The following is a 72,089-nucleotide window of genomic DNA, read 5'->3' on the forward strand; positions in this document are numbered from 1 at the left end:
AAATTCCTTTAGTATAGGAGATATGAAAAAAATAACTAGCCCAGTAAAGACTTCCAGACCTATCTTAAACTACTAAATAGCTTTGGAGAGATAGCAGTCAAGATAAGGGGGTCCATCGGCTGCAGTCTCTTGTACCCACAGCTGGACTATCTGAAGTAACTGAAGACTTTATTACAATACATTAAAGTAAATAAATAAATAAAAACTGCCAAGAGATTTTGCAGAGTTCATTTATCTGACAGGCGTATGCATATACTGAATCGAACTATTGACCTGAAGGTTTTACCCATATACACCTGAAAGTGTTTGCTATTTTTTGATGGAAATTGGTGTCTTCTGAGACACAGATGAAAGAGCATGCAAGCTTCATTAACTTTCTTTTTATTGATTTTTCTAATAAAAACTGTGGATACAACCAAACAGATCTGAATATTATATAGATAAAAGGTAGCATACCCAAGTCCATAGAGAAGCACCCAGAGGCATAGAGATAATCTATAATACTGTGCAAGAAAATAAATCCAGCTGAACTAACATAGAACTCAGAGTGCCAGTATCACAAAGCAAGACTTAAATATACAGGGAAAAAACAGTGATTCTGACAGCCACCCAGTATGAGAACATGTTTGTTCTCCGATTGGAAGTTATGGGCAGTAGATGTTATAGTATCAGTTCAAAAATATACAAATGCAGCCACTCTGATGTAGAGAATTAAGTAGAGCCACATGTATCGTCAGTTTAGTGAGATTTAAAATTCCATTCCTCTTTGCCCTCTGAAATTGGCAAGGAACGCCCCAGGTTGGCATACCTGGCTTGCACCCCATCCCTCCCATAAAACCCCTAGTGCAGGATGTGTGTCAGGAGTAGGGAGTGAGTGGCCAGAGTGTGATGATTGATGGCCTGCTAGGGACCTGTCAGCCAGTGTGGTTTAGATCAGCCTCAAACACTGTATATGATGGTTGAAACGGAATGCTCCTTATTGAAGTTGGTAGTAAAGACACAGAAACCTAAATTTTCAAAAGTGACTAATGATTTTGGATGTCTCATTCTTGAGTGCTCAACTTCACACACCTGAAAGGGGCCTGGCTTTCAGAGGGTGGATGCTCAGCGCTTTCTGAAAATTAGGCCCCTGTATGGTGTATGAAGTTGGGAACCTAAAAATTGAGGCATCTAAAAACACTAGTTACATCATCTGAAAACTTGGACCAGATCAATAAGCATCCATCCCTACAAATACTCAGAAGCCAGCCTAGCCAAAACAGCAATGACAGAATGCTTAGATGCCTGGAAAGCCTAGGGTACTGGTGTCTGGAGAGTTTTTACATATCTTGGAGTTGTCTTATTGGAAAGATAGTAAAATAGTGCCCTGCTGTGCATGTGGTGCTTTGAGCTGTATGTAGTGTGAGTTTACCAACATCCCTGACTTCTGCAGATGGGAAGAGTTGCAGTGACTCTAAAGCAAGACTTTCTGTAATGCCTACATTTACTGTGCAGACGGAGGGGTTTGGTTGCTTCTGCTGGGTTTTCTTCATCCTCCCCAATGTAGGCTGTGTTATCTGCTGTGTTATCTGCTAGGCTGTGTTATGTGCTGTTTGTTTGCAGTACTGATGAGTTGGATGGTAAGTTATGACTGGATAGTATGGACGACATCCTGTTCTTGTCATACATAGCGAGGGAAGGATTAAAATGTTAGCAGTCAAGCAAAGTGTCCACGGGAAGGGCAGAATGGCCCCAGAGAACCTAGGGGCAACATGCTCCTTTTAGAAAGCATCATTTTAGGGGAAAGAGCTACTCCACTCCATCTGTGGCCACTGGGTCTGGGTTCTTCTGAAGACTTTTTCCCAGTTAATTATACAGTGAACAATAATGTGTTCTCTTTCCGTAGGCTACACTTACACATTAAGGGGCACAGTTTCAAAGTGCTGCATTGGGCCTTAGCTGTTTGACTCCCATTAACATTAATCAGATTCATACAGCAAAACCCTTTTGTGCAATACTCTGAGAACTTATAAGGATGTTAGCAGAAGTTTCCCCAGTTTCACAGGCTTTTACATCTAAATCCCAGTGTAGACATTGATGCAGAATTCTACCATTTCCAAACACATAATCAGCTTTGCAGCAAAACTATAGAAAAACAAAGGTATTTTGTTTAACACTAAGAACACCAACAGTAAGAGCAGCCTAATAATTTATACTAAGTCTGCATTTGCTTTGCATCATGTGTAGTCACTTTACATCTGTGCAAACTGGGTGTGAAATGCTACCATTTTGATTTAATAGTATCTTAAACTCAACTAACACTGGTATAAATGAATTTATCAGGGGAACATATTATAGAATCAGGCCCTGAATAAACATATTTGTAGAGGACTTGGATGAAGACAAAATGGTACAGTAGGATAGTGTTAGTGCACTGGGGCTTCATTCAGATCTCATTTACATTGATGTAAATCCAGAGTAACTCCACTTTCTTCTGTGAAGTTATTTCTTAAATGTGCTTAATTATTCACATAGGAAAAACATTCTTCTGGACTTTTTCCCCATTTGACAACCACTACCCAGCTTTGTGTAATTCATCTTGGATTGGAAGTATTAACCTACATTGAATTAACAGGGGTATTGCAGATCAAGAGCCATATGCTTTGGCAGAGCTGCACAGGGAAACTTTCACATCTTCTGGCATTATGCCTTGCTTCCATCACTGTTATTGGTCTGTCACTTTCATGAGCACTAAAAATTTAGTAAAGAAATATAAATGTCATTATGGTGATATTATTGCTACCACAGAGGAAGAGAGACTGGCCTTGATCGCCATATTAGTGTGCCTCCTAAAGTTCCATAAAAATGTGGGGGGGGTGAATCATGAAAGCAAAGAAGTGTACTAGAATACATTAAACAGGTCAACACTTCGAACAGTGATGTGGGCTGATTTAATTGGCTTGTGTCACTAGAGAATGAAAAAGAGCAATGCAGTTTCTGAGCAAAATACTACAGTAGGTAATTACTGTAATTGGATCCAACCTGGCACCCCTGGAGCAGCTGCATGAGCGAGTATATAAAATAACAGTAACAGCAGGCTATGGTAAAATAAGATTATTTACTCAATTCCATTCTGCTTTGTTCTTTATGAGCCTGGTTGCAAAACTGACTTTAATGAAATACCAAAGGGCTATGTAAAGTTGGGTTTAACTTATGTGAAGGAGGGAAGAGGCATGCCTACTTCACTGTAGCAGCAATAAGGGCTGTTCTTTGGTACATCATTACTGCACTGAACTAGCCGTAGTAATATCCCAGAGTATTAGACTTTTGGTGTGCTAACACTATTAGAGAAGTGTTATAAGAATGATTGGAGAGTTTAGTGATTAATTAGTGTTATTTTAATTATATATTAGATTACTGGGCATTATTAAATGGGAAGTATGGCATAATCATTGAACAAGAAAAGAACATTACTTGGATGAGGCAGTATCTTTCTAGGAGTGATGGGACAGAACTTCAAGTAGAGAAATAGTGTGAATTGCTTCTGCAAGATACTTAAATGGAAGTTGCTTTCATGATCAGGGGAGTAATTCTTCCAAAAATGTCTGTTCAAGTTAGTCAGTAACTAACCTAACAGATATGGAAAATGGGCAAAGGGACTTGCTCGTACAAAGGATACTTAGATGCAAATATATAAAGGATCTTTAGATAAAAGATTGAGAAGAATGACCAAATGAGAAATTCTCAAGAGTCCACCTGTCAAAGCCATAGAAATGCTGTAACAGGATGGGCTAGGCCCTGAGTCCCCCTGCTGGAGGCCTCTCGGCCTTGCCACACCCGGCCCCAGAAAAGGGCAGTGAAGAGAGTCCTCCAAGCTGCCTAGAGCAGCAGCATGGGATGCAGCCAATCAGAGAGGGGCTGCAGGGAGCTGCCTGGACTTTGATGAACCCCAGAAGAGGAACTGACCTGTTTAAGTGGCCCAGCTGGAGAGCATGGGCCAGAAAGGCCCAGAGAGGCAAAGAGTCTCTGGGGAGGGAGCCCTGGGGGATGTGGCCCCACACCAGGGCTGGAAGTGCTTGAAGAGACAGGTCAATTTGAGAGCCCAGAAGGGGCTGAGAGACAGTCTGAACCAGGGTACTAGGATAAGTCCTGCTAGGCAGATTGAGGATAGAGCCTAGGGATAAGGCTGCAGATAAAGGGACCTTATAGAGAGCTAACAGGTCCCCTGTTGGACTTATACCCTGGAAGGGGAGGAGTTTCATTTTTTTTCTCCCATACAGACTGTGACTTGTCCAGAGGACTGAGTTGCTGAAGACTCCACAGAAGGCCAGAGGGAATGTGAAGGCACATGCACTCAGCCTAGGGGGTGTTCACAAGAGATGAGTGCCACCCTGTTACACAGGCACATTACTATTTGCAATGAGTGCCCTTTTTAGAATGGCTTGTGCTAAACTATTTTGCTCAGGCATTATAGTGTTTCTGTAAAGGATGACATGGGAGAGGTTTAGTGATGGCTCAATGTTTCTTCCCTTCCTCCTTACTGCCACCTAGCTATTTGGAATCCTGGTGAGTGGGATAATTGCAGCCTACACAAGGTCAATTTAGCCCTTGTTTCAGGGCACAAAAGCAGCATGTTGCTCTGGAAAATAAGTGGTTTCTAGAGTACAGTCAGGAGAATTAATCAGACTGTCAAAGTAGAGCAAAACTACTGTGGCTAAGAGTTTCATCATGTTGGTAGGTAATGCAGTAGTAAGTCAGGTCTGGTTAAAATGTCCATAGAGCAAAATGTCAACTGTAGGATGCAACACAAGGAGCAGAAGCTGAGAAAGTCAAGCTGCAGCAGTAGAAGAAGGAAAAGTGTTTAGGAAAATGGGGCAGGTGTAGTGAAGGCAGCCAAAAGGATTAGGACATCCAAAAATAGTCCTGAAACAGGGTCCCAGTTGGAAAAATGTCTTAAGGATACAAGGCTACCAAAAGACTAGAGGGGAATTTTTAAAATGTAATCAACCCACTTTATGTTCACAACTTACATCATTGGACACTTAGGACTTCATTCACTCCCTGTATGGGGATAACCTGAATAGAAGAGTGGAGACCCCAGGAGTTTCAATTCACACTTTCTTTTGAATTCCATTGAGGGGATAATGTTTGTTTTCCCCATATAAAAAGTGGGACGCCCTGATCCAGAAAAGCATTTAAATAGGTCAAGTGGATGGGATTATTCAATGAGATTGTGCATGGGATTTTCAAAAGCACCTACGTGATTTTATGCTGTAAAAGGACAGAAATTGATTTGTTTTCCCATTGACATCAAGGAGGGTCTTTCCACAGATTTCAGTGGACTTTGGGTAAGGCCGAAATCTGGATCCAAACTTTGTCAAGCTGCTGAGTGCTCATATTTAGAGATTGTGGCAGAGACTGGAGCCAGCCACAAAGTTTAATTCCAACTTGGATATGACTTTCCTTGCAGTTCAGGGATATTTTGATTCATAGGTTTTATTTTGGTTTGTCTTTAATTCTTAGACTTTAGTCAGAAAGAAATCCCGAATAATATGATTCAGACTTAATATCATGTTTAAAAGTAGGCTAGATCAGAAGAGTAAACAGTTAATGTAATCTTTCCAAGGTGGAAAAGTTCTTGGATGTTTCATGAAAGAGTACGATATTATGTTTACCTATGCCAACGCCTCCTTATTTCAATAATTGTTGTTTTAAAAAATGTAAATATTTTATTAGTTTTGTTTGAAAAATGAGTATTATCTCTGGCAGGTAACTCTCACACTCATGCCAGCAATAGTGGATGTCATTTTTAAAAACATATTTATAGCTCTGGGGCACTTTCAGAAGAAAAACTGGTCTAATTACATTAATTTATTTTCCCCTGGAGTTTGAGATAATTTTAGCTCCTATTGTTCTGATAAAATAGTAAGACTCATTTGTTACTTGCTTTTCAGTACCAGATATAATTTAGACTGCCACCTAAATAAAAAAGAGAGAGAGGGGATTATCCTAGCCTGTCCTCCACCTTTCCTCCCACCTACACACCCAGCTTTCCCCTTGATTATTCTGTAAAGAGAGCAGAAATTCTTTCTGGGGAAATAAGTAGAAATGTGGCCTGAAAAACCCACAGATCCTGGAGAAATGTGCCAGAGGCCAGGACTATCTGTACTGGATCCTCTCTGCCTCCAGACCCATCCCCCTTGCTTGCATAGAGTTGTGCTGCAAAAAGATTCTCCGGCCTGCATGATTGCTCAGAATACGTCTTTCCTCAAATGGCATTCTCCTGCCTGGAGGAGGTGAATGCCATAGTTAATCCAGACAGTGACAATAGTACTTTGGGGATCCCTGCAGTGAGAGTAGGGGGATGATGCACTAGAAAAGAATGGCTGCTGCACTAAGCAGCTTCCACAGCTCATGCCACACCTTCATCTCACTACATTGATCCCCATCCACACAGCATCTCCCAGCAAGGAGGGGGGAAAGCACCACAGGCACAGTGTTCCTCTGCAATTCATAGATAGAGTTGGTGAAACTGACGATTAAAAAACCAACATAAATCTGACACCACATTTGTGTGAAGCCAATCTGAAAGCATTTGTCCTTTGTTAACATTAAGAGGATCAGCTTAAATCAAGTTTGGTGTTTGAGAAAGATAGTCTGGGCTGAGATCTAGGCCAAGTTTCTTTTTAGAGTGAATTCTTTCAGATTCAGTTATAACCCTTGATAATAAAATGCTGACAGACCTTTAATCACAAAGTCGCAGTGCTAGCAGGTGGTGTTGTAATGCAACAGTACTTCTAATATGATTCTCTCTGTCGTCTCCTCTTTCTTCTCTTCTGAAATATGAGCCAGATCCTACCCTGGCTTACATTTTATGTAACATCTTAGGATACATCTATACTACTGTACGTGGGTTTGGATAAGCTCTCCTTTGACATCTAGTGATGAGCTAAGGGAAAAGACTTCAGGAACACACCATGTTTGCATGGACATGCCTACTCTGCCTAGGTGCACAGCATGATGGAGCTGCTTTGCCAAAATGATCACTCTTGGCTGGTGTTGTTAATCACTTAACTATAAAGTGCAGGGGTAATGAAATGTTGTTATCCTGATTGTATGAGTAAAGGGCAACAGAACTGTACTTAGCCTTCCCTGATTGAGGGGTCAACTGAACCCTGCCAGGGGGTGGGTATGCCAAATCCCAGTGAAAGAGTGAGGGTTGGGGACAGGTGTTCCTATCTGGTGGTGTGGCCTGTGCCTAAGGAGTCCTAGACACCATTTGACCTTCCGCTCTCCAGTGTTTAAAGACAGAGTTAATTACTTTCAATTGAGAGTCATTGTTTCTGTTCGGTGATTACCAGAGTTGAATCACTGAGAAGCATGTCCAGGGGCTATGCCTTAGAGCTGGTATCGCACAGTGGTGAGAGGAAAGATGATGCGGAGACTGTTTTGACAGTGAGATTCCCTGTTAGCCAGTGGATTCACAAAGAGCTGAAATCACTAAAGACCTGGGTTAAGTGGTGGAACCTCAGAACATGGCATTGCAGAAGTGGCAATGAGCATCCAATGGTGGCAGCAGGCAACCAGCATCAGCTGAGTCAATCCATATCCCATGGCTAGCAGCTGCAGAGAAAAGCAGCAGAGGCAGTGGCAAACAGCCAGTTGCAGAGGCGCACAGTGACAACAGAGACATTGCTCAATTGCCTCCCCCCTTTCTGGGATGGGAGGTGAACCTGTGAAGTTACCTCTGAGCTAACCAAGGACAGCCAACTGTCAGTGGGGTGCAGCAGAGGGAAGTGATGTGTTCATTTGTCGGACTTTTCCACTGCAAGGTGGGAAACTGAGGCAAAGGACACTGCCCAGTGCACTGTGGGTTTGGTTTTTGCTTATGGTCACATGCTTTTGAATGTGGTTGTGGTGTTTTCCCAAACTAATTCTTGGTTCCCTTTCCTTTTTATTAAAAGTTCTCATTTGTTATACACAATCAGTGCTTGCAAGTTGGGAAGTATTGCCTCTTAGGGGCACCCAGAGGTAGTAAGTTTTCCCAGATCACTGAGGGGAGGCTCGAGATGGTTCTCTTTTGTATTGTTAAGAGGAACCCCTAGCTACTGAACCCAGAGCCCTTGTTACTGCTGAGTCCCCCTGGCAGAAGGGTGACATTGAAGTCAAAGATTTGATTGAAGCTCAGGTACCGATACCTGCAGGAGCACTGCCAGCTTTTCTGCCGCCTTAGGCGGCGGAAGGTCCCACCCCGAAATGCCGCCCCCCACAGAGGCGGCGGAAGGTCCCGCCGCCAAAATACTGCTGCGGTCGCCGCCCCGCAAATTGTAGCGGTAATGGGTTGCACTGGCCCTGGATACCTGCTCTAACAGTAATCTACATAGCACCGCTAAAAATAGCAGTGAAGCCACAACAGTAAGGCCTTCAGTGCAGGCTAGGAATGCAAAAACCTACCCAGGGTTTCAGGTGGGCTTCTACAGTCCACACTGAAGTCTGTGTCACCATGACTTCAACACTACTGGTACCCAAATTAGCTAGATTAAAGCTAGAGTGTCTATGCCTACCTGAGCTATACTCCCACCTTCAATTGCAGTATAGACATATCCTTAGTTATGCTAGATAAGGTCAGATTTTGGCCCCAGGATTTCAATGCGTTAAGGCCCAAATTTTCAAAAGCAGCTACTTATTTTGAGTGTCCCAGATTCTGAGAACCCAATTTATGACACTGAGGGTCTGATCATCAGAGGTGTTAAGCACCCACAGCTCCATTTGTAGTTATTGGAAGCTGCAGGTTGGAGCACTTAAAAATCAGGCCAAAGATGTCACATACTGGGTGCCCTAAACTGGAAGCATCCAAAATTAGATAGTGATTTTGAAAATGTGGCTTCTTAATAACAAAGTAATGAGTCTCTTGCCAGTTAGAGTCACATGTTCACCTATTTTTGGAAAAAAATCAGTTCTGCCAGTTTCTTTTTTTTAATCGTTTAGTCTGACTTCTACTCACAAGAAACAGTTTTATCAGTCTTTATTCTGTTCAGATTTGTACTGGCTAGTGATATACCTAACAAGCAAATATGCCTGCAGTTTCTAGAGGTTGGTAGTTCAGGAAATGTTAATGCAGATATTTAAATGCTTACTGTATATTATTAATTTCCCACAAAAGGCTTGGGGCACAGAAAACCAAATATGAACTATTTTATTTTTAAATAACTAATCAAATGTGTTTCTAACTGCAATTTAAAAAAACCCATCAAAGTCCAAGGTCTGATATCATGTACAATCCTGTATTTCCTTTATGCCAGTAACTCCATTCCCTTCAGTGGCACTCATATAACTGAGAGCAGAATCTCATGAAGATCTCTTTTCTTTGATGAATTCCCTGGAAAAATTATATAGTTGTACTGTGAGTCAGATAATTTTGTTATATGACGTTCTTGTTAAGCAGTAACATCTGATGCAACATGATGTTAGTGAACAGTTTGAAAATCTAAATTACAACCAAAGAGACAGTTATTAGAGCACACCAAAATAGCTCTTTAAAATATCGGACCAGTTTCATATACTGAAAACATCATGTCAATAGTGAAAGTGGACACTTCTGAATTAGTCATTTTCTCCCATTATAGGCAATAACCTTTCATTTCTAGTTGGCTAAACAATTAGACAAGTGAAAATTCTATATGTGTCTATTCTGACTCATTTATAAGGTGGAGAAAATATATATCTGAGTTCTTCTTCCTTATGTTATGGACACATTTCATAAACTAAGAATGAGCTAACTTTACTAGCTTTTTCCCCACTTTCTGGGTTATTTGTCCCTGATACAAGCAGAAGATTGAGGAACCTACCCCAGAATGCTCTATAGCCCACTTACTTGCAATGTGGCCTCACATTCAAATCACTACTCTGAATCAAGCAGAGTGGAGGCTTAAAGCTGGATTTTCCACATCCCCCGTGAGTACTCTAATCGTGGGGCTATAGGGTATAAGTAGGGGAGAGCACAACCTCCTACATCATTTAAGAGGTGGTGGTGCAACCCTACCTTCTTTATTTTTTTAATAGTATTTCTAGATTTCCTCTGCTTTTAATTTAAAAAGGTAAAAAATGCCCAACATTTAAACAAATATTTTGTTCAACTCAAAATGACTTTTTCCAGCTTTTTTCCCTGAGAAAACCAAAATTTTCGGTGTCAGGTTGGTCTGAATGTTTTTCCATTTTTGACCAGTAAACTGAAAAATCCATTATTCACACAGTTGTTTGAGTATAGATATACACACAAAAAAATCACTGCATGTAGTAACTATCAGTACCACCAAGGAAAAGAAAATGGATAAGCTAGGTGCTATTACATTGAAGTAAACATACTCTTTTTAGTAGTTCAAAGCCTCCACTCTGATAAACTTCCATGTTCCCAATTAAGATTTGAATTTAATTTCTCATGTAAAGCCTGGTATGTGTGCCTATTTTTTTTCTTTTCTTGCTTTGACATAGTCCTGAAGCTCTAGTTATTACTATGTAATGGCTTTGAAATGTAGTTATTGTTAGGAATCATTGCATATGTTCCCCATGTAATTCAAACTAAATGAATATAGAATTAAACTGCCAGTCCAAAGCTTGTGCAAGTAGCAGTAAAATGGTAAATGATTCTCTTCTTTTAAAGCAAAACTATCCAAAAATTCAATAGGGAGTTTAGTATGCAGTATTTCTTACTGCATCTTAGAAGATTTAAAAGGAGTTATCAAAAGTTATAGCTGAATGACTTGATATATTGGCCCCACTCAAGAGATGTAACTGTAAACTATTGTTATTCTATTACTTCTATTTGGGGCAGATTAATAAAAATGTGACTCACTGCTTTACAGTTTATTAGATTTTAAGACATTTCACTGTCTAGATAGAGTGTGTGGTTTTTTTATTTATTCTTTGACTTCTAGGATTTTTCAAACTGAATGTTGTCTAGCCAGAGCAGCTTAGAAAGTTCTAAAGGACCTTAGGACCATTCAATATTTCATCAACTATCAAACCATATATAGAGGCCTGGTACCAAACATAACATAGCCATTTTGAATTATCAGATATCAAGGCCCAGATCCTCAACTGATATTAATTGGCATAGTTGCATTGCCTATGCCAGTTGACAATCTGGCCTATAGCTTTTTACTATCTAGATTATGTATCCAAAACTGGGTAAATGATGTCATAATGGGCTAAACTTTCAAAGATTTTGTGCCAGATTTAATACCAAGTGTGAGTGTAATTTATATTCACTAATCATTTTCAAAGGTAATCACAGCAGTGGAACGAGTGAGTTATGCCCACAGAATGCATCACTGGTGTGTGGCTATAGCAATGCATATCCTATGGAATTTTCAGACAACTACACAAGGGTACAAGTGGTCATAGGGGCCTACGTTGTTCATTCCAGAATTTGTACTCATGGCCATCTGCACATAGTGAGCAACTCACACTCTGAAACCTATATTGCCTCATTTCCCCACTTCATTTTATGGAGCAGACAGAGGCAAGCAGGAATTCAGTAAATCCATTTTCCTGAGGGGTTTGTCATTGTGAAGTTCCATAAACATTTTGGGCAATCTCAGTGATTCAGTGATTGCTCTGGAGGAGGAAGAGGAAATGATGGAGGAGAAACAGAAGGAGGCAGCCCACAGGAACTGGACATCTGTAGGCTCAGATTTTACCCTGCAAACAGTATATATGGATGGAGCTATATGGACATATTGGTCAGAAGTCTTGCAAAGTTGCATATTTGACACTGCACCCACCTGTGCCTTTGAAGAGTTTTCAGTGAACAAAGTCCAATTTTCAAGTTTAGAACAAAAATCAAAACCAGATACTTTTTCAGTGGGTCTGTAAACACTTTTCTAATGGAAACAGTGAAATTCTGCCCTGTGAGTGAAAAAGACAGGAAAACACAACTCACTCCTCCTTAACAGATTGCACTGAAAATTTGCAAGACCATTTGGTTTTGTAACACGAGTATATGCAGAATGAAAACTGATAGAAAGGTGTACATGTACAATTTGTAGGCATTCACATAACTTAGTAAAGCTGGATCTCTTTAAATATACTTTTTCTTGCACACCTTTCTTCCTGTAATAGCTATCCTGGCCCATTAGGGCTCCATCTTGTTCCCATTGAAGTTAAATGACAAAAATCTCATTTCTAGGGGCAGATTCAGTGGAAGTTATTATAGTTACTAATATATCTTATTTTATTTTATTTATTATTTGTGGGGTTTTGTTACTTAATGTTTAAGCAGCATCTATAACACCAATTATGTTTTCAAATTATGTTCAGAAAACATAAGGACAACTGGCTAATGTTCACTGAATGATTAATTTGCATGGAACTATAAAGAAGGAAGAGAAAGCAGACATGGAGTTCAGTACAAGTTTTATTGCATTGCTAATTCTGCATGCTTTATCCACAGGGGCAGCAGACATAAGTCAGACCTTCAAGTCTGAACTTAACTGTTCACATTGTTTTTCTGAAGCAGTAAATGAGACACAAACAACAGCTCAGAGGTTGCTCTTGGATAGCTTTACTACATACCTTATTGCTCAAAAGTAACCCAGAACAACGGTAGAGGTGTCCTGGGTGCATACACCTGTCATTACATAATAAAAATCTGTCGAAGCTAAAAGGTTGGTGCAGCCTGATTTATTTATCTTAATTTATAAAAACTACACCTCAGACAATTACAATGTACAATAGAAAAAAAATGACAACTACTTTTCTTCATCTTTTACTAGTAATAAAAATGCTCCTGATCCAAATTTCATTGTCAGGTGTTCATTAAAATAACTTTAAATTCATACATATTTGAGACTAGATATTATTTTAGGCTCTGATCCTGTAAGCTACTCTGCTCAGGTGCAAGGTTCTGCCCATACAGAAGAGCTTCATGATGTGGGGGCACTTTTAATATTTTGTGAGCTCCTACAAATTGTGCATGTACATCTCTCTATTTTCATTCTGCATATACTCAAGTTACACAACCAAATAGCCTTGCAAATTTTCAGTGTAATCTGTTAAACTGATTGAGGAGTGAGTTGTATTTTTCCTGTCTTTTTCATTCACAGAGCACTATTTCACTGTTTCCTTTAGAAAAGTGTTTGCAGCAAACCTGCTGAAGTGTTTGTTTCCATGAAAAGGTGACTTTCAGGGGATTTTTGTGTGGCTATGGAATGAGTGAGTGTACTGGTGATTATGTTTCAGAGTTTCAAATGATCAGTTTCTTTCCTGCCAAACCCTCTCTTCTTCCATCCTCCCAACCATCCAAGCTCATGACTTGCGTGGTTATCTTTCCCTCTCCCATCTCATTCTCTGCTCACTTCTAGACCACATCCAAATCTCACCACATTTTCTCCTTACAACATTGAAAATCTGTCTCTTCCATTATGTCCTGATGACAAAAATGCCAGTACAGGCTCAGATCATCTTCCTCCCTTCTCTCCAGTCTCTACAATTTGTGGCTGCTAATGTTATCTTCCTTGTCTGTTCATTTGACCAGGTAACACCCATCTTTGAATCACTCCATTGACTCCACCTTAAACTTTGTATTAAGTTTAAATCTCTCAATTTCTAAGCCCTTCACAACTCATTATACTTTGTCTCCTAGTGTGTTGATTTGCTGGCCCCTCCACAGGGCCAACAATGTCTGTCTTGATTCCCTGTTCATTTCCTTCCCCACTACTGCCTCTGTATCTTTTTTTCCTGTTCTACATCTAGAGCTGGGCAAAAAAGATTCAAACTTGCAATTTGCCAAAAAATGCATTTTGCAGGGCACCAAAACCATGTGTGAATTTGGGTTGAATTAGTGACTAGATTTGGCCTAACAAGGAAATTGGGGGCAACATTATTTTTTAAAAAAAAGTGTAAATGGCTCATTTCAGCCATTTTGAAACAGTTTTGACTTTCCATTTTGAAACTTTTTTGACCACTTTGAACTGAAACATTTAAATTTTTCATTTCAAAATGGTATCTAATTTCAAAATTTAGCTTTTAAAAAACAAACTAAAAACAGTGGAAAATGCCTGAAAACAACCCATAGTAAATCATAAATTGAAAATTATATTTTAATAACTCAGGGATTTTTTTTTCACCTAACCTTTAAATTAGAATTATTAAATAACTTGCACTGACTCAGCATTCATTAAAGCTAAGAGGAGATGTGTTTTAATAGGTCAAATTATGGGTGATGTAATAAACATTTGGAAGAATAAAAATGAAAAAATGGAGAATGAAATGAAAACTTTGTTTTAGAAAGTAACCTCCTGTAGTTCTCTGATTAAGTGCATCCTGGATATCCTTTAACTAGAATAACTAGAACTTAGGGACAGATTTTTAAAGGTATTTAGGCACCTAAAGATGCTTATAGATGCCCAGTAGGATTTTCTAAAGTGTCTAGGCAAGCTCCTATTTATTCCCTGGGAGCTAGGTGCTTTGCAAAATCCCACTAGATGTCTAGGAAGCCAAACCGCTTTAAAAGGCTAGCTCTTACACGCTACCATGATTGGCATCAGAAGAATATCTAAAATAGATAGGACTTGATAGAATAGAAATAATCTGAGCTACTAATAAATTCATTAGAGAGTGTGTCATCTGGAGGAATGAACCCAGGTTCCATCATGGAGACTGTTATAGATTAGCAAAGAAGAAGAAGGGGCATGGGCATGCTGAAGGTTGAGGAGATGGTTATGAGGTGCAGGAAGTTATAGGCCAAGATTTGTATTTTAAGATAAAGATATTGGGGATTGGGAGGTGAAAATGGAGGCTATAGGAAGAGGAAAACAAAGTAGAAGGATGTGGTTAGGGTGGGATGAGGAAGGGATTAAAAAGAAAACATTGAATAAAGGGGGGAGAAGAGGGACCATAACCATGTCATATAAAGATTGTGATGTCCATTCTGTAATTATAAAGTTATTCATCCTGAAACGTACTTGTGCATTTGAGATATATTTATCTGTATTTTAATGATATCTAAGCAGGTAATCATCCCTGCTTACAATGCTGCTAATTGAAATGGATGCAAAATCCACAAGTTCCAACTTTTGCATTGTAGAATCTTTTCACCGTTCAGAGTATAGAACTTGCTGAGGAAAAGAAAGGGAGACATGCTACAAGGGATGCACTAGATTAATGAGGGAAACCACTATGAGGGAAAAAAGATAGCAAGCATAATGCCTTATAAATGTATTGTGAACCTCTTAAATGGTTAACGAAGACCACTTACCTGTCACCCCCAGAAGAATGGGGTAGTATCTCTCTGTGGGGATTTTGTAGGTATGTGCTCTGGAAAGATCCTTTATGAACACCAACACAACCAGTACTCTCAAGCTTGAAAATACTTGACTCTCCATTTCTTTTATGTTCCTGATAATCCACTTAATGCACACAAAGTAGGTTTCCTGAAATAAAGTGAGATGTTCAGCGTAGTTATTTATAGCAGAATGGAGTTCGAAAATACTTTTAAGTGTGGTATTGACCTTTGAATTAGTCTATTGTACACAAGTTCAAATCAGCAAGAAAGCAACCTTTTATCACACATCCTATCAAATACAGAACAAAAGCCAGAGTACCTCAGAGGCTGCCTCTCTCTGTGTGATACCAGGGCTTGAGCTAACAGCCCCAATTTAAACAGGAGGGAGCTGAAGAACAGGGCGTTTTCAGTGATTATTCCTTGACACTGGAACTGCCTTCCTCTCACCAGTCTTCCAGAGCTGGAATTATATGGCCTTCAGATCACACTACATAGTTCCTCTGTTCTTCCTAGTGTTTGTGAGGTGGGCTGAGTGAGTGATTAGCTGGAAAGTCCTAGAGTGGACGAATTAGGAGGTGTTTACATTTAGACAGCTACTATGAATGTAACTAATCAAATGTTGTGTATATATGCTGAGGGCTGTGGATAAGCACACTTTCAACATATCAAAATAAAATAAACAAATTCTAGTTTTTACATATTTAGGTAGGACTGGCTAACCTGTAACGCTAGAGAAAAGCAAATTGCAACAGTGATTTGCAATATGTGATTTCTCCTTACAATGTCCACCTCATGCCAATGAATCTTGAACTCTAAACTATTGCTGGTTTTGTTAATTTCATTTTTTTCACACTGGTCACTATTTAATTGTTTCTGGATTCATTGCCAGATGGAGGACCCTTCTCCTTTGTTACACAGGAGCACAGGACATGAATAAATGCTTTTACCAGTTCCACACTCAGGGTCTGCACACAGTACACAAAGTCCTTCCACACCTCTTCCCTTCTCCAAAATTACCTTTTACCTCCCTTAAGTTTGTGGCTGGCTTGCTTCACTCGCTCTTAGTCAAGCATACATGATAGTGCAGAATAAGACTTAGGATGGCTACTGGCTCAGCAGCTATTGGGAAAATCTGGACACTTCCAGTATTCTGCTGTGCACAAAGACTTTAAGGGAACACACCACAACAACCTAGGTTCTTTGATTTGACTGATTGTAATTAATGAGTTGATTAATTAGTGTATTTTAAATCACAACCACAGCACCAGCACATTGGATGGGTTCTCTGTTGTAGTTAGCAAAGATGGAAATAAGTGAAAATCAATAGTTGTAGGATCATATCAATAAATTCTCTCTTTGGCTACAGGTTTTTTATTTATTGAGTTTGTTGTAAAAACAAAGAGAGGCCATGTCTACACTACCACTTACGCCAGAAAAACTTATGCTGCTCAGTGATATGAAAAAAATACCCCCCTCAACAACATAAGTTTTGCCTGTATAAGTGGTAGTGTGCACAGCGCTATGTCGGCAGGAGAGCTTCTCCCACCAACGTAGCTACCACTGCTCACTGAGATGGTTTTATTATGTCGACAGTAGAGCTGTCTCCCGCTGGCATAGAGTGGCTACACAAATGATCTTACAGCAGCGCAGCTGCATCAATACAGCTGTGCCACTGTAAGCTTGCTAGTGTACACATGGCCTTAGACACAAGGAACTACGGTCTAAAATAGACAAACAATAGAGAGAGCCTGATTCTCCACTGTCTTGTGCTAAATGGTAACATTTTATACCCAGTTTGCAAAATCACTACACGAAGCATAAGGCAGAGGAGAGTCAGGCCCATGTAGTGCACACATGATCAGAAGAATTTTCATCAAAGCACTGCAAAAAAAGTAAACCTTTTTTCATAGATTCCAAGGCCAGAAAGAACCATTGTGATCATCTCATCTAATCTTCTGCATAACACAGCTATAGAATATCCCCAAAATATTCCCCAGAGCATCTTTTAGAAAAACATCCAATCTTGATGTAAAAATTGTTTAAAAAAACACACCTTATTTCCAGTCTGAATTGTCTAGCTTCAACTTTCAGCCATTGAATCATATTATACCTTTCTCTGCTAGATTAAATATTTGATAATTGGTTCTTTAGACTGTAATCAAGTCGCTTCTTAACCTTTTCTTTGTAAAGCTAAATAGATTGAGCTCCTTGAGTCTTTCATTATCAGGCATGCTGTCAAATCCTTCAATCATTCAGTGGGTCTTCTCTAAACCCTCTCCAATTGATCAACATCCTTCTTGAATAGTAGACACCAGAACTATACATGATATTCCAGCAGCAGTCACACCAGTGCCAAATATAGAAGTAAAATAAACCTCTGTATGCCTACTCAAGATTCCCCATTTATGCATCCAAGGATCACATTAGCTCTTTGGGCCACAGCCGCACACTAGGACCTCATGTTCAGCTGCTTATCCACCATGACCTCCAAATCTTTTTCAGCATCACTGTTTCTCAGGATGTAGGCCATACTTACGGGATGGGGGACTCTATTTTTTGTTCCTATATGTATACATCTACATTTAGCCATATTAAAATTCATATTGTTTGCTTGCACCTAGCTTACCAAGTGATCCAGAGCTCTCTCTTTATCAGTGACCTGCCCTCTTCGTTATTTACCACTCCCCCAACTTTTGTGTCACCTGCAAATTTTATCAATGAGATTTTGTTTTCTTCCAGATCACTAACAAAAATGTTAAATAACGTAGGGCCAAGAACTAATCCCCGTGGGACCCGACTAGAAACACACCAGCATGATAATGGTTCACCATTTACAATTACATTTTGAGATCTATTAATTAGCCAGCTTTTAATCCATGTAATATGTGCCATATTAGCTGTATATCATTCTAGTTTTTAATCAAAATGTCATAGCGCAGTGGTCTCCAAAGTGGGGTGCACGCAAGAGGATCTTTGGGGGTGTGCGGCAGAAGGAGCGGCTTTTTTTTTTTTTGCTTCGTCAGTTCAGGTGGGAGTCCGAGTGGCTTCGGTAAAAATGGTAGAGCTGCCACGGCAGGGGGTGCATGCTCAAAATTTTTTTACTGATAGGGGTGCGCAATCAAAAAAGTTTGGAGACCGCTGTCATAGAGTACTAAGTCAAACACCTTACAGAAATCAAAGTATATTATATCAACACTATTATCTTTATCAACCAAACTGGTAAACTTTTTAAATATATTCACACTTTCTTTTTTTGTTGGAATATCAATGATGGGCTTGATAGCTGTTATGAGCCACAGAAGTATGTGGACCAATGAGCAGTTTGTAATTTTTCCCTATATGGACAAATATCTTTTTTTCTGTAAGATAAGAATGTGTATTATGGGTTTATAAATTCCAGCTCTTAACAAACTCTCCATTGAAAAATCAGCTATAACGAACTACAGAACCTTTAAAGACTACAAAGGTATGTTCCATTTTAAATGGATTCCAAATTGACTTTTCCCTCCACCTACTTCTCTTCTGACAATTATTTTCCATTGATGTTGTAACTATTAGTAATGTTGTGATGCTTGGAGCTTGAAAGTACATCGTATTTTCTATTGCTGTAACGCTATGCTGTCCTCAATTTGAACCTAGGTGAGTGCAAAAGGCTGTTTCAGAAAACTAGAGATAGAATTCCAGATATCTAGCAATGCTATTGCTTGCCTGTATTTTAGTATCTACTTCTCATGGCATCCAACAGCAGACAGCCCAAATCCCCAGAGCATGATTCCAAACTGGCAACACTTCTAAAAGAAACCGGACATATCTTAACTGGGGTCCAAGTTTACAAAAGTAATTGATGGCAATGTGGCTTCTTAAAATTGAGCATTTAAAATTAAATAAGGGATAGATTCACAAAGGGACTTAGGCTCCTAACTGCTACTTTAGGCACCAAAGGCCAACCTTTAGGCACCACTGGCATTCACAAAACCCTTGCTCACCTACAACCTAAACCTGGAGGCACCTAAAGGCTCCCAGCACCTAACTTTCTGCAGTTAAAGGCCCCAAGATGCCTAAATTTCATCAGCTGAGCATGCGAGCAGCTGCCTAAGTCCTGACATTGCCCAGCAGCTCAGCGCCAAAGCCTCAGCAGGATCCTCAAACTAGGCATTTTCCCACCTATCCCTCCCTTATAACCTTTAGCCCAGTGGGCAGGGCACTCATTCAGGATGTAAGCGATTCAGGTTTCATTCCCCCCTGCCTAATGAGGAGATGGGTTTGAAATTGGATCTCCCACCTCTCAGGTGATTGTTCTAGCCACTGGACTATGGGATATTCATAGAATCATAGAATATTAGGGTTGGAAGAGACCTCAGGAGGTCATCTAGTCCAACCCCTTGCTCAAAGCAGGACCAACGCCAACTAAATCATCCCAGCCAAGGCTTTGTCAAGCCGGGCCTTAAAAACCTCTATTCCGGTGTGGCTTTCATTCAGTCTTACCTGTTGAAGCTGTTCCACTGTGTACAGATAACTAACTATGCATTGGGCCACAGAGGAAGTGAAAATGACTCTATAGCAGAGGAGGGGGGAATCATACCTATTTTTCACATTTTGGGTGACAGCCCTGTCCACTGGGCTAACTATTGTAAGGGAGGCTACCGCTGCCTCCTTTCTGCCCCAGCCTTCTCCTGCCCCCATTTCTTGCAAAAATAGCATTGATGCCGAACTGCAGGCAAGGGATTCATGGCTGAGAATCCCAAACAGAGATAGGCACCTATCTCTGGCCCAGACTTAGACACCAAAGTCCCTTTGAGTAGCAGGGTTTAGGACCCACCCCCTCTCCTCAGCATTTCCTGTTGGCTAATTTAGGCAGATCCCTGCTCAGTGTTCTGGCTTCTGTGCATCCCACTGTCAGATGCCTAACTCTGCCCATGTGTTGTATAGGTAGCCTGGGCACCTAACTCAGGGTTGTGAATTCCACGAGGTGACCAGACATGTCAATGCTGACTGTTACAGCACCCATGTCACTTTGTGAACCTAGCTCAATGTATTTAGCATTTACCATAAAGGTGTAACAGCAGCTTCTTCCTCCGGAGTTCTCAAATTCCATGCCATATAATGTTGTGTTGGCCTGTTCTCTCATGTTCAGGAATCTGATAATCTGGAGATTTCCCCTTATGCCCCTGCCCAGATTTGGGGTGCACTATTCTTACTCTGGTGTACAGACTTGTCCCCTGATTCTGCAACTTACCCCACTTGAGCCAAATGCAGGAATGGGCCATAGTTTAGAAGGGTGAAGGCAAGAGGAATCATGTCCCCACTCTATGCTCCCTCTCTTCCACACTTTCTTAAAAAGTCAGGAGTCTTCATAGATAAGGAAGAGGGTGCTATTCTTGCACAAGTGAGGGTAGGTACCTGTCAGCAAAGTTTGGAACTCCACTGGGCAGGCATCTTTTACTGCAAGCCGCCCCACCACCACCACCATTCTGCCTCCAGCTGCCTCACTAGACCATCCATCCATCCTACGCTGCCCCCTGCCAAGCTTCAACTGGCTAAAACATCCCACCTCTTGGGAACTATATAATGTCCTTCTGAGTGGGAGGAAAGGAACTCTACTACAAACAACAAGTCTGTAAAAGAGGGGCTCCGTGTCTCACCAGGAGGTGCAGGGAAGAGTTTCTCTCCTCCAGAGCTTACAAAAGTTCACTGGAAAGGAGGCCTTCCACTGCCCCATGTTAGGAACTCAACTTCTGCACACTTTAGGAGGACCTTACAATACACAAAGGGACTGAGATAATTGACAAGGACTGTTTCCCTGCCCCAATTCCATTTCCTGCCTCCAGTCATTTCAGTGAGAGATTGCAATGATTTTCTTTGAAAAAGAGTGCAGTGAGTATTTTTATTTTCATAATACTACTTTTCATTCTCCTCATGCTCCAAAGTGGCTGAACAGTTTATACACAAATCTCCATAAAGACCATGCCTGTAAAATATCAAACCAAAAGGTAAAAGGTTCAGAAATTTATGAGCAACTGAAAACAGGGCCTTAGACTGGAGTCATATATGCAGCGGTTTCTTTCACGCTCTCAAATAAACTGATCTACATTATGTTTAGCATTCTGTTACCAGGTAGCATAAAAAGTATCTGTCTGCCAATTTGTGATCTATCCTTGTATTACAATATTTCAAAAACAGATTAGGTTTTCATGTTAAAAAATTCAAGCTATTAGTGCAGGATTTGAACTAATGCATGGGGTTTTTATCTACCTTTGTTCATGTAAAATTGAAATATCTTTTCCATGACACATAATACCCATCTTTCAAAATGCTGCTATAAAAATAAACCAGGATTTAAAGAAAATGAGCATAAGAGTCTCTAAAATGCATTTCAGTTAGAGGACTACTCCAAACCATGTAACCTAATAGAATATCACTAAAAGTGCTCCACCAAAAAATGCAGATTAACTGCAAAAATGGATTTAAAATGTTTTCCTGTCAAATCAACGAGCCTTAGTTGGATGGTAATCAGAAATTATGCTGGCTAAATGTCACTGAATAATACAATAAAGGATGCATTGGTAAATAACTATTTAAAATCTGCCTCCAGGGAACCAGAAGCTAATCTCAATTCTTTAAAAGCAGACATAAATGATCATTTTTTTAACATGGAAGTCAAGAAACCAGCAGTGAATTTTAAGAATTGATACTTGTACACTAAGGGCCTAATACTACACAATTAAAATCAATGGGAACTTAGTCATTAACTTCAGAATGTCAGGATCAGGCCCTAAAAGATGAGGTTAAATCAGTGAACAAATCGTTACTATGGAAAAGGATATATTCCCTCTATAGTTAAGGTTGAAACATGCTTTTCATTAAATGCCAGATTTGGACTCCTTTCTATAATCCTCAAAAAGGTAATTTCCACTTTAGATTTTGCATGGATGACCTATGCTTAGCTGACAGTGTAATTCCCCCTTCCCCACCCCATCCAAATCTCAGCTAATTACACTGGTCTACAATTTTTGAGAAGTCGTCTGCTTCAGAGATAAAATGTGCTATTTATTATGTATTTTGATGTGCTGAATTCAAATATGACAATTAAAACAACTGATCGGCTACTGTTTCTAAGATATTTAAGTTTTTACATTTTATGTCTGTATATTGTGTAGATAGTAGAGTTTTAATCATAAATTGTAAACCTAGGTCTTTTCATGTGTTTATGGTTGCTTTACATGATAATATTTCACCTGTCCTGTTTATGTAACACTTTAAAAATCAGCAAAAGGGTTATATAAATAAAATTTATTATGAAACAAAAGGCAAAAAACTATTATGTACATAGTTTAGTCCTATTCAGTGTCTACTCGGCACTTAGAATCATAGAATCATAGAATATCAGGGTTGGAAGGGACCTCAGGAGGTCATCTAGTCCAACCCCCTGCTCAAAGCAGGACCAATTCCCAAGTAAATCATCCCAGCCAGGGCTTTGTCAAGCCAGGCCTTAAAAACCTCTAAGGAAGGAGATTCCACCACCTCCGTAGGTAACGCATTCCAGTGCTTCACCACCCTCCTAGTGAAATAGTGATTCCTAATATCCAACCTAGACCTCCCCCACTGCAACTTGAGACCATTGCTCCTTGTTCTGCCATCTGGTACCACTGAGAACTGTCTAGATCCATCCTCTTTGGAACCCCCTTTCAGGTAGTTGAAAGCAGCTATCAAATCCCCCCTCATTCTTCTCTTCTGGAGACTAAACAATCCCAGTTCCCTCAGCCTCTCCTCATAAGTCATGTGCTCCAGACCCCTAATCATTTTTGTTGCCCTCCGCTGGACTCTTTCCAATTTTTCCACATCCTTCTTGTAGTGTGGGGCCCAAAACTGGACATAGTACTCCAGATGAGGCCTCACCAATGTCGAATAAAGGGGAAAGATCACATTCCTCGATCTGCTGGTAATACCCCTACTTATACAGCCCAAAATGCCGTTAGCCTTCTTGGCCACAAGAGCACACTGTTGACTCATATCCAGCTTCTCGTCCACTGTTACCCCTAGGTCCATTTCTGCAGAACTGCTACCTAGCCATTCGGTCCCTAGTCTGTAGCTGTGCATGGGATTCTTCCGTCCTAAGTGCAGGACTCTGCACTTGTCCTTGTTGAACCTCATCAGGTTTCTTTTGGCCCAATCCTCTAATTTGTCTACGTCCCTCTGTATCCGATCCCTACCCTCTAGTGTATCTACCACGCCTCCCAGTTTAGTGTCATCTGCAAACTTGCTGAGAGTGCAGTCCACACCATCCTCCAGATCATTAATAAAGACATTAAACAAAACTGGCCCCAGGACCGACCCCTGGGGAACGCCGCTCGAAACCGGCTGCCAATTAGACATGGAGCCATTGATCACTACCCGTTGAGCCCAACGATCTAGCCAGCTTTCTATCCACCTTACAGTCCATTCATCCAGCCCATACTTCTTTAACTTGGCAGCAAGAATACTGTGGGAGACTGTATCAAAAGCTTTGCTAAAGTCAAGGAATAACACATCCACTGCTTTCCCCTCATCCACAGAGCCAATTATCTCATCATAGAAGGCAATTAGGTTAGTCAGGCACGACTTCCCCTTGGTGAATCCATGCTGACTGTTCCTGATCACTTTCCTCTCCTCTAAGTGTTTCATAATTGAGTCCTTGAGGACCTGCTCCATGATTTTTCCAGGGACTGAGGCGAGGCTGACTGGCCTGTAGTTCCCCGGATCCTCCTTCTTCCCTTTTTTAAAGATGGGCACTACATTAGCCTTTTTCCAGTCATCCGGGACCTTCCTGGATCACCATGAGTTTTCAAAAATAATGGCTAATGGCTCTGCAATCTCATCCGCCAACCCCTTTAGCACCCTCGGATGCAGCGCATCTGGCCCCGTGGACTTGTGCACATCCAGTTTTTCTAAATAGTCCCGAACCACTTCTTTCTCCACAGAGGGCTGGTCACCTTCTCCCCATACTGTGCTGCCCAGTGCAGCAGTCTGGGAGCTGACCTTGTTCATGAAGACAGAGGCAAAAAAATCATTGAGTACATTAGCTTTTTCCACATCCTCGGTCACTAGGTTGCCTCCCTCATTCAGTAAGGGGCCCACACTTTCCTTGACTTTCTTCTTGTTGCTAACATACCTGAAGAAACCCTTCTTGTTACTCTTAACATCTCTTGCTAGCTGCAACTCCAAGTGTGATTTGGCCTTCCTGATTTCACTCCTGCATGCCTGAGCAATATTTTTATACTCCTCCCTGGTCATTTGTCCAATCTTCCACTTCTTGTAAGCTTCTTTTTTGCGTTTAAGATCAGCAAGGATTTCACTGTTTAGCCAAGCTGGTCGCCTGCCATATTTACTATTCTTTCTACACATTGGGATGGTTTGTTCCTGCAACCGCAATAAGGATTCTTTAAAATACAGCCAGCTCTCCTGGACTCCTTTCCCCCTCATGTTATTCTCCCAGGGGATCCTGCCCATCAGTTCCCTGAGGGAGTCAAAGTCTGCTTTTCTGAAGTCCAGGGTCCGTATTCTGCTGCTCTCCTTTCTTCCTTGTGTCAGGATCCTGAACTCGACCATCTCATGGTCACTGCCTCCCAGGTTCCCATCCACTTTTGCTTCCCCTACTAATTTTTCCCTGTTTGTGAGCAGCAGGTCAAGAAAAGCTCTGCCCCTAGTTGGTTCCTCCAGCACTTGCACCAGGAAATTGTCCCCTACACTTTCCAAAAACTTCCTGGATTGTCTGTGCACCGCTGTATTGCTCTCCCAGCAGATATCAGGGTGATTAAAGTCTCCCATGAGAACCAGGGCCTGCGATCTAGTAACTTCTGCTAGTTGCCTGAAGAAAACCTCGTCCACCTCATCCCCCTGGTCTGGTGGTCTGTAACAGACTCCGACCACGACATCACCCTTGTTGCTCACACTTCTCAACTTTATCCAGAGACTCTCAGGTTTTTCTGCAGTTTCATACCGGAGCTCTGAGCAGTCATACTCCTCTCTTACATACAATGCAACTCCCCCACCTTTTCTGCCCTGCCTGTCCTTCCTGAACAGTTTATATCCATCCATGACAGTACTCCAGTCATGTGAGTTATCCCACCAAGTCTCTGTTATTCCAATCGCATCATAGTTCCCTGACTGTGCCAGGACTTCCAGTTCTCTCTGCTTGTTTCCCAGGCTTCTTGCATTTGTGTATAGGCACTTAAGATAACTCATCGATCGTCCCTCTTTCTCAGTATGAGACAGGAGTCCTCCCCTCTTGCGCTCTCCTGCTTGTGCTTCCTCCCGGTATCCCATTTCTCCACTTACCTCAGGGCTTTGGTCTCCTTCCCCCGGTGAACCTAGTTTAAAGCCGTCCTCACTAGGTCAGCCAGCCTGCTTGTGAAGATGCTCTTCCCTCTCTTCGTTAGGTGGAGCCCATCTCTGCCTAGCACTCCTTCTTGGAATACCATCCCATGGTCAAAGAATCCAAAGCCTTCTCTCCGACACCACCTGCGTAGCCATTCGTTGACTTCCACGATTCAACGGTCTCTACCCAGGCCTTTTCCCTGCACAGGGAGGATGGACGAGAACACCACTTGCGCCTCAAACTCCTTTATCCTTCTTCCCAGAGCCACGTAGTCTGCAGTGATCCACTCAAAGTCATTCTTGGCAGTATCATTGGTGCCCACGTGGAGAAGCAGGAAGGGGTAGCAATCCGAGGGCTTGATGAGTCTCGGCAGTCTCTCCGTCACATTGTGTATCCTAGCTCCTGGCAAGCAGCAGACCTCTCGGTTTTCCCAGTCGGAGCGGCAGATAGATGACTCAGTCCCCCTGAGGAGGGAGTCCCCGACCACCACCACCCTCCTCCTCCTCTTGGGAGTGGTGGTCGTGGAACCCCCATCCTTAGGACAGTGCATCTTTTGCCTGCCAATTGGTGGAGTCTCCTTCTGCTCCCTTCCTTCAGATAGGTCATCTAGTCCACTCTCCGCATTAGTACCTGTAGAGAGAACATGGAAACGATTGCTCACCTGTATCTCCATTGCTGGTACATGGACGCTCCTCTTTCTCCTTCTGGAGGTCACATGCTGCCAAACTTCTTCACCATCCTTCTGTCCCTGCTGCACCTGTTCTGAATCTTCAGAACACTGTGGAAGTAGAAGCATCTCCTGACGTCTGTCCAGGAAATCTTCATTTTCCCTTATGCAACGCAGAGTCGATACTCGTTTCTTCTTCTTGGCTTGTCTCTTGTATTCATTAAATGGAGCATCTCTTGTCACTGTCCAGCAATAGTCTGCAAGCATTGATGGGCTCCATTTGCCCTGATAGTGTTTCTCCATTGTTGCAATGTCCTGGTGAAATCGTTCGCCGTGCTCGTCGCTCACTGCTCCGCAGTTCGGTGGAAAAAAATCTAGATGAGAGTGCAAAAAATGTATCTTTAGTGACATGTTGCAACCAAGGCTTTTGTATGCCTTGAGGAGGTTTTCCACCAACAACCTGTAGTTGTCTGCCTTGTTGTTTCCGAGAAAATTTATTGCCACTAACTGGAAGGCTTTCCATGCCGTCTTTTCCTTGCCACACAGTGCATGGTCAAATGCATCATCTCGAAGAAGTTCACAAATCTGAGGACCAATAAAGACACCTTCCTTTATCTTAGCTTCACTTAACCTTGGAAATTTTCCACGGAGGTACTTGAAAGCTGCTTGTATTTTGTCAATGGCCTTGACAAAGTTCTTCATCAGACCCAGCTTGATGTGTAAGGGTGGTAACAAAATCTTCCTTGATTCAACAAGTGGTGGATGCTGAACACTTTTCCTCCCAGGCTCCAATGACTGTCAGAGTGGCCAATCTTTCTTGATGTAGTGGGAATCTCTTGCACGACTATCCCATTCGCAGAGAAAACAGCAGTACTTTGTTTATCCAGTCTGCAGATCAAGCAAGAGAGCAACAACCTTCAAATCGCCACAAAGCTTCCACTGATGTTGGTCATAGTTTATGCACCTCAAAAGTTGTTTCATGTTGTCATAGGTTTCCTTTATATGGACTGCATGACCAACTGGAATTGATGGCAAAACATTGCCATTATGCAGTAAAACAGCTTTAAGACTCGTCTTCGATGAATCAATGAACAGTCTCCACTCATCTGGATCATGAACGATGTTGAGGGCTGCCATCACACCATCGATGTTGTTGCAGGCTACAAGATCACCTTCCATGAAGAAGAATGGGACAAGATCCTTTTGACGGTCACGGAACATGGAAACCCTAACATCACCTGCCAGGAGATTCCACTGCTGTAGTCTGGAGCCCAACAGCTCTGCCTTACTCTTGGGTAGTTCCAAATCCCTGACAAGGTCATTGAGTTCACCTTGTGTTCTGAGGTGTGGTTCAGAGGAGGAGGATGGGAGAAAATGTGGGTCCTGAATTGATGGTTCAGGACCAGAAGTTTCATCCTCTTCCTCTTCCTCGTCTGACTCAAGTGAGAATGATTCTGGTGCATCAGGAACCGGCAGTCCTTCTCCGTGGGGTACTGGGCGTATAGCTGATGGAATGTTTGGATAATGCACAGTCCACTTTTTCTTCTTTGACACACCTTTCCCAACTGGAGGCACCATGCAGAAGTAACAATTGCTGGTATGATCTGTTGGCTCTCTCCAAATCATTGGCACTGCAAAAGGCATAGATTTCCCTTTCCTGTTCAACCACTGGCGAAGATTTGTTGCACAAGTGTTGCAGCATAGGTGTGGGGCCCACCTCTTGTCCTGATCTCCAATTTTGCAGCCAAAATAAAGGTGATAGGCTTTCTTAACCATAGTGGTTATACTGCGCTTTTGTGATGCAAAAGTCACTTCACCACAAACATAGCAGAAGTTATCTGCACTGTTCACACAAATACGAGGCATCTCTGCTCACTTTGGCTAAACAGAAATGTGTCCCTTTGCAAAATCAAACACTGACAAATAAGAGAGCACAACACTGTATGATTTCTAGAGCTGATATAGGGCAATTGGTTCAGCAGAGTGATATAAGCTTCGTTATGATTGCCTCATCCATGACTTTTAGGAATAACATGATGCAATTCATATAATGTATGACGCAATAGCAGCTTCAGATTGCATCATTCATTGTTTTGCCTAAAAAGCAAGTATTGTCCAAACCCAGTCATAGATTTATTCCTAGATCCAGTCAAAGATGTATTTTAGTCATTTCTGGTTTAAATTGAGATCCCTTCCCTTTATAACTCACTTATCCTCCGCCATTCCCAAGTCAAGGGTCGTATATACTGACCCAATAGCATATCTTGAAAACTAGAGCCAATCAACAATTTTAAGCATCATTTTCGTTCTCAGTGACCCAGAATTAGTAAAGTTTGACTACATTTATTTCAGAAGCATTTTGGCTGTAGAGCAGTGTTATAAAACAGATGTTGAACTAATTCTGCTCCTGAAAACAGCTCCAGTTTATTTTTTGCCATGACTTGTTGCACAACTGCTTTGTTCTAGAAACCTTTGAAAGCTATGATGAGATGCAGTGCCTAGGGCCGTTTTAGGGATGGGGATATAGCCCTTCTGCCAGGTGGAGTCGGCAGCAACAAGGGCTGGGTTCAATATCTAGGGGTTCCTCTTAACAATACAAAACAGAACAGGCTCAAGCCCCCAACCCGTAATCGGGGAAAACTTAACACCCCCCCCCCATCCTCCTCTAGGGGGGAGGGATAGCTCAGTGGTTTAAGCATTAGCCTGCTAAACCCAGGGTTGTGAGCTCAATCCTTGAGGGGGCCACTTAGGGATCTGGTGCAAAATCAGTACTTGATCCTGCTAGTGAAGGCAGCGGGCTGAACTCAATGACCTTTCAAGGTCCCTTCCAGTTCTAGGAGATAGGATATCGCCATTAATTTATTTAAGAGGCAATACTTCCCCGCTGCAAGGAGGGAGTCTGTGTATAACAAAAGAGAAAGGGAACCAAACATTAGTTTGGGAAAACACTACAACCACATTCAAAAGCATGTGACCATAAGTAAAACCCACCCCCACAGTACATTTGTCTTTTCCCTCAGTTTCCCATCTTGCGGTGGGAAAGTCCGACGAACGAATGTCTCTTTAACACATCACTCCCCTCTCACTCCACTGCACCCCACTCATGGTTGTCTGTCCTTGGTTAGTGAAGACCTAGAGTTCAGAGGTGTGTTTGCAAGGGTTCACCTCCCACCCCAGAAAAAAGGGAGGCGCATCGAGCAACATCTCTGTGGTTGCTATGCTCCTCTGCAACTATTTGCTGCTGCCACTGCTTTACTGACACTGGTCACAGGCTGCCACTTGACTCTCACTGCCTCTTCTGCAATGCCACATTCTGAGGTCCCACTGCTTAACCCAGGTCGTTAGTGATTTCAGCTCTTTGTGAGTTCACCCGTAGCAGGGAACCTCCCTGCCAGCACAGCCTCTGCATTGTTTTTCCTTTCACCCCTGTCCCAACACCAGGTCTAAGGTGTAGCCCCTATACCTGTTTATCAGTGATGCCACTCTGGTAATCACTGAACAGAAACAATGACTCAGTTAAGTCTAATTAGCTCAGTCTTTAAACAGTGGAGAGAAGGAGGTCAAATGCTGTCTAGGACTCTTTAGGAAGAGCCCACTACCCCCTCCCTCCTTTTCTGGGATTTCGAATCCCTGCCCAATGCTTAGCAAATAAGGTTTAGTTGACCCCTTAATCAGGGCAGGCTAAGTACAGCTCTGCTGCCCTTTATTCATACAATCATTACCCCTGCACTCTACTATAGTGATTTGTAACCCAACACCAGCCAAAAGTGCTCATTTTGGCAAAACAGCTCCATTATGCTGTGCACCTAGGCAGAGTAGGCGTGTCTATGCAAAAACAGTCTGTGCTTGAAGTCTTTCCCCCCAGTTCATCACTAGACATCAGAAAAAGCTCATTCAGACCCTGCTTTCATCAAAACTCCTTGTTAAAAAGAGATTTGCTCATGAATTAGGAACAGTCACTCTGGCCCAGATCCTCACAGGTAATTAGGTGCCTAACTCCCATTAAAATCAATTTCCCTGTACTTCTCTCTAGGGAAATGAAGACTTAGTAATGCAATGTCTCCTGGGTGCTCAGAAGATTCCATGAAATAAGCATTCCACATGGGACGGGGTATGGAGGGAAGTTGATCATAGAATAATAGCATATCAAGGTTGGAAGGGACCTCAGGAGATCATCTTGTCCAACCCCCTGCTCAAAGCAGGACCAATCCCCAACTAAATCATCCCAGCCAGGGCTTTGTCAAGCCTGACCTTAAAAACTGCCAATGAAGGAGATTCCACCACCTCCCTAGGTAACCCATTCCAGTGCTTCACCACCCTCCTAGTGAAAAAGTTTTTCCTAATATCCAACCTAAACCTCCCCCACTGCAACTTGAGACCATTACTCCTTGTTCTGTCATCTGGTACCACTGAGAACTATCTAGATCCATCCTCTTTGGAACCCCCTTTCAGGTAGTTGAAAGCAGCTATCAAATCCCCCCTAATTCTTCTCTTCTGCAGACTAAATAATCCCAGTTCCTTCAGCTTCTCCCCATAAATCATGTGCTCCAGCCCCCTAATCATTTTTGTTGCCTTCCGCTGGACTCTTTCCAATTTTTCCACATCCTTCTTGTAGTGTGGGGCCCAAAACTGGACACAGTACTCCAGATGAGGCCTCACCAATGTCGAATAGACAGGAATGATCACGTCCCTCGATCTGCTGGCAATGCCCCTACTTATACAGCCCAAAATGCCGTCAGCCTTCTTGGCAACAAGAGCACACTGTCGACTCATATCCAGCTTCTCGTCCACTGTAACCCATAGGTCCTTTTCTGCAGAACTGCTGCCTAGCCATTCGGTCCCTAGTCTGTAGCAGTGGATGGGATTCTTCCGTCCTAAGTGCAGGACTCTGCACTTGTCCTTGTTGAACCTCATCAGATTTCTTTTGGCCCAATCCTCCAATTTGTCTAGGTCACTCTGTATGCTATCCCTACCCTTCAGCATATCTACCACTCCTCCCAGTTTAGTGTCATCTGCAAACTTGCTAAGGGTGCAGTCCACGCCATCCTCCAGATCATTAATGAAAATATTGAACAACACCAGCCCCAGGACTGACCCTTGGGGCACTCCGCTTGATACTGGCTGCCAACGAGACATGGAGCCATTGATCACTACCCTCTGAGCCCGATGATCTAGCCAGCTTTCTGTCCACCTTATAGTCCATTCATCCAGCCCATACTTCTTTAACTTGCTGGCAAGAATACGGTGGGAGACCGTATCAAAAGCTTTGCTAAAGTCAAGGAATAACACATCCACTGCTTTCCCCTCATCCACAGAGCCAGTTATCTCATCATAGAAGGCAAGTAGGTTAGTCAGGCATGACTTGCCCTTGGTGAATCCATGCTGACTGTTCCTGATCACTTTCCTCTCCTCTAAGTGCGTCAGAATTGAGTCCTTGAGGATCTGCTCCATGATTTTTCCAGGGACTGAGGTGAGGCTGACTGGCCTGTAGTTCCCCAGATCCTCCTTCTTCCCTTTTTTAAAGATGGGCACTACATTAGCCTTTTTCCAGTCATCCGGGACCTCCCTGGATCACCATGAGTTTTCAAAGATAATGGCCAATGGCTCTGCAATCACATCCGCCAACTCCTTTAGCACCCTCGGATGCAGCGCATCTGGCCCCATGGACTTGTGCTCGTCCAGCTTTTCTAAATAGTCCTGAAGCACTTCTTTCTCCACAAAGGGCTGGTCACGTCCTCCCCATGCTATACTGCCCAGTGCAGTAGTCTGGGAGCTGACCTTGTTCGTGAAGACAGAGGCAAAAAAATCATTGAGTACATTAGGTTTTTCCTCATCCTCTGTCACTAGGTTGCCTCCCTCATTCAGTAAGGGATGTTCTGATGCTCTTCTCTCCCATAGTTCTTCAAAGGGCCCCCTGGGGCAGAGAATTGAATAAGCTGGGGGGGGGCTGCCTGCATCAGGAGGGGGGGAATGGGGAACATAAGAACATAAGAGCGGCCATACTGGGTCAGACCAAAGATCCATCTAGCCCAGTATCCTGTCTTCCGACAGTGGCCAGTGCCAGGTGTCCCAGAGGGAACGAACAGAACAGGTAATCATCAAGTGATCCATCCCCTATCACCCATTCCCAGCTTCTTTAGTTTAGAGCTCAAGGTGATCTTTTTGGCCATGACTCTCCCTGATACCCCAATCTCCCTTTTACCCCAGGCAACTATGTCATTTTCGAGTCGTTCCTACCAAGTGTCACTTCCCATTTCAAGACAAGAAGTGCTCCCTGTACACCTTACCTGTCTCTGATGGCAACTACTTTTACCCTTTAGTGGACTCCTTCATGTAAGAAGGAAGGGAGTGCTTGAGCCTGGGCCACCACCACCACATCACACCTGCAGCCTGACACTGCCTCTACTAATGCTGCTCTGAAAGAATCCTGGAGACTCCCTCTCAGAGGTCAGAGCAGGTGACAGGATTTATTCCTGTTTTGGGGGAGAGGCTGCTGGTGATTCCTATAAAAATAATAGTATAGCACTTAAATTACATTCATATCAGACATTTACTGAGCCTGACCCCCACTTTTTGCATGGTGAAGGTCTGGGATAAAAATATTTTAAGGGGAAGATTTTTTCAAAGGCACAAATGGGAGTTAGGGACCCAATTCCCATTGAGTCTCAGTGACCACCAGGTCCCTAATTGCCCTTTGTGTCACTGAAATGCCCCCCCAAATTATAAATTGTTGTTTTGTGGAGATAGCCACATCCTGCTCTTAAAGCTGGGCTGATAATTCAAGAAACGAGTGCTGCATTTGTGGAGAGGGGAATGTGTTGCAATGTCTTACAACTGCACAAGCGCCAATATTTCATTTCCAGCAAATCTCTAATTAACATTCCTATCTCAGGAATTAGCAACCAGATCTGTGCCATTCATACAATTTTTATCTTTTCTGTGCAGGTGCAACAAAATCAGTTCAGTTTTATATTCCAATTATGAGCTTATTACATAGAGTACACGACTCGCGCCATCTGCTATTGGGAGACCATGATACTTGAGTCATAGTGAGGTGTGTGTTAAAAAGGATACACTTCGAATTAATGGATGTCAGTGGAGGCAGGAGCTCAGGGTCCTGTAGCTTTATTATAATAGTGCTATTGTATATGACAGATATGTATATGAATATGCAGACACATGGAAGAATTTCTCAGAGCTTCTTTTTTAAGATCTCTAGTCTCAGGGATTTATAATGTAGTCATTAAAAGTGTCTTACAAAGTATGCATTTAGGAGCCTGCAGCGATTTAAAAAAATAAATAAAAACTATTTTTTTCTTTTTATCTTTTACAGACCACAAAAAGTATCATTCTAGTAGCACATTTTGTAATACTGTATTTCAGCTGTAGTTTTGTAGAGTAGATTATTAGGCATAACCTAGATTTAGAACATTCATGGAGAATTTTATATAAGCTTTAAAATGGCTGCCTGATTTAGAGTAGAAAAGTGTCATAACTTTTCAAAAGTTATATATAAAAATAACAAAATTAATTAGTGTATACAGTTGTATAGCATAGGAACTGGGCTGAGCCCTGCCTTCAGGCCCAGCAGCTGCATCTATACAAAAGAGAAGAATGTTTCTGCTGGAGCAAGTTGAGTTCTATCATATGAGGAATCCACAAGGCAATGGAGTTCAGATAAAGCAGTCGCAAGGGGGCCCGAGCCTGGAAAGCATGGGATCTATTGTTTCTTTCTCCACACACAGTACACAGAGAGGCAGATGGACAGGTCCTCCATAGCAGAAGCCACAGCACAGTTCCACGGCAAGTCACAGGAGTTAAAGAAGCATGATCTGCAGATTTATATGTTTACACTCCCCAATCTTCTTGGTTTTGTTCAAACTACAGCTAAAGGAACACATGTAGAAACAATATTTTAACTTGGATTTTTCTCTTCCCATTTTCCCCTAGGAATTTTCAGTTATTTTGGCAATACTGCATATACTACCCTTGTTCCATGTCTGCAGCTTCTGTTGGGAGGAGTGGGCTACTATGTATGGAACATGGGGAAAGGAGACAGAGACCAGAGCTTAAATCCTGGCCCCACTGACATTTTGACTTCAGTGGAACTGGGATTTCACCCATAGTGTGCACTCACAGCTTGACCATTGACTTTCTGGGTCACACAAAACAGGTAATTTAGGGCCAGATTTTCAAAGTTACGAGCATGCAAACATTTGTAGATGCCAAACTTGTATATTTGTAAATACTGTATGTGACAGCAAATCAAATATCTGTGTGGAGACAGGTGCACAGTCATGCACCTGAAGACTATGTGTGCACACAAATCTGGCCCTTAATCTGAACAATTTCTCTGAGCCAAGTATTAATATTAGTGGCTGTGGGAGTTCTCTGAATGTATTAAGAATACTAAATGGACCCTAACTCTCTAACCCTCTTTTTCTGTTAGGGAAGAGAGAAGCATTGGTTTAGTAAGTAGCTTTTGATAATTATACTTTAACTCCTCCTTTTTTCCTCAGATCTTCACCCCCTGCTGTATCTTGCAGTTTGCTGCATTTTTTTTTATTCTTCCCTTGCTTTTAGTTTTAATTAAGTGAATTGGAGAGAAAGTGAACAAATGCTTAGCCTTAAACATTTGTAAATTCCCAACTACAAGAATACCGATCATGCTAAGTTTGTGGCAATTGCTTTTAACAGCTTTAATTTATGGATTGTATGTAATTGGAATGTGAACAACACGATCTGTCCCACTGGAATATTACACAGATGAAAAATGTACTGTAATAATAACAGGATAAATAGAACAAAAGAGTAGTGGAAGAATAGCTGCAGTGAACAGATTATTATGTAGTATAGTTATATGCCATGGAGCAACAAAACCATTTATATTCCCTTATGAGTTTGCAGAAATGCCGGGGAGAGAGGGAGAAGAGAGTGATTTATGCACATGGTGCAGTTTTAATTGTCAGTAGATGATGACATCCATTGAGATGAATAGCTGTAGACAAATAAACCTGATTAATGATCAGTCACTTTCATTGTCAATTTTCTTTATCATGGTCTTTGCACCAATTAAAGCTATCACTGGTTATCATTTGTTGACTATTTGAATCATAAGTAGGAGAATAGTAACCCTCCCATCAGATATTGTATAATTTCAGTGACCATAGAACAAAATATTACTTTTGCCACCCTTATTCAAATGAGAAAATAATAAAAAGGACTGAACCAGTCCTTAAGTTTGTAGAGGAATCTTTCCCTGGGATGATGGGATGCCTACATAGAAGGTGGAGGTCAGGTCTATTGAATAAAGGAGAAATAAGACAGCAATTAGTTTGTGTTAATGCAGAACTGATTATTAAAAGTATGCATGCTGAATACCATGATCACTCAGAATGTCACAGCAGTCCTGGAGAGAGAACTCAGATACTCTTGTTTCCAAAGCACAGGCCATAGCATTTGACCCATCTATACTCCGAAAACACTGTCTGAGCTATGAAATACTTATGACTATTCAATACATTCCCCAAATCAGGAATGGTATGTGACTTTTTGTGTGTGTGTGCAGACAAATATTTGCTTAAATTAATATATTCATAAATATTCTTAACTTATAAATATTTGGCTCCAGAACCAGTTCTAGTTAGTACTAAAGTAAAATGGGAAAATATTGTAAAATGTCATAAGACAGTTCAACTGAACTGCTTAATTTCAATGAATAATTTGGAAGTATTGGAATAACAGATACATGGTTGAACCCAGAAAATAACCAAAGGTCAAATTCCGCTGTCTCACACACACCTCTGTAGCCCCACTGATTTTAAGGAAGTAGAATTTGGCAGTAAACTACCAAGAGACAGGAGTTCAGACAAAATGAAGCAGGAACAGAAATAGCAACAGTACTGATGAGGGGAAATGTTAATAAAGAAATTATACAAGCATTATGGCTGGCATAGCAGAGACAGTTTGACTGAAAATTAAGGATAATTTAAAGGAGAGCAGCTGAAGAAAATAGACTGGGAAATAGCTGTGTGGATAAGAGAAGCCTATAAGGCCATCAACAATTTTGGTTTACATAGTTCTTTATCAGACCAAGATATATCAAGGTGATCTCTACAGAAAGGCTAGAACTCTGATTAGGGGAGCTTGATTAGTTTAAACTTAGTTGTTGACATATTTGATTGTAATAAGAATTATCCAGAGACAAAGGAGGGGACAATTTATTAGAGGAAGTATAGCCCAGAGTGCAGGGATAAGGTTTTTTAAACAGTATTTATTAAATAGACAGTATAGACAGAGGTTTCTCTGGACCTTTACTTAAGAAATGATAAATAAGACTAAAAAGACTGGTACATGAAGTTAGCAACCTAAATACTTTTGTGGATCTGGGCCTTAATGACTATTTTTATTAGATACTAAAATAGTGGAAGCAGAACAAAAAAAATGACTGTTGGAAAGCAGATTTGGAAAAAAGTGTCATTAGGCACCATTTTAACCTGCCATGGATTGAACTAATAATATGGGGCCATATTGTACCTGAAATGGCCTTGGAAATGCCATGAGGTGAACCCTATGACATTAATTTCATATGATCCTTGGGTGAGAATGGAAAGTTTGGGGAGAAGTCAGGGCCATAGGCCTGCAAACTAATGAAAGCCAAAGATCTGTGGGAAGCTATCCTCAGGCCCACAGATCACAAAACCTTTGTTCTGCTCCCCACCCCCTCCATGATGCTTTTGGCTTAAACTCCCATTCCCATGACTGCATGGCAGCAGCTGAGGTGGAACCAACAGGAGTTAACTCCCTGTGTGTGGGGTGAGGGGAAATACATGAACGCATTTGGAGCTCTGAGATTTTTGTGTACCTTTGCTGATAATTTAATGAACTATTATTTGCCTCTAATAACTTATTGTAGAATTGTGATCTGGCTGCTATTGCCATTACTCTTGGTTGGTTTTCCCATGTGTTGATAATCATGAGCAATTTCATTTTTCATGTAGATCTGCAGATACTGCCTCTACCGCACCTTCAGCAGTGTTACTTTCTTGTAGTAAAATTTTGGAAACACAGAGGATATTTTAATTGGGTCTCCTGAGCAGTTCTAATGACAATCTCATACTAATGCTTATTAACACTTATTATATCGAAATCAGTCAGTTCTTTATCTACTCTGTTTCTAAGACAACGTACAGTACAGCACAGCACAGCACATCCACTGTCTAAATCCCATGAGATCATATCCTTATTTAGATGCTGATGCTACTGCTGCAGAGACCCTTGTGTGTACCTCTATTTCTTGCAGGATTGATTATGGGTTTGGGGTTTTTTTATTATCTTGACTTCCTAAAAGTGCCTGGCTAAATGTATACTCCCTTATGCTTCCACAGATCATGTTCTTAAAGCAGCGATGTGTATTCCTGTTTTACTGTGGAGAAAGTGAGTATAATCAGTTCTGGAAGGATATTATTGCTAGGTAGCTCTGGGGCTATGTGAGCATAGCAAGCACTACCAACCTACCACAGCTCCTACCCTACCTTCAGATCCCTGCCTTTGCATCTTGTATGGCCTACTGACCAGTGATGTATGAAACTCAAGATGTTCCAAAAAAAAACCCAAAACATTGTTCATGCACATGTGCATGTACACACACACACACATACACACACACACACACACAAATGAAATGCATTAAAAATGAAATGCACATCTGAATCTTGTTCGGACCCAATTGATAGTTCCCTTTCCCACGCTCTGTGACCTATCTCGCTGCTTCTTTTATGCTTCCACTTCCATATATTAACTCCTCCACACACATATGTAGGCTTCTTTCTCTTTACAGTCATGTCAACAAGCAGTTATCAAGCCCATGGCTCAGCTGCATAGAACCCTATGCACTTTGACTCTCTCCCCAGGCTCTTAGCAACCCTCTCTCCAACACTCCTATTCACCCAACCAGGCTCCCAGCTATCCCTAAAGAACCTAACCTTTGATGCTGATGCTGTGGAGGGCCTAGCAACTATTTCAATGCCCGCTTGACTCCAGAGCCAGTCTGCATTGAAATCTTATTTGCCTTGAATCACAATGTGCTGTGCCAATATTAGAACAAGTTGTAGTGAATAGCTTTGGGCCTTTCTTTGATGTGTAAGGTGCTATCCAAATTGAAATTGCTGTAATATCTGCAACTAGCAGCTTTGTTGGTTGTGGGTAATCATACTCGGTCAATTGCTGCCCCTGGAGCCTCTCCAGCATATAATACTCTACATAGAATTCAGCTTCTTGGCAACATATTTTTTTTTTCCAGCTAGCTTTCTGTGAGAGATTTCCACTCTAGCAAAGCTTTTAGTGTTTTTATTGGCTTTTACTATGTGAGAAAAGTGTCAGCAGATTTTTTTGACAATGCCAATTAGGCCATCCTACTAGTGTTGAGAGAATCCCTGACCAACAGGTTTGTGCCATATACACAGCAAGACACCTCTGTCCTCACTGAAAACTGTCAAAGTATCCCTACTTCGCTCTGTATGAAGGAAGCCTTGTTTCATGCTGCTTGCTGTGAACCACTTATTAAACTGCTTCTGGCTGCCAAGCCGTAGGTATTGGTTTGTGTGCTCATTTTTAAAACCAAGTGACACAATGCTGCCTTTCTCCTTGGCTTTGTGAGAGCATGGGCCTCCCAAGCTCAGAAGAATGAAAGCACATCCAGTAAGCAGCAACAACCAGGTGGTCCACGTTCACCTGTCTGTGCCTATATGACTTGCAGCCTAAGTTATGCAATATAAAAGGTACTTGTGAGTAAAAAATGACATATGAAGGTGGTGTGCCTGCATACTGTAAGTGCACTCTTCTATTCTTTAATTTGTACCGAGCTGTGATGGGGTGCCTACAGTGCACAGGCATAGAAGGGGTTAATCATGCCCTGCCCCAGAAGCAGCAATGGAGATGAGTCCTTTTAGCAGCCCAGAGAGGCTGCATAAAGCACAGCCAATCAGGAACGAGTTGCAGAGAGTAACCTATCTGGGCCCAGCAAGCTTAGATAAAAGGAAGCTGCAGGGTAGAGTAGGAGCAGTTGCTGCTGGGAGCCCAGTAAGAACTCCATCCCTGGAGGGCTGAGTGCACTGTAAGTACCTTGGACAGAGCAGTGGCTGGCTCCTGGGACTCAGTAGCTGAGTGCTCTGTGGTGAGGGCAAACAAGGTGCTGAGGCAATAGGGAAGTGGCCCAGGGAAATAGAACAGCATTGACAGAGGTTTCCAAAGAGTAGCAAGAGGCTACTATTTACAGGGTCCCTGGGTTGGGCCCAGTGTGGTGGGCAGGCGTGGGTCCTCCCCACTTGCTGCTGGGGAAGTGGCTGGACTGTTGGACAGATACCTCCCACCCTCTTTTGGGTGCTCCATAGGGATGGAAAAGATTGTGATGTTGTCTGACACTTATGTGAGCAGGACAAGCAGAGAATGCTTCCTGCTGGAGCACCTGTGCAATAGCCACCCGGAATGGAACCCTACATGTGCTTGTGGCTTGCTGTGGAATTTACCAACTCCATTACGAAGCTAGTAGGGGTCCCTTTTTCAAGTCCAGGAGACTCCCTTCAGAATTAAAAATCTACCCAAATCAAGGTAGAAATTACAGCTCCATATAGAAAAGTATATATTTATGAACACTTGAAACAAATTCAAAGGACAAATAATTCCCCCACACACACTAACTATACTGTAAATTGTGAATGTGTGAATCATTTGGACACTGCTATCCAGTGGTAGAAAATGTCAATAGCACTTCCTACTTTTTTCTACAACAAGCCAAAGTCATCCCTGAATAATAGATTTTAATGACAATGTAATTACTCCAGAGATTAATTTGGCCCATTATATTTAAACATTTTGAGGTGTTTCCTGTTGAAGTGAACAATTCCTCCATGCCATTCATTTAAATTATTTCTCTTTCTCACTTATGCACGTGGCCTGAATCTATCGCTCTGATTCTAGCAGAGTAGTGTAAAATGGTGGCCTTAGTATAAATTAGAATCAGGCCCACACAGCAAGGGATCAGCAATCATGTGCTAATCAAAATTATATATCTTGGAATTTTGAAAGTATGTTTTCAAAAATGATAAAACAAATGAAGACCCATCTGTACTGTACCTATTACTAAATCAAGGGATAACTCGTGGCTAAAGGGCTGGCTGAGACTTTAAATTCTTCAGAGCAGCGATTTTTTGTCTTCTGTAACGTTTATGCAACACTTCGCAAAAAGGGGATCTGATCCTGATTGGGCCTCTTACCATTATGGGAATATAAATATTAAATGATAGTGGATGGGGCATGCCTTTAACAGAGTTAAAACTTTTGGGCAGTCCAAAGTTTAGCCTAGTTATGAGGATGTAGTTAGTTACTAACTACATGACAATTTTTAACCCTGTTGTAACTAGATCACCTGACATCCTGCAGTGAGTTCCAGGTAGGCAAATGTTGCGTCCATGTGGAGCCCCGTTGATTTAATGGGCTTTTTTGCAAGATCAGGTCCTAAAGGCAAGGAAAGAAACTCAGAGGGTCTAAAGTTTCCCTCTATGAGCCACTGAGTCATATAATTAAAAAATATATATTTGTCTGCCATCTTTGGAGATGTTGTTAAAATGTTTAAAAATTTAATAAACAGCTTCACATGGTATCAACACAGTTTAGTTTAAAATCTTCAGATCTTTCAGTCCTGCATACAGAGACATCAGAACTTGAAATAAACATATTAAAATAAATGCAGGGACACTACAGTAGTGAATGTAGAAAACTATTTGTACACAATCAAGTTAGGTAATGATGCAAAAAATTGCTCCATAAATCAATCAGCCCTCTATGCTTGTTTCATTAAGGGATAATATAACTGTGCTATCATTTCACTAAAATTGGCAAGGCTTCTCAGATTTTATTTCCATCCAATTTTTTTAGCAGAACTCAGCACTTTAGAAACAAAGGAAAGAGAAAATCCAATGCAGATGTACGTTTTCATGATGTTTAATGCATAGCAGCAAGGTTGCTGTACATTAGTCATCATGGCAAGCAGCCTATATAGAATGTTAACTGAACTTTGAAGACAAGCTGTATTTCTTCTAAATGCTCATGCAGATCATTCAGAGTGGGCTAAATATTCCAAAGAACTGCTTATGTGAGCAAATCCTTGTTAGTACACTATAGGCCAAAGTTTGCCCTAAGTAAAGTATGTGCAGCTCCCATTGAGACTAAAATATAAATGTACATTCATATTGAAGGGCAACATTTTGCCTTACGTGCACGTATTGCCTGCCCATACTGACTTGTATGACAGGATTTCTTTATTTTCAAAGGCTGTAATGATTGCGCAGAAGGTAGTGAACTCAGCAAGTAATACCAACTAGTAGTGCATATTTTCACCTCACTTCTGACTACCACCTGTGCACTGTGAGCTTGATCCTTTGAGGTACTGAGCCCCTTATGGAAAGTGCTAAGCTCCCTCAGCTTGCACTGATTTCAGTAGGGTGACACCAAAGGTGATTGTGCAGACACACTGGGCCAGAATCTGTCACTTTCAAGATCTTTCATTGTGGGAGTGAGATGAGATTCTAAATCAGCACAAATAATTTTTAAAAAATCATGTAGCACTCCAAATTGTGACCTATTGTACTTTAAAAAAATCTTTACAAGGCAGAGTAAAATCCACAAAAGAGCCAGTGATACAACCATCTCATATGTCCCTCACTGAATTACTACAGAACTCTTTGCAGCAAAATCCTAGTGACTTTTCTCAAAGATGCAAAAATACTATTGCTACAGAATGAATCATTTCCATTTCAGCTCTTGTAGATACTGGAAATCATGCAAATAAGCAATTGACTTGATTATGCTTTTAACACTACATAAGCTAACAGTTCTACACTAATTTTTGCCACTGATGCCTTGTTGTTTGTCAAGTTAAAGTAATAGGTTATTTAGTCACATGTTTTTAAACATTGTGTTCCCTTTCTGTAGTCATCATCTTTTCATTCTCTGGAACTGATCATATCTTCCTCTGTCCTTTATCCCAGTTCTACAATAAATATATTGTTTTTTCTTCTATTGATAGCTGGTTGGAATTTTTCTGACAGAACACTTTCATCAGAAAATGCTGATTGAATGGAGTAGACATGAACATGAACATGTCGATTCCATCAGAACTTTCAATAGAAACTAGGCAGGCAGGCTGGCCAGCCTGTCCAGGGAGCTGCCTGCTTACACTGCCCAGGGCATCAGGCACCCCAGAAGGCTGCTGCATGGAGGCAGAGCATGCAGAGTTAGACCGCTGGGAGCATGGAAAATTTCCTTTTTGGTTCTTCTGAAGTGGAATTTTTCAGAATTTTTCCTCTTGAAGTTTTGACTGTTTGGTGATTTTTCCCTATTCTACAAGACTCCCCCCCCCCTCCAAAAAAAATTGAATATTTTGCAATAGAGGAATTTAATTTTCCAGCCAGCTCTACTTCTATTTCTGTTTGTTCCTCTACATTTATTCACTTCCTTTCTGTATTGTCTGCCTGTCTTGTTCTGTCATTTATTTCTTCTTCTTTCCTGCTATCCTGGGAGTGACTTTTTCTTCGGTAACCACATCTGTACTGCAGCTCATCTTCACCTATTTCTTGTTCCTTTTTCCTCCTTTGATATCTTTCTTGTTCCTAATTCTGCTTTAACTATGGGTATATCTACTGCAGTCATACCCAACCTAGCTTTGATCTAGCTAGATCAGAGGTTGCTTAAGCAATGCATCTGTGACAGAATGGGTGGCTAGCCACCTGAGTAGGTACCCAGAGTCCTCAGCAGCATTGTCCTCAAGAGGCTAGCCTCTGTTGCTACCCCTGCTGCAGGGGCTGATAGTGTTACTCCAGCTAGCTTGAGTAACACTATGCCTACAGAAGCTGAAATTACACCTCCTGATTGCAGTGTAGACGTACCCTATGTCTCAACATGTATGTAATTGGGACATTCCAAGGAATACCCAAGATGCTGTAGAAAGTGGTGCTGAAGATTCTGTAGATTCAGATTCTCAGCCAGTACTGAACAAAGCAACCAGCATGATACTAGGGACAATATGCCCCCTGGAGGTGGTCTTTTTAGATGATATATAAAATTGAAGATCTGATCATCTTTGGCCCTTAAGATCCCAATTTCTACAAATAAGTGTCAGTGTTATGCCCACAATATATGTCCATTCAGGCTTCAGAACTAGTAGCACCTTTTGCAAGAACAGGGATTTCCTCTCCAGTGTCCAGAGCATGTTCCAAATTGGATAAATATATTTTGCCTAACTAAATTCCCTGTGATGGGATATGTTTAACTTCTTGTCCTAAGTAAACATTTCATGAGTAGTGTTCTAGCCATGTGAAGAGTGAAAAGAATCTCTGGAATTTTCCAGCACTTCATCCCAGCTACTCAACGGACCAACTCCCCATCTATGACTTGCCAAGACAGTTGTGCTCCTCTGGGAAAATGCAGCTAAGCAGAAGTGTACTGCAAACTGCCTCAGGAATGGAACTAGAAGAGATGGGGATAGTACAGTAGGGGAAGAAGATAAGAAAATGGAAGGTGTCCGAGAAGATGCAGACAAGATATAGGCAAGTATGTGAAAAGAAGTGGGGGAAATGGAGCAATAGTGGGTATAAGTAAGACACAGGGAAATAGAAGGCAAAGAGCTATGGACAAAATAAAGGAGATGGGTGTGGGGAGGGAATAGATGAAAAGGGAAGCTATCTGATTTTTTTTTTAAGTGGAATTACTTTATGGCCATATTGAAAGTCAGTGGAAAGCCTTTCATTGATTTTGATGGGAGATGGATTGGACCCTTGGTATCCTTGGAACTGTTGTAAATCACTGATATAGCTAGTCATCTGGATAGTAAAGATACTGCTCCACTGATAGGCAGCATTGCCAAAAGAGTTAATTAAGACTACTCCAGTTCAGAATAGTAAATTGTCAGCTTTCAATTATCCCCATGTTCTGGCCTAAACCCCTATCTTTCTACAGACCACTGGAAAATAGTTGGACAACCATTGTACATATTTTGCTACTATAGATGAACAATTTCTTTTTTCTAAGTTTAGGATTATTCTCGTAAGTTATTCACAAGAACTTGTTGGTAATATTATAGCCTTGTAATACACAGAGAATACTAAAGCCAACTGGTGACTCAATAGTGAAGAAAATGAAACTGGGACATATATAAGCAAGACCAATACATTAAGTATGCTGCTTTCAAGGCAACCACCTGAAAGATAGGGATAAGGATGTTGGAAAGTTTCCTGTAATTATAGTCTTAGCTGAGACCATAACTCAGAAGGAGGTTTGACAGAATCAAGGGTTACTTCAAGGACTTGGGAAGAAAAGAACAGAAATGATACAGGTAAACTTCTTAGGTATCCTTCCAAGGTCGGCTATGGATCAAGAAAGCAAAGGTCTGATCCTGTTGGCCAACCAATAATTCAGAGAAGGTTCAGAGAGGAAAGAATGTGATGAGGATCCTTGCTTGAACAGAAGGGTTAGCAACTTCTCAGATCAAAAATGACTGGGTTTGTAAGAAGAGCTTTAAATTGTGAAGAAACAAGTAACTGAAGGAGACTTCATTTTATTTTAATGCTCAGACAACCAGAGTTCATACAGACAAAAAGATAAGGATCGTGAGGGTCCCATGGGCTAAGAGAGAATAATGGGAAGTAAAAGCAATGGGAAGGCTGTGTGGAAGGCTGTTCTTACTCCAAATGCTATAAGAAAAACTGGGGAGATGGGACAAAGAAAAACAGGATAAATGTGTTTTGCAAATGCTAGGAACATATGTAGCAAGGTTGCTGAATTAGAAACATATGTGTAGGGAGAAGTGTGATTTTAATTGAAATGACAGAGACTTAGTTAAACCAAGTTTTCAGTTGGAAGATTAAATTACCAACATAGAGAGTTTACAGACAGGCTGGGTAAAATACAAGTAGGTGGAGGGACACAAATATGGGTAGGGGGAATACTGAGTAAACAAAAATAAATGGTACTAGGATTTTGGCCAACACAGCAGGGACCATATGGAGCGAAGTGAAGCATTAAATATGGGAAAAAGTTGGTCTTTAGCTGTAACCAGAAACCTTCTGGAAAGGATGAGAAAGCACACCAGGAAATGTTTGCAGATAAAGGAAGTCTACAACAATGCCAGTGCAGTGATCATGTTAGGAGTTCGATTACCTAAATGTTGACTGGGAAGGCAGTAGGAAACCTAAGGAAGGAAGCATGACCTGAAGGGAGTGCAGGATTGCTTCCTTACAGAGTATGTGTCAAATACCAGCCAGGCCAGATGACAGGATATTCTGGACATAGTAGCTGGAAATGACGCAGACTTGACAAATATTGTGAAAGTTAGGGAGCCTAGAAGATTTAATGATCACAATATCAGGTTTGAAGAGCTGATGAGGCTTTGTAGAATGGGCAATAACAAAGATACAGTATTGCATTATAGAAAATCAGACTCCAAAGGAATGTGAAATAAGTTAAAGAAAACTGGCATGACTTTAGTACCACCGGAGGGGAATATAGAGAAGTATTTAAAAGACATTTAGCAAGGATAAAATCAAAATACAGACCTGAAAAGAAATCAGAAAGGAAAACAGAAAACAATATGGCTAAGAAGGGGAAGTACAAACCAGTGTATGTATGCTTGGGCATAGTTTTAAAAAATGTTCTCTGCTAACACATTTGTGCATGTGGATGGGATAAAACTTAGTCAAAATGTATTCACAAGACTAAGTGTAGCCTAGGAGAGCCATTGTTTATTACTCTCTGGAACTACATGGGGTAGCCCTGCTAGCATTACCTGGCTGGGCAGTAAAGAGCTATATTCTGAGAATCCTTAGAGCAGAGAACGAAGAGGCAGTCTGGATGCTCCTTACCTCTGCATCAGGAATAGAGGCATCATCCCCCAGTTATTCTGCTTATAGTGAAACTCCGCTCTAAGTGAAAAATTGACTTCATGATAAGTGAGTTTTCTTACACCAGAATATCAATGAATACAAGAGAAAAAGTCAGGTCAAATATTTAGTTACTAACTATTATTAATCATAATTCAAGGAAGCAAGACTATATATCTCAAAAACTCAGCATTACCTAATGAGATGTGCTCTGCGTTATCCAGATGACTTACTGCTAATAGCCATTCTGCACTGTTCAATTATTAGCTGTTCTCCAGTTTTGCACAATCAACCTCTTGGCCATAATACTGATTTTTAACAAGAATATTTTACGTGCCTTGCATAGATCTGGCAAGTCACTTTCCCTCCAGCCTCGTTCCTGCCTCTCATTTTGGGCCTACAAATTTTGCAAGTATGCCACATTCCCTCTCACCCCTTTTCACCCAAATAATGCCGTATTTATCTCTTTTTCAAGTGACTAGATTTTGAGTTAGTGTTGTCCCTTATACCTGAAGAACTGTCCAATTGTTACAAGGGCATATGTTGGCAGAGCTAATGGGAGTTGGCTGTCTCCCAGTGGCTTTAGGTGTATGGTGCCTTTTCAAGCTAACAGGTATAATTGAAGGTGGCAACACCAATGATCCATTGCCTCCCAAACTCTCTGTGCTGGGGTATACTGAGCCTTTTGAGGCCCCCTGCTGGAGACCTCATGGTCCTACCACACCCTGCCCCAGAAAAGGAGCAGTGAAGATGGGTCCTCCAGGCCTGCCTAGAAATGCTGCAGGGAAGCAGCCAATCAGAGACAGCAGGCTCAGATAAAGAGTTGCAAGGGCTGAGCAGGTCAGTTGCTGGCTGGGACCAGAAGGGTGAGGAAGGACTGGAAGACTCTGAAACTCTCCAGGTGAGGACACCTGGGGGGAAACCTTGCTCAAGCAGGGAACAGACAATGAATCCAAGGACCATAACCCTAAGGTAACAGGTGAAGGTGATGGGACAGAATGGGAAGCAGCCCAGGATAAAGCAGCAGCAGCAGCAACTATCAGAGGAAGCAGCACCTGGCTGCTATTAGTATGGTCCCTGGGTTGAGACCCAGAGTGGTGGGCAGGCCCGGATCCCTCCACTGGTGCAATGGCAAAAGCCCTGAGAAGGGGACAAGTTTCTTTGGGAGCACAAGAAAGGGGCTGTGAGATTAAACAGCCCAGGGACAGGGCTGAAGACCCTGAAGAAGGTCAACCCTTTGTAGAACGTTGTTACTCTCCCTCCCCCCAGAAGGGGACTGAAGTTAAGAAGTGGCCTGGCTGGTAAATTACAAAAGGCAAAGAGTCTCCATGGAGAAAGCTCAGGGGGTGCTGCTCAGTCACAGGGGAGGGACAGACTTAAAGCTAGCCCAAAGGGGCTGAGAACTGAGCCCAGAGGCAGGGCCTCAGATACCAACAAGGGCTCAGTAATAGTCCTGGCCGGACCTTTGTTACCCTGGAAGGGGGTTGTTTGTACATATTGACTGTGTCTGACTTGGCCGGAGGGCTGCGCCACCAAATACCCACCTGACAAGGTTAACAGCTGACAGGGGGCACTGGGAGCAGAGAGAGAGAGGGAGTGCAGGTTTGCAGCCAACCAACAAGAGGGGCTCAAGAGAGTGCCCTTTATCACTCTCTGCCACTGTGGTACCCTCCTGCTTGGCAATATCTAAGGTGCCAGTCTGATCTTACTCCCATATTGAAGTTAATGTGGCCCCAAGCATTCACAAGAGTCTGCCTGCACAGACCGGATTGGCAAACCAGGACTCTAATAGTTTTCAAACTCTGCAAAACATTTATATTCCGAAGTCAACCCTAGAACTTCATTTTCTGCTTACATTTAAGCGTGGAAATTAATCATTTGGGACTGTAATTATACATATGATGCTTGGGGAAAGCATAATAAAATTCAAAGTACCGCATCTTTAGCCTGCATTTTGGTTTAGACATGTTAGATAATACTTAATGAAGCATTTTACATCCTATTAAAGCTTTATGGCACACAGTACCTCCTACTCTAAAAAAGCTTAGAGCCAGTATGTCATTGTAGCTTAAAAACAGTTACTTTTACAATGTAAACACATTCTATAATTCCTTTTCTAAATAATAAAGTGGATATTATAAAAATATACACATCACTGTATGGCAAGTGCATGTTGGTGAAATACTGCATATGGTCAGCAAGCAGCATGCACATATACATACAGCTGTTAACAGAATGTTGATATATGACCTGTACAAAAGTCTCTGTATGCAATATTTTGTCACAAAGCACCAGGATGCAATCATCACTCATGATTGATAATATGCCAGATAACTGATTTTTCTAATTTATTAATGTACAAAAACCAGATTTCCTATTTGTAATTTCTGCCATCAACACATTAGCACCATTTGTCAATGAAGTACTTTTTTCTCATGCAATTTAACAAAATTATTTCAAAAGCCTTGGGGACCAAACTCGGCCTGTGCTCTGTTGGGTGCAATGATTGTATATTGACTCCAGGAGCATGGTGTGTAGCCCAAGTTCTTGTCCCAGTAAAACACTTATGCACATGCTTACGTCTCATTGGAGCTGATATAGCAACACATCTTTACACCAGCTGAGGATGTCGCTCAGGGCAGGTCTGTACAAACACTTAGTTCTTGGCAGGTTGGGGTGTAAATCTTACCTGCACTGGGCTACCATGCACTAAGTGTCCAGGTAGACTCTGGTGCTGTACACTAAACGTTCCCTAGTGCACTTTGATCTACCCTGCTTTGAAATGGAAGTAGATAAAAGCACACTAGAGAACTTTTAGTATATGACAGCAGGGTCCACATGATTAGTGCATGTGGTAGATTTATACCCCAGCTTCCCATGAACTGTGTTCATATAGACCAACCCTCAGAGGCTCAAGCAGTTGCAGAAAGTACGGGGGGAAGTGGGGGGGGGAAGCAACGGAGGAAGGAAGGGCAAGAGTTGTGCCAGTATCACATATTTGCTTATAGATGCTGTTAGATGGGCAATGGTTTTTGTTTTATTTATTTTATTAAAACTTATGACCTCACTAGGTCATCTAGTCCAATCCCCTGCACTCAAGGCACTACATGAGTAGTCTCATTGGCTTCAAGAAGTCTACTTACATGCTTAAAGTTAAGACTGTACTTTGAGCATCTGGCTGAGCTGAGGCCTTGTTGCAGTTGAAATGGAGAAGGGGAAAGAGGAGGATGAGAACTACCCTGTCACCTTAGCTCTTTCAAAACAGGACTGAAATACATTGGTGAGGAGTTTTTTGGCTATAACTATTCTAGAAGCTTGCCTAAGTAAAGGCCATCCATTAATTTATTCTTTTGGGTCAACAGTAATATTCATAAGCATTAAATTCACTTGATGTACATACATATTTTTAAGCACCCTGGATTTTTTCTTGGCCAAAAACGGGTGGAAAAAAAATGTATTAAAAAATATTGGGCCCGATCCTCAGTTGAGATCAATGGCATTATGATGCCTTACCCCAGCTGAGGATGTATTCCATTTTAAAAAATACAATATCAAAAATATTGTCATCAAATCTTTACAGTTAACAGTTGAGATTTCTTCTGGTTATTTTTCTTTAAAAACCATCAGAGCTGGAATATATTTGATGCAGGAATTGTTACACTTAACTAAAATATTTAATTACCTAAAATCCTGTGTAAACAAAGTGCTGAGTACCACTGTAAAGACCTGGCATAGATTAGCAGCTTGGCATTGATGGTGTAGAATATAATATATTGTATTAAAGAAATCTGGTAAACAAAATCATCTTATTACAGCTGACTTCCCACTAATAGCTGGTAACAAACCATTTGTTCTGCAGGGAAAATGGGCTTTCATAAAAGAATTGTCAGATTCACTCCTCTCCTTTGTTTTGATTTTGCTCAGTGGCTTGTACAGTACTTCAAGGAAGTGTTATACAGGAACAAGGATAACTTCTTGTTAGCTCTGGAAAAACCACTTGTGAGAATGTGCTATGAATTAGTACTATATTACCAGACAATTAACATCCACGAGTATTCAGTAATCTAAACAAATTTATTTTTTGTAAACTGAGAAATCCAAATTGGCAGAAAAGAAGGTAAGTTTTCCTCATTTATATGTATTGCATTGGAAAAACTATTAAAAAAAGAATATTAATGTTGTATAGTTAAGCACACAAGTTAGAAAATGTCAAAATTAAGGTTGCCTGTGCAACCTTAATTTGCCCCCCTTGTGCATATTCCCTACGATACAGTCTTAATTGCATGATCACATTTTTTCCATGGGACCCCTGCCTCATTCCATGCACCAAATAGACCTGCTCAGGGCCTTAGTCAGGTTTGTGTAGTGAATTAGGTTGTTGTCTGTAGGACCCCTCCCTCATGTGGTGCAGAAGTTGGAAGGTGTGTAGTCAATGAGGGGATTCCAGGAAGAACAAGGTTTGTCTCATGGTTAGGCGGTTGAATGCTGCCCTGGAGAGCTGGATGCAATCCCTGCCTGTGACACTGAGTGTCTATGTGATGGTAGGTGACCACTAACAGTGTTCCTCATTGTCTGGGGGCCCAATTTGAGACACCTGGGGTCTGATTTGCAGAAGTGCTGAGCACTCACAACTGCAATTGAAGTCAGTGGGATCTGTAATTGGAACAAATAGAGTGCTATAGCATGCCAGATTCTCTGAAAAATCAGGCTATAAGCCTCAGTGTACACTTTTGATATTCAAGTCTCTGTGCTTCCGTTTCCCATCTGTAAAATGCAGTAAATAATGCAGGGGGACACACACTTAATGGTCAAGATAAAAAGCAATATTGAATAATTGCTAACTGAGTAGCATCCATACTATGCACCAAGTGAGGCAGGGGTCCTATGGAAAAGGGATAGTATATGATCATGTAATTAAAGACTGTGTCACATACCGGTATGTACAAGGAGGGGCAAACTAAAGTTGAACAAGCAACCTTCATTCTGGCATTTCCTGACTTTTGACTGTTGGACTCTGCAACCTGAAAAATGTACTTCTAACAAAGATTTTTAATATAATTTCCTAAGTTTTTCTTTATAGAATTTCTGGGTTTTTAAATATATTTTTAATGTTAAAACAAGGTAGAACCTTTAGCTTCACAGCACAGACCTCTGGCACTTGAGCTAACAGTGCAACTGAGAGCAATAGTAGGCTGCCATCCTCTGTGGGCCAAACACTAATGGGAGATGAGGCACACATTTTGGCAGTGGGTTTCACAGCTATTTACTGACAGCAGACGGAATGTCTATTCCATGATCTGAGTGGGGAGTGTACTCTAGAGGTCACAGAACTTTCTGCTCTGCTCCTGCCTGCCCTCTTTTTGCCTTAGTCCCTTCAATCTGTCCTAGTCATAGTTCACAATCCCTTACCGGTCCACTTCCTAGCTCCAGTTTTCCTGCACATCCATCCCCTTGTCCCAGTCCCTACTCCCTGTTCCTTATCCCAGTCTGTTCCCTGCCCCCTCACATGGCATTCCAGTGATACTACTTTGTCTTCCTCCTTGTTGCTGCCTGGGCACCAGCAATGAGAGCATTAAGAACACAGAAGAGAGATGCACTACTACTTTCTGTTTCTCATTCCAGTGCCACAACAGCCTCTGGCTGCCAGGAGCAGCAATTGCAGGGCAAGTCCTGCTCAGAACCTGCAGCCCTTGTCCAGAGCATGCTCAGTGTAGAGGATCTAGGCTAACTTTGTCCTTTTGGCCGCCCCAAGCAAAAAAAAAAAAAAAAACCTGCGGCACGGCCGGAGCACAGGTACAGGGGGACCGGCTGGTGGGGGAGGGGAAGGGAGCGGGCGGGAGAGAGAGAGAAGGGGGTGGCCAGGGCTACAGCAAGAGCGCTGCCACGCGGCCCCTCCCGCTGCGCCGCCTCCTGCCGCCTGCCGCGAGGGGTCCACTCCGATCAGTGGGGAGGGAAGGAAGAGGACTGCCCTGCAGGGCGCTCTGATCCTCTGTGCCGCCGCCCCCTACAGGGCGGCTGGAGTGGAACCAAAAAAAAGGATTGGGCAGAATGCTGCCTCGAACAATCTGCCGCCTCAAGCACCAGCTTGCTCAGCTGTGCCTGGAGCCGACCCTGTAGAGAAACAGGCGTACTTGTCAGGGCTGGCTCCAGGCACCAGCTTGCCAAGCAGGTGCTTGGGGCGGCCACTCTGGAGAGGGGCGGCACGTCCAGCTATTCGGCGGCAATTCGGCAGACGGTCCCTCACTCCCGCTCGGAGCGAAGGACCTTCCGCCGAATTGCCGCCGCAGATCGCGATCGCGGCTTTTTTTTTTTTTTTTTTTTGCCACTTGGGGCGGCAAAAACCCTGGAGCCGGCCCTGGTACTTGTGGCACCTTAGAGACTAACAAATTTATTTGAGCATAAGTTTTCGTAGGCTACAGCCCACTTCTTCGGATGCATAGAATGGAACATATATTGAGGAGATATATATACACATACAGAGAGCATGAAAAGGTGGGAGTTGTCTTACCAACTCTGAGAGGCCAATTAAGTAAGAGGAAAAAAACTTTTGAAGTTATAATCAAGATAGCCCAGTACAGACAGTTTGATAAGAAGTGTGAGAGTACTTACATGGGGAGATAGAGTCAATGTTTGTAATGGCTCAGCCATTCCCAGTCTCTATTTAAGCCTAAATTGATTGTATCTAATTTGCATATCAATTCAAGCTCAGCAGTTTCTCGTTGGAGTCTGTTTTTGAAGCTTTTTTGTTGCAAAATTGCCACCCGCAGGTCTGTCATTGAATGACCAGACAGGTTAAAGTGTTCTCCTACTGGTTTTTGAATGTTATGATTCCTGATGTCAGATTTGTGTCCATTAATTCTTTTGCATAGAGACTGTCCGATGTGGCCAATGTACATGGCAGAGGGGCATTGCTGGCACATGATGGCATATATCACATTGGTAGATGTACAGGTGAATGAGCCTCTGTTGGCATGGCTGATGTGATTAGGTCCTATGATGATGTCACTTGAATAGATATGTGGGCAGAGTTAGCTCTTGTCCCCTAACGCCCCTACTCTACTTATGCTACATTGATGACATCTTCATCATTTGGACCCATGGAAAAGAAGCCCTTGAGGAATTCCACCATGATTTCAATAATTTCCATCCCACCAGCAACCTCAGCCTAGATCAGTCCACACAAGCGGTCCATTTCCTGGACACTACTGTGCTAATAAGTGATGGTCACATAAATACCACCCTATACTGGAAACCTACTGACCGATATACTTACCTACATGCCTCCAGCTTCCATCCAGGACACACCACACGCTCCATTGTCTACAGCCAAGCTCTAAGATACAACCGCATTTGCTCCAATCCCTCAGACAGAGACAAGCACCTACAAGATCTCTATCAAGCATTCTTAAAACTACAATACCCACCTGCTGAAGTGAAAAAACAGATTGACAGAGCCAGACGAGTACCCAGAAATCACCTCCTACAAGACAGGCCCATCAAAGAAAATAACAGAACACCACTAGCTGTCACCTTCAGCCCCCAACTAAAACCTCTCCAGCGCATCATCAAAGCTCTACAACCTATCCTGAAAGATGATCCCTCACTCTCACAGATCTTGGGAGACAGACCTGTCCTCACTTACAGACAACCCCCCAACCTGAAGCAAATACTCACCAGCAACCACACATCACTGAACAAAAACACTGACCCAGGAACCTATCCTTGCAACAAAGCCCGATGCCAACTCTGCCCACATATCTATTCAAGTGACCTCATCATAGGACCTAATCACATCAGCCATGCCATCATGGGTGGTGTTAGCTGTGTCTAAATAAAGCGGAGCCATCTTTCTAGTCAAATTCTAACATAAATGGCTGTGCTTGACAAAGGATTGGGATGATTCATAATTCCTAGTAACCTTTTGCCTACTAACATCCTCTTTGTTCAATCACCAAGGAAAATCAAACTAATGAACTGCTGAAAAATAAAGTAAAGGCACTTCTATCAATTCCTGCTCAATGCGTTTAAATTAGAGATGGACCTGAGATGCATAATTTGGATACAGATTTTAAACCATCTTTCAAAATGTGGAGGCATTTGTAGCCAGGGTTTTGATTCAGGCTCTTCTCTTATTTCAACAATTTTATTTATTAATCCCTGCTACTAAATGATTTGGACCTCTCATTATCAGAGTCACATTGCAATAACTGGTGATATGAGCTAATAGCTACACTCATTAGGGTTGTATGATGGTTTTGTTCAGAAGCACTTACATTTTTGTAAGAAAATTGACTGTAGCTGAATGTTATCCTGCATGAATCATTCACTTAAACCTTTCATATTCCACATACAGATGTTGCATGAGGAGCTACTTTCCCTCTTATTTGTGATAGTAACTAGAGCTGATCAGAAAAATTCAGAAAATGCAGTTCCTTCTAAATCAAAAAAGTAGTGTCACTGGAATGCCACATGAGGGGGCAGGGAACAGGCTGGGATAAGGAACAGGGAGTATTAATATTTAATATTTGGGGGGGGGATTTTCCTGTGGGGAAAAATTTTGGAGATTTATTCTTACTCCAAAATGAAACCAGCTTTTGAAATCCTTTGAAACAGAATTTCTTTGCTCCACAGAGCTCTAGTAGTAACTCCAATGTGAACATTTTAGGTAAGTGGCTCTCCTCAATGTTGTTGGATGTTTTCATGGCAGAAAAACAACTTCCATATGTGGCTGGCCCAAAGATTCTGCCCCACCTTATCAGACTCAAATCTGGACAGATCAGTAGCTACCAGTAAGAGGTCCAGATATTATGGTGATATGATTACTTGGCTCCCTAACAAGCGAGAGATCCCCCTCTCTTTCCATGGCTATGGCCACCCTGGACAGCTATGCTTCACTGGAACTGTGAAACTACTGATAAGTAAATGGGATGTAGGAGACATTTTGCAGGACCAGGATTCAGATTTTGTCTACACTGGAGCTAGAATGAATAATTTGCAGCTTGAGTAGACATACCTGCATAAGCTCTGATTGAGCTAGCACACTAAAAATAAGTGTAGCCACATCAACAGCCGTAGGGCAGACTAGCCACACCATGTATATCTAGAGTCTTGGATGGGTACTCGGAGTGGCTAGCTGTTCTGCTACTCACTTAGCCATGGCTACATTTCCATTCTTAGAGCGCTAGTTCAATTAAAGCTAGCGTAGTATGTCTACTCAAGTGGGAAATTACATCCTCAGCTCGAGTATTGGACATACTCTTAGACAATAGAGATCACCCGCACAAGGGAAAAAGAGGACCCTGGATCTCACCACTTTCAGAACTAAATATAAAACTCATTCCTTCAACTTGGCTCGCCCTCAGTAACTTCTTCACACAACCATGCACGATGAAGCCACATCCATACACAAGCAAGAACAAAGCCAAAAATCCATAAACTAATCAAGCTATTTCTCCTGCAGCTTGGGGAGAAAGAAAACGTGGGCAATTGTTGATGTTTCTACTTTCAAATACCTTGGAGGCAGCAACTACACAAGTCTAGAACTATGCAACTCTCTTCTGGCTCACTGTTTTCATTGTTTCATCCACTTTTATTTTCCGTTCATTTTCCTTTTTCTATAACCCCATTCATTCGTTTTCCCACCACTCTACCATTCCCTTCCATCTGTTTCATCTCTTCTATTGTATGTCCTTAATACAATAGTCTTACCCATATAGACAAAAGTACACATTTTCACATACAAGTCTTATTGCTTCCATGGACATATCAGTTTTCAATCAAGTAAGATGGTTAAATCATGACTTATGAATATTTATAGACCTATTTAATTGTATATCTCATCACTTTTTACAACTTAGTCAACATTTGACATTCACTTCTTGCATCTTTACATTACAGCAACTCTCACCCATTCAACCTTTAAGTATTAATTTCAATTCCTGCCCCCACCACAAAAAAAGATATTGAGGTGCTCTAAAGAGTGCACTGCTGAGATAATGGTAACTGCAAAAAAAACATGAACTTTCTTATTGATAGGATGCTGATGGGCCCAATAAAATGTTTTCTCTCAGTCTCAACAGTAAATATAGCTTTAACTAAGTGTGTGTTAATACAAGCCTGTTATGATGAGTCTCTAGCTTTCAGATCATTCTTGGTACTGTATTAATCTTTCCAAATTCTTACATCAGCTTTCCTTACCCTTGAAACCTATTTTAAGAATGCCAGATTGACTAATGTAAAATCCCTACACTTGGCAAGGTCAAACTTTTCATGATTTCCTCTACATTTATTCTGATATTGTTTTATCTCAGTGCTGAAAATGAATTTCATGCCTAGAATCTTGTACTGTGCTTCAAAACATTCCACCCTTGTGTACTAAACAAGAGATACTGAAGATTTTTATGATCTCCACTATCTTACTTGGGGAAAAGAGACATCTGGGGTGAAATCCTGGCTTCTTTGAAGTCAGTGGTAGCTTTGCCATTGAATTCAGTGGGCCAGTATTTCATCTCTAGAATCAATCACTGCCAAATCTCTAGCAGCATTTACTTTCCTGTATGTATTAGGCAATTTTAATTTACCCCCTTGCAGAATAACATCACATAAAAATGATCAAAATATGGCATGACAATAAAGGAAGATTTTATTTGGCATCCAGCAATACTGGCTCATGAACTTGTCAAGAAATACAACCTTCCACTTTCCCACTGTTTACATTGCCAGAAATTAGAATCTTTGTTACTGTAACTAATGGGTTATTTTGATTATTTATTGATTTGAGACATTAGCTGGTCAAGCTCAGATTTGGTTTATTAATCATAGACTAGGCATCTACGATCAAAGAGCACAAACAGAAAAGGCTAATTTACCAATTTGAGGGTTCCAGTCCTGCCCACACACTCGTCCAAGGTGGGCAGTGACCTTGAGGATTTACATAGACTCTTTCTCCTTTGTTTATCCCACACTACAATTTTTGCGGTTAGTCCGATTACAATGGTATGTTTATCTTGCAGTTAATTGTCTAGACAGTTTGACACTGAGCCAGCAAGGGTTAAACAACCAGCAGGTTAAGTGACCCAAAATCAACTTTTAAGAACATATTAGAGACGTATTAGAATGGTAAACAGGGCCATTTCTTGTAGATAAGTATCAAAGCCAAGTTAAATAGATGAGAGTTCTGTATTGTTAGAGAATTAGAGGTAAATACTAATTGTATTTGTCTGTGTTTACCTATATCTTGTTAGATGTTATTAATAATGTAACCAGATTAACTTGTGGATGCTAATTCCCTTTCATGTCTTAATTATATTATGCATGTGGATGGTTCAGTTAATCTTAAAATCAAAGATGTAAAATATTGAAGGAAATATTACTTCCATTATGACAGACAATTTAAGCACAAGATAATGCAATGCCTTGATAGTTTGAAAGGATAATTGCCTTATGTTAATTAATACTACTAGTTTACCTGTGTACACATAGGAAATAGAAGTTTAGCTTCAAAGCAACAATATGCACTGCCTATTCTTCATCAGGGAAGGCCCCTCCTGTGATCTTGATGTCAAGAGGCTATTAGCCCACTAGAGAACTATAAAGGAAGCTTCAGGCCTGATCCTTGCCATCTCAGATCTGCTTAAACTTTGTCAGGGGAAGTTCAAGCTGCAAGACTGAGGTCTCCAGGTCAATTTGCAATACCCTGTTAATTCTCATGGAAGAATTTGAACAAACTCCACACATGGACTAGCTGTTGGACCATAACTTATGGAATAGATTCTGGAAGAACTTTTACAAAATCAGCTGCTCACCATCTCTGCTATGAAACTGACCTAAGAATTTTATTCATATCTGTATGCATAATCTTTTAACCATAGTAACTTTCTTTTTTCTTTTTTAAAATAAATCTTACATGTTTACAGCCAAGTCTTATTAACTAAAGTATTTGGGTAAGATCTGAAATATTCATTGACCTGGTGGGTAATGTATCTGATGTCTTGGGATTGGTAGAACTTTACAAATGGTGAGTAAAATTTTAAGTAATCCTCACCATATTTGACTTGGCTGTTTGGGTGGGAGCCAAAGGCTGGGTTGCTTAAGGGAAAATGTAATTTTGGGCTTCTTGGTAACCAGGAAGGCATTACAGAAGCTATTTTGTGACTGGCTTGGTGAATCTAATTATAAGAATAAACCACCAGTTTGGGGGATCATCTGCCCCATTCTTTGCAGTTTGGCCTGATTGAGCAATCTCAGTGTGGCCCCTCCAGTGATCATGGTCACACAGTTACATTTTTATTATGACTTAATAAACTCCAAATTTCCAGTGTACAAAAGGTCACAACAGGTTGTTTTACCTACTTTAACATGTTTTTTTTTCTTTTTATAATGAGTTTTATCTACTTATCACTTTCTTAAGGTTTCCATTACAACCTGTAACTTGTAATTCATGTTGCTTAGCCAAACATATTTTACCTAGCAAGCACATATGCAATTAAAAACTTTAGACAACTATTACAGAAGGTTATGCTCTTAAACATATTTCCACTTAACAAGCAGTTTAGCTCTTATTTGATAATTTTATATCCGCTCTTAAAGCTTCGCACAAAGCAATGCTAAATGGAAGTTTTCTTTTTAGCATAGCCACGATAAATGCTTAGGTTTTAGACCTCCATATGTCAATATTACAAAACACATAGGCCTTACAGAGAACAACCCGAGAAGCATCCTCTCCTCCTCTTGCTTAAAAGGGGCTGCCCTGCTCATTTTTTATTAATGCAATTTATGCCACTAGAAGTGCACTGTAGATAACGTAAGTCCCCTATGGCCAGAATAAGGCATAAGTAGGAAACAATGACATAGGTTCTCCCTCAGAAAATGAGCAATAATGTAAAATATATACAGGAGGCTCAAACTGCACTTGGAAATACATAATTTACTGACCTAGAATATGATTTATCTTTAGGGCTGTCGATTAATTGCAGTTAACTCACATGATTAATTCAAAAAAATTAATCGCAATTAAAAAATTAATCACGATTAATTGCAGTTTTAATCGCACTGTTAAACAATAGAATTCTAATTGAAATTTATTAAATATTTGGGATGTTTTTCTACATTTTCAAATATATTGATTTCAATTACAACACAGAATACAAAGTGTACAGTGCTCACTTTATATTTTTATTACAAATATTTGCACTGCAAAAATAATAAAAGAAATAGTATTTTTCAATTCACCCCATACTGTACTGTAGTGCAATCTCTTTGTCATGAAAGTGCAACTTACAAATGTAGATTTTTGTTGTTGTTTTGTTTTTGAGTGCAGTTATGTAACAATGTGAAACTTCAGAGCCTATAAGTCCACTCAGTCCTATTTCTTGTTCAGCAAATTGCTAAGACAAACAAGTTTGTTTACATTAACAGGAGATAATGCTGCCCTCTTCTTGTTTACAATGTCACTCGAAAGTGAGAACAGACGTTCACATGGCACTTTTGTAGCCAGCATTGCAAGGTATTTATGTGCCAGATATGCTAAACATTCATATGCCCGTTCGTGCTTTGGCCACCATTCCAGAAGACATACTTCCATGCTGATGATGCTGGTTAAAAAAAATGTGTTTAATTACATTTGTGACAGAACTCCTTGGGGGAGAATTGTATGTCTCCTGCTCTGTATTTTACCTGCATTCTGTCATATATTTCATGTTATAGCAGTCTCAGATGATGACCCAGCACATATTGTTCATTTTAAGAATACTTTCACTGCAGATTTGACAAAACGCAAAGAAGGTACCAATGTGAGATTTCCAAAGATAGCTACAGCACTAGATCCCAGGTTTAAGAATCTGAAGAGCCTTCCAAAATCTGAGAGGGATGAGGTGTGGAGCATGCTTTCAGAAGTCTTAAAAGAGCAATACTCCAATGCGGAAACTACAGAACCCGAACCACCAAAAAAGAAAACCAACCTTCTGCTAGTGACATCTGACTCAGATGATGAAAATGAACATGTGTTGGTCTGCACTGCTTTGGATTGTTATTGAGCAGAACCCATGTTCAGCATGGAAGCATGTCCTCCAGTTACAACAGTGCCATGCGAATGCCTGTTCTCACTTTCAGGTGACATTATAAAAAAGAAGCCGGCAACATTATCTCGTGCAAATGTAAACAAACTTGTTTGTCTGAACAATTGGCTGAACAAGAAGTAGGACTGAGTGGACTTTGTTTTATTTTTGAATGCAGTTATTTTTTGTACATAACTCTACATTTGTAAGTTCAACTTTCATGTTAAAAAGATTGCACTACAGTACTTGTATTAAGTGAATTGTAAAAATAAAAGAAATAGTATTTTCAGTGCAAATATTTATAATAACAAATAAATATAAGGTGAGCACTGTACACTTTGTATTCTGTGTTGAACTTGAAATCAGTATATTTGAAAATGTGGAAAACATCCAAAAATATTTATATACATTGGATTCTATTATTGTTTAACAGTATAATTAATCGTGCAATTAATTGCAATTAATTTTTTTAATCATGCAATTAATCACAATTAATTTTTTAATCACTTGACAGCCCTATTTATCTTCTAGACTTCATTGGCCAGATTCTGCTCACAGGTACACCAGTGTAACACTGGTAATTTGCAGGGGTTCATATGCACAAAAGCAAATAGATGAAATAAAAGCCTGATTAGCCCAGTGTAAAGTATTATTGTTTCTATTTCTTCACATAAGTGCTGCATCAGACCTTCCCCTGTCTCCCTTCCTCTTTAGATGTATGTTTGTATCTGTGTATAGAGTAAATAACTGTGGGAGCTTAGGGTGGGATTTTCAAAGGAATCTAAGGTGATAGGCACCCAAATCCCAACTGGACTGAAAAACCTCATCCTGAATATTAGTTGTGATTTAAGTACCAATGAGTTATATCTTCCAGTTGTTGGCCAGATGGGAGGCTACATTTTAGCTGTTTATCTGACTATTTCAACTGGGGGCTGGACTGATGTATGCAAATACAAGAATCCTGTAGTCTAATAGCAGAAGCCAAATGGCAACCTACCTGTGCAGCTTGGAGCTGTTATTTAGTTTGCCTCAGCTGAAAGTCTCTCTTTCCATATCTTGCATACAGGTCTAAGGCTAAACAATGCTTTTGATCTGCAGAAAGAAAGACTTGTTAAGTGTGTCCTCCATTTTTGTTACTTCAGACACTGTAGGCTGCGGTTAAGAATTCAAGGAGAATCTTTAGACTTCAGAATGATTCTGATGGGGATTTCAATGTGAATATTAATTCTGCTGTTATAGACATACAAAAAAAGACTAGTTAAATGCTGATGTACTCAGCAGGATCCTGGATGATGTAATTTATGGTTACCACGGGGTTACAGTGTTGTGCGATGCCGTCTTTTGAAACTGAATACAGCACTGAGCTAATTGGGATAAATTACTCAGCACTGTTGGAGCTAAAAGGTCAGAGCAGCATACTTTCCTGACTGAAACTGAGGTGTGGTTAGGAAGGAGCAGAATTTGCCGGTACAGAAAAGGATTTATAATCTCTGCTCTCTGTCATAGGCTTCTTCTTAGAAATAGGGATTTACAGTAACTTTCCTATTTTGGAAGTGACCTATCGGTCAAACAGCTTATCTTCTGAAAGCTTCATCTTGACAGATGAAAGTTACTTTAAAACTCATCAACATAAAAGCTGGACAGAAATTTTTCCAGTGGAATGTTTTTTTTTTTTTTATTTCAGAAAATGCCAGTTCATCAAAAATGAAACATTCCACAGACATGGATTGATTTTGATTAGTCTTCTGATGGAACCCTGCATGGCAGGAGTCCAGGCTTTCAGCCGTGGAGCTGGAAGCCTGGAAACCTTAGAATGTCTCAGGGATTCCAGGCTCCCTGCCGTGGATCTGGGCTCCCAGGCAGAATTTTGTTTTGAAATTTTCAAAATGAAACATTTCTATTATTTTGAAATGACATTTTTTGGATTTTCCCTTCCACAGGAAATTTTGAAACTATACTTTTTCATTCCAAAGCACAATTTTTAAAAAAATAGAATTTCTCTTGGAGCAGAAATTCCAACTTTCATCTAATCAACTTTAATCTAATCAAGTTGCAACCCACTTTAAACATAAAATTGTAATATTCCCATGTAAACTATTCCTTAAACACTTTCTAGGTGGGATTCCAAGAGTCTCACATGCCCCATTTACATTTGGGGTCCTAGGCAACCAGATATCCACTTTCTCCTTTTGCCACTTCTGTTTCTCCTTCTTCCCTATAATTCATAATTATTATATTATGGTGGCACCCACAGGCAAACCACAATTGGGACTTGATTGTGCTGGGTGCTGTACAAACATGAGAAGAGTCTCAGACACAACTAGAAGTCTGTCAGCTACTTTTGAAGTACCAGCACCTGCTTACATCCCACTACCAGGATTTTGCCAATGAACTCCATCATGGGCCTGAGCAGATTCCACACAGCCTATTCCCCATTGCCCCCTGGGGTTACATAAAATTAGAAGTTTATGATCCCACCACCAAAAAGAAAAAATAATTTAAGCTATGTTTCAACGATTCCAAGGTGGTCTGCCCTCTACTACAGCAAGAACAGAATACAAGAGGAATATTTGGCACCTAGAAAGCTGACAATAAGAGATAAACTGTATTTAACAGTAAGCAAAGTGTATCACTAAACTGAGGAAACTGGGAGCTTGATCTATTCATTCTTGAAACTGACTAAGATTTTTTTTTTCTTCCGAGTTCCTGAAAAGGTCTGCCTTTTTGCATGAGGCACTATTATTTTTCATTCCGATCTTTTTTTGACCATTCAGCTGCAGTGGAAATAAATCATGTTATTATTCAAATATGAAAACAAGATTTATCTACCTGGGGCATAATAAATCTTGGTTAAAATAGAAATTTTCTTTTTTTTAACTTAATGAGTCTGTGTTTGAAAAATGTTGAAAAATGACAAAAATCAACAAAAGCCATATAATGTTGATAATGTCCATAAAGCACCTCATTAAGCCTAGTAATTGCATCCCATATGGTATTGACTGTGGGATCATATAGTTTCCATCTGCAATTGCTCACATAAACAGGGCATGTTGAGGACAGAATTTCAGTCAGTGGTCCTGATCCAGCACAAAATAAGCCTTGGCTTTCCAAGCTCAGTAAACAAGCTTGTTCCATGTGGACCAATCTAAGAAACTAAGGGTATGTCTACACTACGAGAGTAGTTCGATTTTAGTTAAATCGAATATGTGCAATCGATATTAGAAAGTCGAACGAATGTGTCTACACTAAGGACAGTAATTCGACTTTGTCAGTCCACACTACCAGGGAAAGCGTCGACATTGGAAGCAGTGCACTGTGGGCAGCTATCCCACAGTTCCCGCAGTCCCCGCAGCCCATTGGAATTCTGGGTCGATCCTCCAATGCCTTCTGGGTAAAAAAATGTGGCGAGGGTGCTTTTGGGTAACTGTCGTCATCCGTCAGTCACTACCGCCCTCCCTCCCTCCCTCCCTGAAAGCGCCGGCGGGAAATCAGTTCGCGCACTTTTTGATCAGTGACAGCGCGGACGCCACAGCACTGCGATCATGGATCCCGCTGCAACCATCGCTGCAGTTGTGGCCGTTCTCAACACCTCGCAGCTTATCATACACCTTTCCTTGAGGCAGATGCAGAGAAATCAGGCGAGGAGGCTACGGCACCGGCGTGAGGGCCTGAAGTCGGAGAGTAGCACAGAGCTGTCAGAAACCACGAGCCCCAGTGCCCAGGACATCACTGTGGCAATGGGGCATGTGGATTTTGTTGAACGGCGATTCTGGGCCCGGGAAACAAGCACGGACTGGTGGGACCGCATAGTGCTTCAGGTCTGGGATGAATCCCAGTGGCTGCGAAACTTTCGCATGCGGAAGGGGACTTTCCTCGAACTTTGTGAGTTGCTGTCCCCTGCCCTGAAGCGCAAGGACACCCGCATGCGAGCAGCCCTGACTGTCCAGAAGCGAGTGGCCATAGCCCTCTGGAAGCTTGCAACGCCGGATAGCTACCGGTCAGTCGCGAACCACTTTGGCGTGGGCAAATCTACCGTGGGGGTTGTTGTCCTGCAAGTAGCCAAGGCAATCGTCAAGGTACTGCTGTCAAAGGTAGTGACCCTGGGAAACGCGCAGGCCATCATAGATGGCTTCGCTGCGATGGGATTCCCAAACTGCGGTGGGGCTATAGATGGGACTCACATCCCTATCCTGGGACCGGGCCACCAGGCCAGCCAGTACATCAATAGAAAGGGCTACTTTTCAATGGTGCTGCAAGCACTGGTGGACCATCGGGGACGGTTTACAAACATCTACGTCGGATGGCCGGGCAAGGATCATGACGCTCGCGTGTTCAGGAACTCTGGTCTGTTTAGACGGCTGCAGGAAGGCATTTACTTCCCGGACCACAAGATAACTGTTGGGGATGTGGAGATGCCTACAGTGATCCTCGGGGACCCAGCCTACCCGCTAATGCCCTGGCTCATGAAGCCCTATACTGGGGTCCTGGACACTGCACAAGAACTCTTCAACTACCGGCTGAGCAAGTGCAGAATGGTGGTGGAGTGTGCTTTTGGCCGTCTCAAGGGGAGATGGAGAAGCTTACTGACTCGCTGTGATCTCAGCGAAACCAATATCCCCATCGTTATTGCAGCTTGCTGTGTGCTCCACAATCTCTGTGAGAGCAAGGGGGAGACCTTTATGTCGGGGTGGGAGGTTGAGGCAAATAGCCTGGCTGCTGATTACGCCCAGCCAGACAGCCAGGCGATTAGAAGAGCCCAGCGGGACGCGCTGTGCATACGGGAGGCTTTGAAAGCCAGTTTCAAGGCTGAGCAGGGTACCCAGTGACTTTTAAGTTTGTGGACACAGAAGCTGAACTTGCCCCCGTTTCTTTACCCAGTTGCCGTCGACTATCCTCTCCAGTTACATACCCCCTTCACCCCATTCCCAAAAAATAAAATCTGTTCTGTTTTGTTAATGGACACCGTTGTCTTTATTACTGTTTTCGCGGGAATGTTTTAAACCTGGGACGCAGACTGTGGCGGGGGGCGGGTTTAGTGTTGTGATGCAAATGATGCTTCTAAACTCCAGGAATGACAGGCTCCGCGGTGGTGGACTGGTTGTTTCAACGGAGCCTGCCAGCCCTCCTGGCCGGGACTGCGTGTATGTGTCGGCTATGTGACTGTCTTGCAGGGAGAGGAGGGTTAGAGATCCCCTGCTGCGCGGCTCTGTGATCCAGGGTAAGGACCGCTGCATAAGATCTGTAACTGCCCTCCCCCGCCACCAAGTCACAGAGCAACACCACCCCCCCCACCACACAGAACATGAAAACCACCTCCCAGACTGACCAGGATAACTAGTCACTGCACTGTATATGTGCCCTGCTGCTGGACCTGCCCCCTGCTAAAGGTGACTGTCCTGTCCAATTACCAAGCCCCTTCCCCCCCCTTCAGACAGACTCTCATCTAAAAGAAGAGGATGGAAACAATAATGAACAAAAACGTATTTTTTATTAACAACCGCACATGGAACGGGGGGGGTGAAACTTGGACGGGGTCTTGTGTGAGGCGGGTAGGAAAGGACTTTTCAAATTTTGGGGAATGAGAGCCTTCTAGTGGTAGAGCAGTCCGCAGGGGTGGAGTGAAATTTTTCACGGCCCCTTCCGCCCCTCCGTGTTTGGACTTTGGGTGAGGGGGGTATGGGACTTGGTGGCGGGGCAGGGCAGTTAGAGAGAGACTGCAGCGGGGCTCTCTCCTCCTGCCTCCGGTCCTGCAGAACATCCACAAGGCGGCGGAGCGTGTCCGTTTGCTCCCTCATTAGTCCAAGCAGCGTTTGAGTAGCCTGCCTGTCCTCCTGTCGCCACCTCTCCTCCCGTTCCATGTTTGCCCGGTGCATTTGGGACAAGTTCTCCCTCCACTGTGTCTGCTGGGCTGCCTGTGCTCGGGAGCATGCCATTAGTTCAGCAAACATGTCTTCCCGTGTCCTCTTCTTCCTCCTCCTAATGTGCGCTAGCCTCTGGGCAGATGTGGCTGTGGGAATTGGAAAAAGGGAGTGAATTCCTGAGACAGATCAATGTATCTGTGAACAGAGAACATAGTCTTTCTCTGTGACCAAGACCATGCAGAGCACCTATCACACGCGCACTGAGGACAAGGTCGAATTTTCGGCCCTCGCCTACCGTGCCTGCGGTCTTGCTGTGGCGAGCTGAGGAGCAGGGCAGGACACCGGACTTTGTCTAGCTGTCAAACATGGTAAGCCGTAGACTTGTGGCTGCTTAAAACTTTAAGAGTGGCACTGGCCTCCTTTCGCATAGAAAGCAATGCGAGTCTCTGCTGGCAGCAATCCTGCAAGCATGAACTCTGGCCCTGTCCCACCCCCTCGCGGCTGTAAACCGCGTGGCTGTAAACCGGCGGTTGCAGTTCTGTAAAGGGACGGGCAAGCAGTCCCAATACTAACTTTCCCCTACCTAATTCACAGCAGGGAGTCATGCCAGACATCATCCTCCTGAAGGTCTCTGAGAGCCAGAAGGAGCGGATGCTTCGTGACAGCCTGCAGAAACCGGGGCCATTTGCTGCAATGCTCTGCAAGGCCATGATCCCCGAGTACCTGCTGGCGTTGTGGCAGGGAAACGTCTCATACCACGGGGGGCCTAACAAGCTCTCCCTGCCCAGGAACCTGCTCATGAGGCTTGAAAAACACCTGCAGGAGACCTATGAGGAGTTCTCCCCGGAGGATGTCGCCTCTATCCCCGGATACATTGACCAGTTTTTGGGTTAGGTGCCCTTGGAGGGACAGAAGAGTGCAGCGTTTTGGGCATTATAATCATGAAGCGGACATTGTGAAATTTTTTGAAAATAGACTATATATTGAAGCGCCCACAGACAGACTAATCATGATACACTTTGCACAGATTCCCGTTTTGTTGGACTTTCCTGTTTACATGTTTTGAAGCACTTTACCCACTGTTAATATTTTAAATCTTCCTGTTTTGTTGTAAATAAATGTTTACATGTTTTAAAGCACTTTACCTATTGTTAATATTTGAAATATGCCAGTTATGTTATAAATAAATGTTTAGATATTTAAAACACTTACTGCTTGATCCTTCCCCTGAATCTGTGTCTGGGATAACGGCTGGGGAGGGTTGGTAGGGGATCTCTGTGAGGGTGATGAAGAGCTCCTGGCTGTCGGGCAAATCAGCGCTGTCGACTGCCTCGTCCTCCTCATCTCCTTCCTCCTCTTCCCCGTCCGCTGAGGAACCGGCCGCAGACAATATCCCATCCTCAGAGTCCACGGTCAGGGGTGGGGTAGTGGTGGCGGCCGCACCTAGGATGGAATGCAGTGCCTCGTAGAAACGGGATGTGTGGGGCTGGGATCCGGAGCGTCCGTTTGCCTCTTTGGTCTTCTGGTAGCCTTGTCTCAGCTCCTTGATTTTCACGCGGCACTGCGTTGCATCCCGGCTGTATCCTCTCTCTGCCATGGCTTTAGAGATCTTCTCATAGGTCTTTGCATTCCGTCTTTTGGAGCGCAGCTCGGAAAGCACGGACTCATCTCCCCACACAGCGATGAGATCCAAGACTTCCCGATCAGTCCATGCTGGGGCCCTCTTTCTAGTCTGAGATTGCACGGCCATCTCTGCTGGAGAGCTCTGCATCGTTGCCACTGCTGCTGAGCTCGCCACGGTGTCAAAACAGAAACTGCGATTCAAACTGCCCAGACAGGAAAAGGAATTCAAATTTTCCCGGGGTGTGGCTGGTCAGAGCATCCGAGCTCGGACTGCTGTCCAGAGCGTCAACAGAGTGGTGCACTGTGGGATAGCTCCCGGAGCTATTACCGTCGAATTCCATCCACACCTAGCCTAATTCGACATGGCCATGTCGAATTTAGCGCTACTCCTCTCGTTGGGGAGGTTTACAGAAATCAATTTAAAGAGAGCTCTATGTCGAACTAAATAGCTTCGTGGTGTGGACGGGTGCAGGGTTAATTCGATATAACGGCGCTAAATTCGACATAAAAGCCTAGTGTAGACCAGGCCTAAGTGAAACAGGTCGGCCTGGCATAGAAGCCTCAAAGAAACAACAACAAAAATCTTGGTTAGGAGTTGGTGCAGGTATGTTTGGTGGGGATGGAAGGAGGAGAAGTAATGCAAATAGGCTCCATACTTCCTATATCCTGATATTTGGTCCATGTATATTGACCCACATTTTCAAAAGTGACTGTTGATTTAGTTTGTCTCATTTTGGGAGGGGGAGCAATACGACACCTTAAAAGGACCTGCTTTTTGGAAAATGCTGAACAACCACTCTCTGAAAATCAGGACCCTTTAACATGCTTAAAGTTCAGCATCCTAAAACTGAGCTATCCAAAATCGTTTGTCACTTTTGAAAGTTTAGGTCATCATCATCTCTTCTTCCCACCTCCATCAGCCAGGGCAAATTCAGTTTGATCTATGGGCCCTTTAAATTCTTCCCCAGCTAATGCTGACTTAGTCTGTCAGAGATGAACCAATTCCACGTTAGATTACTAGAAACCATCAGGCTATTTTGTTTTGGGGTGCTTCCCCTCCCCCCTCAGGCCTTCAGAATTAGTAGCTCCATGGCTGCAGAGCCTAGAAAGCTTCTTTGAGAAAGCAGTCACAAAGGCAGCCTTTAGGGGATATAGTTTGATACATTAACATTTTCTCAAGGGACACTGTCAAGTGGCTCAAGCCCAGAATTCAACCTATCTATAAAATTCACAACAGGACTATCTCTATTTGATCCCCAACCCTCATGTCCCAGTTGAGGGGCAGTTTGCCCCAGAGTTCCAAAATGGTGTTGCAGCCTTGGTACATAGGTTCACAGCACCACTTATGTTTGGTCTCGCTGCCCCTCCATCTCCAGAGGGGCAATGGGCCAAAACTGGGTGGAGCTGTGGCTTGCTTTAGCCATTGGAAATGTTGGGAGTTATACTAGTATGATGTGTGTGTGTTGGGGGGCGGGGGTGTGAATTCTACAGATACAGTAGAACTACTCTTGTATGAATTAATTGGGGCTTGAGTGGCTCATAAAATTGAAAAGTAAATAAAACTGAACATCTCAAGATTATTGGAGGTACAGTGTGTAAGTTAATATATAAATCACTCAGTGGACATACCAAATGATTACAAATATATACAGCAGTGTGCCTGATTATTCTTTGTTTGAGAGAACTGAAACTCTTCTTTGCGCCAAATCTCTGTCTTTTCAAACCTGTACATCCACTTGAACATTGGCTGAAGTCACATTTGGTGGCATAAGATCAATGTTCATAAGATTGGGGTTCTACTGTACTTAAGTGCTATTGGTCTAATCCTGATTTTACTTACACCAGTGTAATTCCATTGCCTGCAGCTAAGGTTACTTCTGATTTATGCCAGTATAAGCAAGACCAGAAACAAACATTTTAAGTATTTTAAATATATTGTCTTCTCCCGAGAAAACAATTAAATAAAATGGAAGGCCCATATTTTTAAACCTGGTTGTCTGAAGTTAGACACCCACATTTGTATTTAAGCCCCTACATAAAAGTGGCCTTATTTTCAGAGGTGATGAGTTCCCACAACACCCACTGAAATCAATTCATTCCTTTTCAGGTACTTAGAAGAATGGACATTCAATCAAGGTTAAGAATGAAGAATACATCAATCTCTTATTTGTACTCCTATAGGTGAGGTTACACCAGCATTTGCAGTTGCAGACTTTACTGGGAGTTAGTCTCAACACCCCTGAAAATCACACCACTTTTAATTAGGTACCTAAATATGGAGTTAGATGCCTAACTATAGATGCTTAGATTTGAAAATGTTGGTCACAATTGTCTGTTTATCTCCTTCTGGCTCAGGAACAGATTGACATATATTATTCCTGTGTGTTCAGTGACAACACTGATACTGTGGCAGTAAAAACAAAAGAATATATAGAGACAACTATGCTAATTATAGCTGAGTTTAATGTTTATTAGCTCAATTACAGTTTCTGCAATCTGATTCTGATTTGACTACATTGAAAACTGACGAAAGGTACTGTGAGCATCTCAGCAATACTTGCTAACTCAAGCATAATCTCTTGGAAAAGAAAGCTACTAGAAAGGTACTTACAAACAGGAGTGACTGGAAGAATTCAAAATAATAAAAAGCTGGCTATGTCCTTTTAAACCTATAGTAGAAGTCTGCATTTGCTGCACCATGGTTATGTTTCTCAAAAACATGTTTATGGAAAATGATAAACATAGTCCTTACCTAATATACTAGAGAAGCTGTGAAATGGAGTACAAATCTCTTAGGTGAACTTGTATTTGCATGTGAAGAATAGGACTATTACTATATATCATTATATTTCCATTTTTACTACCTGAACTCCTCTTTTAGTTTAATATAGTCTTTGTTCCCTGTCCTAAAATGTTGTAAAGGGCAGTTGTATGCTGCTAAACAGCTGCTGTGTTCCACCTCAGAAAGGGCTGTATTTCAGTGGTAGGTGAAATTCTTCTATCTACAGTTCAGTGTGTTAAAATGCTTTGGGATCCTCTGGGATGAAGTGATATAGATATGTACAGAAGCTATTATTTCAAGGCTGCAACTTTATTTGCCAGGTATTAAGCTGAGACTAAATCTTTACAGCTGAGTTGTTAACCTCTGAAAATATGAGTTTAAACTGCAAGTGCTGACCTAACCTTGTCTATAGGAGAGCAAATGATACTGCAGTAATAAAGAATTATGTGGCCTTCACCTCCCCTCATAAGGCAAGGCAAGAATTTTATGCTTCATTCTGTGCTTTTGTTCTATTCCTTTAGATCTGACTGTAGGCAAAACAGTAATTCTAGTGGTTAGTTAAACAGTACTTCAATCCCTTTGTGCCCTCCCCCGCCCTGGAAAGACGGTCCAGTGGGAAAGGTCCCTCCTATCCTTGTCCTGTCTTGTGAAGGATCTCCCTCCAATAGCCTCTTGTCGTTCATTCATCGTAAATCAGCAGCAACACAGGAGCTTGAGCAGGAAACCCACAGAATCCACTTTGTGGGGAAAACACAGAGAAACACACAGACATGGAGACCAAAGACAAAAAAGGCAGGTAGACAAGCTGAGGAGCTGGAAGATGGCAGGAAAATGACCATTTCTGTGGATTTAAGCAGTGCAATCAGATTTATGTGGTAACTTTGCAAAACAAAAAACAACAAAAAAGTAGACTTTGCAGCCATTTACACAGCTGCATAACAGCAGTGTATATGGAGCCTGGGGTGCGGTGTTGGAGCAGCCAGAAAAGAAAAGGGAGAACTCATTTAATACAACCTGAAATGTTCACAAACATTCAGTTTTGGGGTTGGGGCAGAGCAAAAGTGGGGCTCTTCATCCAGGCTACTGGATGGACTCATACAGTGCTATCTCCTACCAGCTCCAGGGTCAAGAGACAAGTCCAAAGCAAACATGAGCTTTAAAACACATGATTGCTAATGGCCTGTCTGCTGATGCATTTGACTTTTTGGGTGGGGAGACCTCAAAAGTTTTGTCTAAGTATCCAACCTCTTCTAGGCTTGTCTGTATTCAGCCTTATAAAGTTCATCCATTATCAGTAGGGGGAAAAATAAGTTGTTTAGCTGGTTTACTGGATTGACTATCGTGATAGCTGATTAAAAAAACAAAGACTCAGCTCTGCCTTTATTTACCCAGATGCAATTCCAATGGGAGTTTTGTCCATGTATCAGAGGGGAGAATCTAGCCTTACTCAATGGTTTGATTTTGACTTTTTTATTTTTTATAATGCAAAATAAAATACATTTCAAAACAAAAGGTCATTTTGAAAACAAAAGGTTGAAATGTTCTTTTCTGAAAA

Source organism: Terrapene carolina, unplaced genomic scaffold (genome assembly GCF_002925995.2).
Source record: "Terrapene carolina triunguis isolate 2854851 unplaced genomic scaffold, T_m_triunguis-2.0 Scaffold58, whole genome shotgun sequence".
Classification (NCBI taxonomy): domain Eukaryota; kingdom Metazoa; phylum Chordata; order Testudines; family Emydidae; genus Terrapene; species Terrapene triunguis.